Source organism: Maylandia zebra, unplaced genomic scaffold, assembly GCF_041146795.1.
Source record: "Maylandia zebra isolate NMK-2024a unplaced genomic scaffold, Mzebra_GT3a scaffold02, whole genome shotgun sequence".
Lineage (NCBI taxonomy): Eukaryota > Metazoa > Chordata > Actinopteri > Cichliformes > Cichlidae > Maylandia > Maylandia zebra.
The window spans coordinates 614,464-667,452 of record NW_027490032.1 but is presented as its reverse complement, the minus strand read 5'-3'; the positions used below and the strand labels follow the sequence as shown (position 1 = coordinate 667,452).

The 52,989-nt window shown below is 39.3% G+C and overlaps 2 protein-coding genes and 2 long non-coding RNA genes across 5 annotated transcripts; 2 read left to right on the top strand and 2 right to left on the bottom strand.

The window, feature by feature from the left end:
* Positions 1–2,429: 2,429 nt before the first annotated feature.
* LOC101484236 (uncharacterized) lies at positions 2,430–5,682 on the bottom strand. The gene is made up of 3 exons (XR_003023223.2): positions 5,389–5,682; positions 3,178–3,540; positions 2,430–2,939 (listed from the first exon to the last, which is right to left on the bottom strand). It is a non-coding gene; the product is annotated as an uncharacterized LOC101484236 (long non-coding RNA).
* Positions 5,683–7,710: 2,028 nt separating this feature from the next.
* LOC112431777 (Fc receptor-like protein 1) lies at positions 7,711–8,888 on the top strand. Its single transcript, XM_076880935.1, has 5 exons — positions 7,711–7,770; positions 8,114–8,149; positions 8,243–8,500; positions 8,580–8,825; positions 8,857–8,888. Exons 1-5 carry the CDS (start codon positions 7,740–7,742, stop codon positions 8,886–8,888), a joined length of 603 nt encoding a protein of 200 aa, XP_076737050.1. The 5' UTR covers positions 7,711–7,739.
* Positions 8,889–40,156: 31,268 nt separating this feature from the next.
* LOC143415628 (low affinity immunoglobulin gamma Fc region receptor II-like) lies at positions 40,157–43,958 on the bottom strand. Its single transcript, XM_076880934.1, has 6 exons — positions 43,837–43,958; positions 42,146–42,181; positions 41,720–41,983; positions 41,395–41,640; positions 41,177–41,308; positions 40,157–40,257 (listed from the first exon to the last, which is right to left on the bottom strand). The coding sequence occupies exons 1-6, from the start codon at positions 43,868–43,870 to the stop codon at positions 40,157–40,159; spliced, it is 813 nt and encodes a 270-aa protein (XP_076737049.1). The 5' UTR covers positions 43,871–43,958.
* A 1,116-nt stretch (positions 43,959–45,074) lies between these two features.
* On the top strand, positions 45,075–48,076 carry LOC143415703 (uncharacterized). Of its 2 annotated transcripts, XR_013096134.1 has the most exons (6): positions 45,075–45,114; positions 45,236–45,367; positions 45,805–45,840; positions 46,200–46,352; positions 46,717–46,807; positions 47,422–48,076. It is a non-coding gene; the product is annotated as an uncharacterized LOC143415703 (long non-coding RNA). The 2 variants fall into 2 exon arrangements; XR_013096133.1 differs by having other exon boundaries at positions 45,236–45,840.
* Positions 48,077–52,989: the final 4,913 nt, after the last annotated feature.

Genomic DNA, 52,989 nt, shown 5'->3' with positions numbered 1-52,989 from the left:
GACAGAAACTGAAGCAGAGAGAAAGAAAAGATGAAACCTGGTGACATCAACCAGGAAGAAGCAAGTAAACGTGCACATTTAAGGAAGCTAGAGTCATGAGATAAAGTGTTTTTCTTTTGTTAATCATGTGATGTAGAAAAATAGATCACATGGTTGGTATTTTTATTGATTTAAAGCCTTGCCGTAATGGTCTATTTGATTCACCTTTTATTGTTTTTTTAATTTGTTTTTTATTTTAACTTGCTAGATACGGGACAGACTTGAATGAGGAAAAGAAAAGGGAGAAAGGAAGAGAGGGGGAAAGACAGCGGAGAAGAGGGACGGGGATAAAGGGCAAAAAAACAAGAAACAACTAAATAAGCAGACAAAAAAATAAAAAGAAAGTTTGAGCTCGCTCTATCCTCACTCTCTATTTGACTAATTATTTAGCATGCTGGCTTTATACGTTTGTGTGTGTGTGTGTGTGTGAGAGTGATATGAGTATTCTGAGTGAATTTTAGGATCATGCTGTTAACACATATTTATGCTAATAACTGATCTTTTAGTAAAGCTTCTGTACAGTTATGGTTACAGGTGATCTTCTCAGCCCAGAAACACTCAGCCTCCAGGGTTAATACAGCCTCGAGATTCATCTAAACACTATATAAATGATGACAGAATTTTATCAGAAACATGTTTAATCATTAAAACATTTTTTTTTATTTTAAGCAGTGTTTTACAACATGCACAAAAATGTAAATAAATAACAACCAATGACAAAAAAATTAAATAAAAGTCAAATATTTGGAAATTTGCTCATTGTTAGATTACTTAGAAGTGATGACTCATGTGGGAAAACGTAACTTTTCGTGTGACTTACTGTCACGTGATCTATAACCACCTTCTTGTTGATCTACACACAGCGAACATTCCTCCTTCAGAAACTTGTCTCGACATGTTCGGAAAGCTGTTTGAACTGTTATTGTTTGCATCTGTTTCTCATGAAAGAGGGTGTTCACACTACATACCTGAATCAACTTGTTTACCAGATCAGAATATTTGTGATAAAAATAGCTTTTACAAGCGCAAACAGAAACCCCGGCTTATTGTGACTTTATTTTTAGCTGCTTACTTATTTACAAGAAGTCACAACATTTAATTCGGCACAAATCTTATACCCGATTCCCTTCTTGATGCAACCCTTCCAGGGACTTGTGTCTCATCCCAGTATTGAACTAGTGATCCTTCATGTCTTACACAAACATTATGGAGCTATTGAACCCTGCTTATTTCTCCCCATCACTAAAAAATGCATTCAAAACAGTTTTAAATCATTTGATGGACATTATGTTTTAAACACATCAGGGAGGAGTGGAAATTTTCTTAATTTCAAAACTTTCCCTGCTGCTGATACATGCAGCTGTGTAGAACACACACGCTGCTGATCAAGTGCAGATATCTCGTCATACACGAAGTACACACTGGTACAGAATGAATTGCCAAATGTTTCAGCACATTAGAAGACATGGACACAACAGCATCCTCATAGATGAGTACTCACATCATTATTGTCATTGACCAGAAAGTACCACTGAGATCAAGATTACCTGATCAAAGCAGAACCCACACAAAGTTAATAAAAGTCATAAAGAAAGGAAATGCAACAAATACAACAAAAAATATAACAGCAATAAAATATAACAGGTTTACAGCATAATATACAAAAACATGTGACCCCAAGTACACCACCCACAGATCTTCTTTACTGCATTACTTGTGCTGCACGTAAAGTCTCCATAAATCAGAGTCTCTCTGTAACTGATTCCATATCCAACATACATAGTAAGAAAATGCTGTTTTTGCCAGATTTACTGTAGGTCCCTCATTCAGAGTGGCTGATTAACTTTAACTATTGGCAGTAGTGCGCAGAAGGGTACAAAGGTGAACTGGAAGTTTACCTGGTGTCACTTTATTGAGAAAAATACCCCAAATCTGTTTTCTGTGAGTGGTCAGTGATGGCCAACCCACCAAATCATAAAGAATTCAATGGTGTCTTTGTCTTTTTAAACCTAGCATGCAACGCTGAATCAAGCCGCAACATACAAATAGTCACACAATCAATCCATTGTCATATAGTAAAAATTCACTAGCTGGGACCACATCTATGAAACTATGAACTGGTGCTGCGGTTTGGGGAAGGCCTCGAAGGGGACTGGAAGCGACTCCCGGGTCAGGCAGATCCCCATGTACTAGCAAGAAGTGAATGACGGCTGGAAGGGGCGTGAATGAGGTCCCGCTCCTGAAATTCAGATGATATCTCCACGTAAAGCAAGATTTAAGATTCCCAACAAGATTTTGTTAGAGAAAAAGAAACTTGTCATCTGTCCAGATATATATAAGATATAACAATATGTTTACAGTAATATAATTTCCACAGTACTGAAATAAAATGTGTTCCTGAAACCAACTAATTTCATTTGGTACACACATGAATCTAAACCTCCTACAAACACAAAGACAAAAACAGCAGCTGTAACTGTACTGTTATAGCTTAAATGTGTTTAATGAAAAGTAACATGTCCCCTTAATGTGCAAACATAAAAACAGTTTTTATGTATATGTTCCCTTTTTCACCAAATAATTAAAGAGATTTTTCACAAAGATGCTGGACACCAAATTCAGGATGTGTTTGATTATCTACAGCTGATGTGTATCTGCTGGTGTTTAGCATCTTTCTTTCTGTCTGTGTCACATCATCTGCCTTTCCTGATGCTTAAAGACATCTCACCTTCCCTTACATTGTTTCAAATGCTTGAACATAGATATGAAGCTTTCATTTTGATTTTTGTTATAATAAACATAAACAGATATAAGAGCTGCAGAAGCTAAAATCACCCCCAAAACTGACAGACCAACAGTCAGCCCAGCAGATCCATCCTCTGTGTCTCCTCCTGGCTGACCTGCAGGTGAGAAACAGGTGTGAGGTGTCAGCTGTCAGGTAGGTGATGAGTGAAGAACAGAACAGAATCCATTTCCTCTTCAAACTGCTGTCAGACATTATCTACTGCACTCTGATCACATCACTCAGACCAGCTGCTTTCTACAAAGTCTCATCAACAACATCTTTAGAAACAAACATCAACAACCAGGAAGCAGCTTCACCGCTGATCACACACACACTCAACTCTACTCACTCACCTGGAGGAACAACAACACTCAGGTTTATGCTGCTGATGAGGTTCAAAGTTGCTATTTCTTCGTTTGTTTTTCTCTGGGCAACTCGACACTCGTATGTTCCACTATCAGCAGTTGTCACATCCTTCAGAATCAAAGACACGTCTCCATCCTTCATCTCTCTGTCCTGCAGATCCACCCGATTCTTAAAAGATGGATGCTGGTTGGCAGGATCAAAACCCTTGTTGCGGTAAAAAAAAACATATTCGTTCTTCAGATCAGTTCTAGTCCACTCTACAGCTGTGATGGTTATGTCGTCATTTGGAGCTCGACATGGCAGTGTCACGCTGTGTCCAGACTCAGCTGTGATGTGTTTTTGGTCTGAAACTGGAAACAACACAGAGCAGAGAGGTTAAAGGGACGAAAGTACAACTGTTCACCTGTACAGCATTCCATCAGTGTGACTACTAAGCTCTGCTGAACTGCAACATGAGGAATTTAAATTCGGTGGATATGTAAGAATGACTTTTCTAACAAATGATGCGCAAAAAGTTAACTGTGTGTTTTTATTTCATCATTTTTGTGAGCAAACATATTTTGCTGCCCTTTCTGTAACCATGAGAAAGAAGTAAATGAGGAACAAAAGCTTTGCTGTAAAAATGTTGGTAAGATAACAGCACTGATACTGGTATATGATCAGTACCAGTGTGACAGGACTGATTATCAAGGTTAATGTTTCTTGTTACATCACAAAATAGACATGTCTGTGCAAACAGCACTCCGCTCACAACCCGTGTGACCACTTTGGTCCTGCTACCTTGCTCTGCTGTGTTTTGTGTTTTGACTGCGCAGACAAACTCCACCCACTGAGGTGGTGACAGAGAGAACTATGAGATGTCCGTGATAACTGTGAATGAAAATACTGACAATACTGCAGAGTTTGTAGGAGAGAAACTGTGGCAACAGTCTAATTTATACAAACACATGAAAAAGAGCAGAAGAAAACCATCCGCTCCGAGCTCCCTGACCTGCACTCAATCTACAGCAGGCGGTGCTGAACCAAGGCCAGGAAGATGGTGAAGGACCTCAGCCATCCCAACAACAGACTGTTCTCTCTGTTGAGGTCAGGAAAGCGATTCCGCTCCCTGAAGACCAACACAGAGAGACTGAGGAGGAGCTTCTTCCCGCAGGCGATACGGTCTCTCAATCACACCACCACACAGTACTGACCCACACATACAGTTCTTATACACACACTGGACTTTCTGGACTTTGGTTTTGCACAACACTGGTCACTATATTCTTCATTTCCGGTTAATACTTGTACAGCTGCTGTTATTGTGTATATATTTATTTATATTTAGATTTCTTCATACATTCTTATATAGTTCTATATTGTGTATTGTGTATTTTGTTGTACAGTTATTTTATTTTCAACTTTTATTTATATATTTTATCTTATTCTTCCCAGTTAAATTTACCCTTCATTCTAATTTGTGTTGTACAGTTATTTCATTTTTAACCTTAATTTATATTTTATTCCTTCCTAGTTAAATTTACCCTTTTTAATTTTTCATATTTATTTCCTATCTTATTCATAGCCTTTCCTTTTTTGTTCTCTTTAGGTCACGAGCAGTTGTCCAAGCATTTCACTACATATCGTACTGTGTATGACTGTGTACGTGACAAATAAAATTTGAATTTGAATTTGAATTTGAAACCGAAGAATAAATCTGAAGAGAAATCCTACAAACTCCTTCACGTTTGTGTTTTTCTTTCTTCTGACCAGATGCAACTTTCTGCACTTTTTCTTCAATGTCCATATACTTTAACACGGTGACTATTTTTTTCCTCAAAATGAATAATAATAATAATAATAATAATAATAATAATAATAATAATAATAACAAAAAATTTTCTTGCTGTGGCCGTCCTTGGTGGATACGGTAACGTAACCATCAGAAACTGAAGCACAGCGGGTGATTTTACGAATAAAACTCTTTAAAAAAACAGCGGATGTGTGCGCGTGTGTGAAGAAAAGGTTTAAACTTGCTTCATGAGCTCCAAGAGCACCAATGTGTAAGACTACGAAGTTCAGCCGAATTTTAACCACGTCAGTTAAACGTCAGCATGCTCTTTTATTTAAACATTCAAACCTAGTCGAGAGGTTATGCTCTCCTCCTCTATTTCACAGAGCGAAAAACTGCTTGTTTTAATTAATCAGATAAACCTCACCTGAAGAGACCAGCAGGAAGAAGACAAACAGTAAATTGCGCCAAAGTGGCGCTGATCCTCCAGCAGACATTCACCGCACCGAGTATTTGGGCTGTTCCACAACTACTGCTCTTAATGTCCGACAGTGCATTTCCAAAGAGTTTGATCTGTGAAACCTTACACGATCATCTAAATTCTAAGCTTTTATCATTTTTGTTTGGGTTGAACTAAAAGTCACAGATGCCTATCTTTACCCTTACAGCTTGATTGCTGCGATCCCTGACGCACTCTGACGCACGCTTTCATCTCCGAGAAAGAGATGCACACAAACAACATACCACTGACCAGTCATAACAAAGTTATTAAACACGTTTCTTGGAGGGGGTGGGGAGGGGGGTATTAGCACGTCATATAAGCCAGAACAGGCGGTAAAACATTTTTGTTTTAAGAAAAGGAATCATGGTGGGTCAGTCATATTGTATCGTTAATATTATTATTGTTATTATTATACCTCCGACAATAGAGCTGAAATGTCATATCTCGGTAATGCGCAGAGACTGAGCAACTTTTGCTTGAGTTATTTCTGGATTGTCTGCAGGCACGTGCGGGGGGGGCTTGAGCACCCGACCCTTTCCTGATGGTGCCCAAAGTGCCCTTCTGTTGAGGCAACTTTGTTTTAATTTTTTATTTTTTTAAAAATGTATGTGTGCGAGTCCTGTCTGTGCCCCTCAACAATACCATTTAACAATTAATCACATTTTTACTAAATAAAAGGATCTGGCTTGCTTCAGTCACATGATCGCCATTAACCAATGATCGCCCTTGACGGCAGAACGCGCTGGTTACGATCCGGGAACGAGCTCACAAAGAGCACGCGCATTTTTTGCGGTCTGGGGCTGTAGGAGAAACACAAGTTAACTCAGAGACGCAGACTGATGCGACAAAACCAGTAAGTAAGTGTACTTACTGGTTAGGAGTATTAGCTTATTATGGACACGTTGGTAAGTTGTCTTGTGGCAACTGGCGAGTTGAAACAAACGAGCCAGCGCGACAAACATTACCTGTCCTTTTATTAACTGCACACATCATATTATTATCAAATAAAACATGTTTTTATTTAGAGACACTTTTGATTAAATTTGCAACTTGGAGTCGTGTGACAGATATCACATCTCTTTTTTTTCTTCAATCACACAGAAAAAGTGAGGGGCAGAAACTCTGATCATCTTAGAGAACTGAAATAATTTTAAAAAGAGGACAAGCTGTTAAAGGAGTCCTCCTACCTCCATGGTCTCTATATTCCAGCTGTGGCCACACCTGCTTTAACCTGTGCATCCTCCATCAGCTCTTCCCACAGTCTCCCCCTTTCATCCATCCTCCAGATACATTTTAGGAACTGGAGGACATTTCAGCATGGAACAGTGAGACTGAATTCTGTGTCACAGACAGGACGATGGAGGAGATGAGGTCTCAAAAGCTTAGGTCTCAGGTGGAAATGTCTGGTTGATCTCCTGTAGCATTTAAGGTCAAAGGTCACATTAAAACTGTCAGGCACTGCTAAAACTAATGCTCCACTGCTACCACCTGCTGGCTGTTATCATGCAGTGACTGATGCCTCTATCCATTTACACTTACCGGCCACTTTATTAGGTATACACGTCACATAGTCTCTGTAGATTTGTCCATAAGGGGGCTCACCTGCTCCACCACATACTGGTCTGTTGGACTGATATCTGGTCCAGTCATCTAATTTCAGATGATTTGAGATTTAAGGCATGGTGTATCATCTTGCTGGAAATGGCTCACAGAAGATGGCTGACTACACTGATGGACACTGTAGTCATGAAGGGATAGACATGGTCATTAACAATACTCAGATATGCTGCAGTGTTTAAATGACCCTCAGGTGGTACTAAGTGGCTCAAAGTGCGGCAGTAAAAATGTCCCCACACCATTACACCACCACCAGCCTTAAGAAGAATGGATTCATACTTTGGTGTTGTTTACACCATATTCCGATCCCTCCATTGGAATGTTGCATATTCCAATTTTGTGAAGTTTTGATGAACTCATAGTTTTAAGCCCTTTAGTCAGAAAGGAATTTTCTAATACTGGACTGATCATACTGGACTGCTTGGGTTACAGTGTAACTGAAAGCTGCTATACAAACTGCTACTAAAAAAAACTATGACACTGTGTTTTTATGCATATTTTCTGAAACTATTTTATAAATGACATCCCTACATAGTTAAAAATGGTAGCTACCTACCAGTGTATTTGTAAAGAAAGGGCAAACCCTCAATCAGATGAAGAGGGCGGGCTTTGCTATATATCGCTGACAAAAAGAAAAGCTCAAATGAGTGAGAAGGACGATGAAGGAAACATCTGTGCTGTGTCTGCTCTGTAAGTAGAATCTCTGTGTTTGTTTGCATTCTTGTACTTTGACTGTCTGCTCTCCTGATAACTGATGATGGAGGAGAAGACATGAAAAACAAATCAGGCTGAATTCAAGGTAAAAACAGCAGGCAGTGAAAATCTCAAATCATTCAACTCATTACATGAACACAGCTGGATGGTGGACATGTGACTTTATTGTGTTAATTAAAAGTATCTATGTATGTATTTATGAGTCTGTATATACTCACAATAGAGCCAAACTTTATTGAAGCATGTTGCATCAATGCGAGTTTGTGCGTTTTTCAGCTGTTTGTGTGGAGTTGTTCTTCATGTGTCAATTTCTCTTTAGTTCTGATCTCACTGCTGAGCTGCACAACAAGCCAAGGTCAGTAACCTTCTTCTGTCACAGTTGTAACAGTTTGAGCAATTAAAAGATTTTAATTTATTTATTTATTTATTTTCATTTTAACCCTCACAGCTCGTCTGACTGTGAGTCCCAGCAGCTCTCAGTTCTTTAAAGGAGCCTTTGTGTCTCTGAGCTGTGAGGAGGACGACAGCTCTGCTGGATGGACTCTGAGGAGAAACACAAGTAAACGACACAGGACTCAGTGTGGAGCTGGAAAATCAGAGGGTTCTTCCTGTAACATCAGCTTCATCATCCCACTCGACAGTGGAGTTTACTGGTGTGAGTCCAGAGAGGGTCCCATCAGTAACATGGTTAACCTGACAGTCACTGGTAAGCTGAGTGTGTGGAGATAGTGTTGATGAAGCTGTGTGTAAATGGATGAAATGCTGTAGTTTGTCTCTGTGTTGAGGTGGATCAGTGATCCTGCAGAGTCCTGTCCTCCCTGTGATGGAGGGAGATGACGTCACTCTGCTCTGTAAAACAAAGACCACTCCCTCCAACCTCCCAGCTGCTTTCTATAAAGATGGCTCCCTCATCAGGAAGCAGCCTACAGGTCACATGACCATCCAGCATGTTTCCAGGTCTGATGAAGGCCTGTACAAGTGTGACATCAGCGGTCATGGAGAGTCTCCATCCAGCTGGATCACTGTCACAGGTGACACACTCACCTGTCTGTGTTTCTGCAGGTTTCAACATTCACAATGTGACGACAACTTAATGACTGTGTTTGCTTTGTTTTAGACAAACACACCACCACACCTCCACCTACATCCACACCTCCACCTACGTCAGGATCGATCCCAACATCCTCATCTGCTTATGGCTCCTCTCCTGTTCTTGCTGTAGTGGTACTTGCTGGATTAGTCTGTTTTGTGGTTTTGCTGGTGTTTCTGGTTCTGCTGGTGATACGATGTGTTCGTTGGAAACCTGAAGGTGAGACTCAAACATCTGGATTTTGCATGTATGCCTTTATTTTGCAGAATAATCTAAAAATTTCTACCAGTCATTATATACTTTTGTATTTACATTTTGTGCAGATTTTGTCATCTCTATGTTTGTGTTATTTTTACGGATAATAGTTACAGAGATGTAGTTTCAGACCGATTAAAGCTTATATAAAGTGTCAAACTGTCAACTGTCATGTAATTTTTATAAAATGGGAATATTTTGGGACATCCATCCATCCATCCATCCATCCATCCATCCATCCATTCATTCACTTCCGCTTATCCCTTTCAGGGTCACGGGGGGCACTGGAGTCTATCCCAGCTATCTTAGGGCGAGAGGCGGGGTACACCCTGGACAGGCCGCCAGTCTGTTACAGGGCCAACACACAGGGACAGACAATCATGCGCGCTCACATTCACTCACGGATTCACACCTTTGGGCAATTAGATTTTTCAATTACCCAAGCACGGTGGTTAGCACTGTTGCCTCACATCAAGAAGGTCTTGAGTTTAATTCCACCATTAGGCTGGGGTCTTTCTGTGTGGAGTTGGACTTCCTCCCACAGTCCAAAGACATGAACTTAGTGGGTTAGGTATTTTGGGACATATTTAGGGAAATATTGTGAGGAATTTTAGAACTATACAGTATAATTTGTAGCTGTTTGGAAAGCAAGTACTTAAAAATGAGTTGAGCTGGACATATTATGAGAGAATAAGAATTCTGGATAGAAATCTATTGGAGCTTTGGTCAGATATATTACCTGCACTGATGTCCTCTGTATGCCTTTTGATATGCAGAGAATGACCCAGCTGCAATCTACTCGGGAACGAGATCTGAAGATGTCAGTTATGGACAAATCATCATCAAAGATAAGAGCAAAAACTTGCAGATAAGAGGTACACCTGGTCTTCTTTCCTTTTTGTCATGGTTCAGTTCTAGAGCCAGAGCTGTGAACCTTTGTCTTGCAGTTAATTAATGCAGGAACTGTTGCTCACCTAATTTAACTAACTGCTTAGTAAACTTTCATTAATTGTGATTCTACTGAGTCTTCTCTTCCTAGCACTACACTCTTCTATATTGCATCCACTTATCCACTTCAGGGTTGTTGGGCGTTCAGTTGGTTCAGTTTTAGTTCTATAGTACCAAACCACAACAACAGCCATCTCAAGTCCCTTTAAACTGTAATGTAAACATTGCACAATAATACAGAGAAAACGTCAACAATTAAACAAACTTCTTTGAGCAAGCTCTTGGTGGCAGTGTGAAGGGAAAAACCCTTTCAAGAGCAAGAACTCTCCAGCAGAACCAGGCTCAGGGAGGAGCAGCCATCTGCTGCAACCAGTTAGGAGTTTGGAGAGACTTCTCTGGTGTTGTACTTTGAATCTGTTTGAGACACACTTCTATTTTGAGGATTACATCGTTTAATCACTGACACCAATTTTGACGTTCCACACCTGCTCAAGTCTTTCCTGAAGATGTACTTTCCATTTTTCATTTCTCTATTTTCTTGTGCTCCTTCTTCCTGATGTTGCTGTCTGCTGGGGTTGCCACATCTATCACAACTGCAGTCTTCTGCTCCTTGTCAACCACCACATAAAGCTTGATGTCATCTATGTACTGAACAGGAGATCCAATTTTCATCTGCTCTTATTGATGAGCTGGTCCAGAGGGTTGAGGTCCATTCAGAACAGCAGTAGGGAGAGTGCATCACTTTGGTATATTCCAGACTTGACGTTGACTTGTGTGATTGCGCAACACAAGCTTTTAGCTTGATGAGTTTGTTGATGTCTTGAGATGTGTGTAAGGAGGAAAAGACCTTTAATACAATGACTCATTTTCAAAGTTCTGCATGTAAAACCACAGCAGCTACTTCCTGTTTTTGACTCCAGCTTACTGTAGTTTTAAACTGATAAAAACTCTCACCATGGCCTGTCCTCGTTGTAGAACGTTTTTGCTTTGCACTCTGTTCAGAAGTGTGTCAGCCTGCATGGAAATATGAAGGCATCTTTGTGGTCGTTCAATTATCTTTTTCACGGATATACTCTCGACTCTTTTTGGTTTCGGGGGTGGGGGAGATGCAGTGTCACCTCAGAGGTAAAAACTAATAAAAGAAATCTGAAACTGTTCATAAAAGCCATTAAACAACATTATCATTATGCTGCATAAAACAATATTTAATAACCATTAGTGTTAAAATATAAATTACTGTTATACAGTTGAGCTGGATCACTTTCTGCACAATAAAAATATTGCAATTGCTGTAGGCACAAGTCTACTCAGAGATGAGGATAGTAGACATCAATTGTTATATCATCATCAATGGCAAGGAAAAATAACCTAAGTGGTACATCAGCTTTAGTCTCCAACGAGAGGTTTTGTGCTTGATGGTTAAAGAAAGTGAATCCTCAAAATTATGATTATCAAGTGAATTATTTTGGGAAACCATGATAGAAACTAATTCCCACAAAATATAGTGCACTATATTGCATTGCATGCACTATATTGCCAAAAGGATTCAGTCACCCATCCAAATCACTTAGGCCATGGGTCAGGCTCGAACCCAAGCCAGCTGCTCTCAGCCATGCACCATGTGGTGATCTGGAAAGCCTAGTGAGCCAAACCGAGCCTCACACTCATCTGTCTGTTAACTTCACACACAAGTGTGGGTTTGACAGTTGCGATGAGAAAAGTACTTCCCTGACTGCATTGTGCCAAGTGTAAAGTTTGATAGAGGGGGGATTATGAGGGGGGTTGTTTTTTAGGAGTTGGGCTTGCCCCTTTAGTTCTAGTGAAAGAAACTCCCAATGCTTCAGCATCCTGAGACAATTTGTACATGTACAAAGTAAGGTAAACATAGATATGGATGAGTGAGATTGGTGTGGAAGAACTTGACTGGCCTGTGCTGAGTCCTGACCTCAACACAATGTTATACCTTTGGGAATAACAGCGGAGACTGTGAGCCAGGCCTTCGCTTCCAACATCAGTGCCTGATGTCAGAAATGCACTTCTTGAAGAATGGTAAAATTTCCCATGAAAGCACTCCTAAGCCCTGCTGGAAACCTTCCTGGAGGATGTAAAGCTGTTTTAACTTTAAAGGGTGACCAAACATCATATTAAATCCTATGGATTAAGAATGCTGTTCAAGTTCACATATGTGTAAATGCAGATAAGCGAATCAAAATTAGCCCCACGTGTGTCTGCTGTCTGATTTTGGTACAAACACATGTTTTTAGCTGGATGAACAGAGAAAATCTGAACAGACCAAACATTCTTCACTGTGTGTTCTCAGCCCCTCAAACCTGTTCTTTAATACAGACTCATTTTCAAACATCGGCATGTAACCACAGCAGCTATTTCCTGTTGTTGACTCCAGTTTACTGTACTCTGAAACTGATAAGAGTTTTTACCACAGTATGGCCTAGTTTTGAAACAGGTTTGCTTTGTGCTCTGTGCAGAGACATTTTGGAAGTCAGAGGGCTTCAGAGTGTGGTTCATGTAGAGTTGAAATACTTCAGAAGTTTTATAGCAGACAGCTAGAATATGTAAATACAAGGTAACAAACAGTAGCGGTTTTAGATATGGGCGACACGGGCGGTTGCCCGGGGCGGCATCACGGGCATCGGCAAAAAAAAAAAAATGCTCGTACTCATGCTGCCCCGACGTCAGCCAGCGCATATTGGGAATGGCATAGGCACCGATCGGTTTTCTATCGCCGATCGCGAGTAAGGGCGCCCTCCGTTTGCGAGGTGCGCCTGCTGCTTGCGGAACAGGGAGGAGAGGGCGGGATGGCGGGAGATTCCCTGAACGGCTGGAGCAGCATCTAATAATCAGCTCGCAAAATAAAACAAAATAAAAACAAACTAACAAACACGTAAACATCAGACATTATGATACAGACTTATAATTTGCACCGATGTTTTTTCGAAATTCTGTACATGAAAAGTGAGCGCGAGAGCCCTCGGTGCGCCTGCTCACTGCTGAAGTCAAAGTAAACTTTATTGTCATCTCCGCTACATACAGTCCAGTATAGAGAGACGAGGCTCCAGTTAAGTGCAAGTAAACAAACAATAAATATAAGAAGAGTAAGAGGATAAATATACGCTTTAGGACTCGGGGTAAAGGGATCAATAACAATTTAAAATTTACAGTTTGATGATTTAAAGTCTCACACACAACCCGTCGAAAGGGGAGGGGCCGGCTGCTTCCAAATAGAGCACATTTCATTTATAATGATGTAAATCTAAGCCCATTATGTACTCACGATCTGAATCCTGGGTTGTGTGAAATCTCAGAAATAAACCCTAGACAAAGTGAATCTGTGAACTAAGGTGTAGGTCTATTAGGTTATGCTGTGGTGATCTTTGGGTTGAGGGATGGGTGTTCATACTGGAGTGCAAAATTAAAACCAAGATGGACAAGAAAAGTTCAAAGCCATCAGGTGCTCAGTTTAGAAAAAAGTGAAAAGAAGAGGAGGAGAAACGAGCAAAAGATACAGCAGATGTGTGATTGGATAATGGCAGGTCATCCTGAAATAATCAGAATCAGAATACTTTATTAATCCCTAAGGAAATTATGTGGGTTACAGTTGCTCCAAGAAGAAATAAAAATAGTAACAGTAACAGACTAAACTCCAAACAATACAATATGTTACAGATTTTAATATTAATTAGTCAGTGTCAATTGTTGATTTGTCCTGTTCTCGTTGTATGATGAATTATGATGGCTGTTTGGTAGCCGTTTGCATACTATGCATACTCTCCCTCTCTTCATATGTGTGTCTGTGTACAACAGTTTTATGTTAATGTTCAGTCCTTAATATGTGTTGTCTGTGTGTGTGTGTGGGGGGGGGTAAATAGTTTGTATACCACAGAGAGGTACATGCACTTAGGTCAGGGTATTTTTATTTATAAGCCAAATGCAAACCTCGTCTGCCTTCTCTAGGTATTTTAAAGTAGTCATTCATTTGTTTGAACATTAAATGCTAATAAATCAAGCCCGCTAATCAGTCAGACCCTTATATGTATTTCCATATACTAGGATAATATTATGACAGCTGTTGAGTGAAATAACTCACTATGACACATCATGGAAACAGTTATTAGATGGGATATATTAAGGAGCAAGTGAACATTTTCTCCTCAAAGCTGATGTGTTAGAACAGAAAAAAGTGGCCAAGTGTAAAACTTTGAGGGAGTTGTACAAAGGCCACATTGTGATTGCTAAATGACTGAATCTCACAAAACTAAAGTTATTGTCAGGTGCTCAAGGTCTGCAGTGGTCTGTATCTATCACATCTGGTCCAAGGAAGGAAAATAGTGAACCAGTGACAGGGTCGTGGGTGGTCAAGGCTCACTGATGCATGTAGGGAGCAAAGTGTGGCTTCTGTTGTCCAATCCAAAACATAAGCTACTCTACCTCAAAGTGCTAAACAATTTAATGCTGGCTTTGGTGTAAAGGTGTCAAAATATAGAGAGCATCACAGTTTGTTTTGTACCCGGCAGTGCAATGGGCATATGAGCCTCAGACGAATGGAAGAAAAAGGGCTGGTGCTACGTTCCCCTAAAAGGTCCAGGGGATGAAGGAAAGCAACAAAAGGTCTCCAGGTTGAAAAAAGGAGATAGGGAGGCACAATTGTTAAATTAAAGGGTTAACGTTCCTGTTACTAAATAAACTAAAAGAGACGGACAAGCTGCTATCATCTTTTAAAGAAAGAAAACAACAAAACCCAGGTGTTGGTCAACAAACTGAAAAGTAAATCACAAAAAGCTGAGTCCCACCTTGCAAGTTACGGGGTTTAAAAAATCTGTTGTTAACATCTTGGTGCCAGATAAACCAGCACACTTTCAGGGGCCTAGTGGAGTCCATCACTCGATAGCTCAGGACTGTTTTGAGAAGAAAATGGAGTTCAACACAGTGTCAGATTAACTATATGTTGTGCACAGACCCCTGTAATCTCTATGTGTTTTATTAAGCAGAGAGTGATCCAGCTTCAGTCTACTCAGCAGTGAGCATAGAAGACATCACTTGTGGATATCATCAGACTACAGGACAAGAGGTAAAGAAAAGAGGTAAAGTTGCCCTTTACTTTAAACTTTGAACACAGCCAAGCTAGCTGCACGACCTGTTTTATGATGCTAAGCTGAGCTAACTATGTCCTGAGTCCGTATCAAACTTCTCTGCTGTCTTTTAGAAAGACATCAGTTTATTTAGAGCTACATGGGCAGCAGAATGTAGTTAATGATTGACTCAAAGCGATAGATACCAGACAACAAGCCCCAGTTTTGAGATGATACTTAAGGGCACAACTCCGTATGATATTTTTTCTTATTTCATAGAAACTGTGTAATTTATGTCCTATATAATATAATTTAAGGAGTCGTTTTAATTTCATTCTTGCTGATGTCATGGAGATACTCATACTCCATACTCCACTACTCATTCAGCAAAAAACTATTACTTTCATAATAGTTAGACGCCCTTAAAGTACATCGGTGATTTCTAAATGTAATATTTTCCAATCAGTACCAATTTCTAATACATTGGTACATACAGAAGATAAACAGATAAACATATCAGAGCTCAAAAAACACAAATTTAATCTTTGTTAAAAATGCAACCAAGTCAATATTACACTCATTTGAAGTCTCAGAATTTAAAGGCAAAATGTTTTTGTTCAGCACAAATTAAGTTGGACTACTACTACTTGGACTCTTGATTATTTTAGGTTCTGTGATTTAGTGTTTGTATTGCTAGTTTCCTTAGTTATTCCTTAGTACTTTAGTTATTTTCTAGTCCTTTGGTTTTGTCACTGTGCCTTCCTTGCGTTCCATGTGTTACGTCTAGCGTCTAGGTTTCTATGTTCATGTATTTCCTGTTTTCCTTTGACATTCCCGTGCCTTCAGTTTTGCTCTCCTTTCCATCTCGTTATGTACGATTTGTCTCACCTGTGTTCCCCTCCTGTTTCCATTTTCCTCATTACCCTCTGTGTGTATATATATTGTGTGTTTCCCTTTGTTTCTCATTGGGTCGTCTGTGTTTCCCCTGCCATTACTTCCGATGTAGTTTCAGGTTTCTTGTTTAGCTTTTCCAGATTAGGGTTTTCTTTGTTTATCTCAGTGCCCTATTGCCTTATTTTCGCCTTTTGTTAATACCCACTTCATCTCTGTGTGTCTGTATTTTGGTCCACATTCACCTCACTCCAAACCATCGTCTTTGGCATATATGACAGTTAAAATAATAATCTTCAAATATAGTCTTAAATTTTGAATTGGAAAATCACTCTTACTGCTAGCTAGTGTACATGTGTGTGCATCACAGACATATCAATGGAGATTGGAGGTCTTGATTGAGCTTGCAATCATGTTTCCTGTTGTTTGAACTGTGCATGTTTGTGTTCAGACTTTAAACCAGAGCCAGACGTTGTCGAAGCTTCACTGAAGTAGTCCACCAGTCCAACCACTGACATTCCCTACTGGTCTCCCCATCACCTCAAAAAACAATCTTCTTTTTTAATGGAATTTTTAAAAGTCTGTGTAAATTCTCAGTTATGAATATCATAGTAGTCTAAGGAGCTTGAAAACAGACCGCAACTGCTTTATTTAATTTTTTAGTTTTGTTTTTTATGATGTTTCACCTCTCATTCACGAGGATTCTTCAGTTCTAAAACTACAAGATTGAGAGTTTCAGGAATCCCGGGAAGGCAATCTGTCACTGTAGGTCCGCATAGTAGTGGGTCAATGACCACCTCCTAAGGGAAAAGCCTGTACCTGGGATGCTCAATTTTTTTGATGAAGCTGAAACATCTTCAAAAAAACTTAAACTTAAAGTCCACACTCCTTTTATTCAAGCTCCTCTATTGTTGTTTATATGTATTCAGTAAATTTACTGTTACTTACTGTATATTTTATTCATATGTTATTTATTTCTATTCGATCCTGTTCTTGTTCCCACAGCAGCTATCTGGTAAATAAAACTTTGCTCTCGTTTGTATTTTTTGTGTTGTTGTGTCAGTTTTAATGATTGTGTGTGATGGGAAATTGTCTTGTTCCAGTTTGGTTGTAGCTAACTGATACATGCCTGACTTTGGTGGAGAAAACAAACAGTAAGCATTGAACTACAGACTAAAAACACCAGCAACACCACTAGAAGATCTTGCATTCATCCTATATCCTCACATTTGTTCTTTTAGAATTTCTATTATATTAAGTAAAAATATTAATTTAGTTTAAATGGGGACATCTAGTGGAGAGAGCAGCATGATGGCCCGGTGGTTAGCACTCACACTAAGAAGGCTTCATAGATACATATAACTGAGCATCAGCATAAAAGTTAAACTGTTTGCAGTCATTTACTATAATATTGACTAGGAAGCATGTAGAATATAAAAAGAAAGAAAAAGTAGGGGAGACCGCGGATAGTTGTAACATTTTTGACATTTCTGTCTGTAGCTTGGAGCTCGTTTAAGGTAGTGGATTCAAAATGTAATGCTAAGTGTTTACATGTCTTGGCTATTAAATAGTGCAGCTATTTTCTCTGCAGCACAATTACCCATTGCATGGTATGGCCTCAAACACAAAGAGTGAAATGTTACAATTAACCCCATAGTCTGGGTTAGTTGTAACATATCCTGGGGTGAAACGTAACACAATGAAATAAGGGTACTGACAAAATCTTAACATGTAATCTTTGTTTATTCAACACATGAATGCACTTAGAGCCATTTATGTAGCTGTGTGTGTGTGTGTGTGACAGAATGCAGAAATCTAGCTTTTGAACATATTCCAACCCCCCAAAAAAGACAAATTATGGAATTTTCTGCAACTGAATATTTCATTAATTTTGGTTGGTCTTCCTTGAGTTTGGCCTCATTGGCTCAGTGGGCATTATAACCTACAACTCTTGCACCAATTTTGAACATAACAATGAAGCTGAAAAAATGTAGTTGTTCACCAGCATCGCAATTCCATTACTTTTTATCATGGCTTACCTTGGTGTGGTTTGCAAAGTGCTTCAGAAAGATGAGGAAATCTGTTTCTTGCACCCATCCTGATTTATTTCCACTACCAGTACTTCCTACTGGCCCATCTCTGACACAGTGGTCTGCATAATGTATGTGTGGGAACACAAACAGTGGAGGAATTGTGTTGCCAATGGCATTAACCGCATATACAAAAGCGACCAGTGAACCTCTCTCTGCTGATGTCGTTGCCCCAACTTGTTTAATATAAGTTAAAGTAATAGTTTGGTAAGTGGTAACATCTGCATTATTGTTACAACTGACCCAGACTGTTGCTGTTACAACTGACCCAGACTCCTATAGCCATGAACTAGCTAACATTACAGCCAACGGCTAAAACATTAGCACTAAAGACCTACACAGAATATATCCCCATAGACATACAAATAACATAATTTAAGTTTGATGAGTTTAACTGCAAAGCAGATAATGCTATTTCCATGTGCATGTAGTTCTCCCTAAAAACAGTGAAGCAATTCAGATCAGAGAGAGGAAGCTGAAGAAGAATCGATATGTTAACAGACAACTTTTCATATAGAAACTGATGAGTCTGTACCCGTGATCTTGGTGACTGAGTTTCAGGTGGAGCTCAGGATTTACCCAGAGGAGAGCTGAAATATTGCAAACTGTTCTACAGGGAGTGCAGAATTATTAGGAAAATGAGTATTTTGTCCACATCATCCTCTTCATGCATGTTGTCTTACTCCAAGCTGTATAGACTCGAAAGCCTACTACCAATTAAGCATATTAGGTGATGTGCATCTCTGTAATGAGAAGGGGTGTGGTCTAATGACATCAACACCCTATATCAGGTGTGCATAATTATTAGGCAACTTCCTTTCCTTTGGCAAAATGGGTCAAAAGGAGGACTTGACAGGCTCAGAAAAGTCAAAAATAGTGAGATATCTTGCAGAGGGATGCAGCAGTCTCAAAATTGCAAAGCTTCTGAAGCGTGATCATCGAACAATCAAGCGTTTCATTCAAAATAGTCAACAGGGTCGCAAGAAGCGTGTGGAAAAACCAAGGCGCAAAATAACTGCCCATGAACTGAGAAAAGTCAAGCGTGCAGCTGCCAAGATGCCACTTGCCACCAGTTTGGCCATATTTCAGAGCTGCAACATCACTGGAGTGCCCAAAAGCACAAGGTGTGCAATACTCAGAGACATGGCCAAGGTAAGAAAGGCTGAAAGACGACCACCACTGAACAAGACACACAAGCTGAAAGGTCAAGACTGGGCCAAGAAACATCTCAAGATTGATTTTTCTAAGGTTTTATGGACTGATGAAATGAGAGTGAGTCTTGATGGGCCAGATGGATGGGCCCGTGGCTGGATTGGTAAAGGGCAGAGAGCTCCAGTCCGACTCAGACGCCAGCAAGGTGGAGGTGGAGTACTGGTTTGGGCTGGTATCATCAAAGATGAGCTTGTGGGGCCTTTTCGGGTTGAGGATGGAGTCAAGCTCAACTCCCAGTCCTACTGCCAGTTTCTGGAAGACACCTTCTTCAAGCAGTGGTACAGGAAGAAGTCTGCATCCTTCAAGAAAAACATGATTTTCATGCAGGACAATGCTCCATCACACGCGTCCAAGTACTCCACAGCGTGGCTGGCAAGAAAGGGTATAAAAGAAGAAAAACTAATGACATGGCCACCTTGTTCACCTGATCTGAACCCCATTGAGAACCTGTGGTCCATCATCAAATGTGAGATTTACAAGGAGGGAAAACAGTACACCTCTCTGAACAGTGTCTGGGAGGCTGTGGTTGCTGCTGCACGCAATGTTGATGGTGAACAGATCAAAACACTGACAGAATCCATGGATGGCAGGCTTTTGAGTGTCCTTGCAAAGAAAGGTGGCTATATTGGTCGCTGATTTGTTTTTGTTTTGTTTTTGAATGTCAGAAATGTATATTTGTGAATGTGGAGATGTTATATTGGTGTCACTGGTAAAAATAAATAATTGAAATGGGTATATATTTGTTTTTTGTTAAGTTGAATAATAATTGTGCACAGTAATAGTCACCTGCACACACAGATATCCCCCTAAAATAGCTAAAACTAAAAACAAACTAAAAACTACTTCCAAAAACATTCAGCTTTGATATTAATGAGTTTTTTGGGTTCATTGAGAACATGGTTGTTGTTCAATAATAAAATTATTCCTCAGAAATACAACTTGCCTAATAATTCTGCACTCCCTGTATAATAAAATGATGACAGGAAGGAACCTGAAATCTCTGCAAAATTTTATTTGCAAATAGATGTGTGTTAATTAGTACTGTTACTGTGCCACGTGCGCAGGTTTTAAAAATCTTTTATTTTATATTGAAACATTCAGACATGAATCCAGCACACTAACATAGTTTGACGTGATGAAGGTGATGGTGAGATTGGCTCTTGATGGCTCCGGACCCAGCTCAGTTTGTTTACGAGTCTCAGGTTTGAGACAACCACCCAAATGTCCTGTTACGCACTCGCTATGATAATATCTAACCGATAAATGAGAGGGAAAGGATAAACACTCCTAGAAGCAATTATCATATTCACATTAGGCACAGCACATGCTCTTTGACTTTTCTGGCAATTTGGAATAAAACACATGCAGCAAACCTTTGTAAATCCCATTTGTATGTTTATTTTAAATGTCTGCCCTTTGAAAAATAAACTTGTACAAACACAGATGTTGTATAGCCAGCCACAGAAATACCCCTGTCTACAACGTTGAGTCATAAAACTTATACTGTGTCTCTTAAGTAAATCCAGCACCTTTTAAAGTCTGTTTATGCAGAAACCACAGGGTAAGAAAACACTATGGTGATGTACGATGCTGAGGTTCATCTTCTGCTCATAGCACTTTAAACATTATAATCATTATTTGACCTCATGGCCTTCAAGATCAGTAAAAAACAGTTAGGTGATATAAGGTAATTTGGGATGTTGTTTCTACAATAGCAACTTTCAGTTAAGAATGGGAGTCAGAGTTTAAAAGGTTTTTTTTTTTATCTTTCCCTCTTTTCTCATAGCTCGTGTACATCCTGTACATCCACCCAGAGAAGAGAGCAGAGGAGGTGAGGAAGAGGCAACGATGAAGGCTGAAATGAGAAATCTTCACTTTAGAGCCTCATTTTAAAGTGACTGGCACAACTATGTTTCATCATATTTATGACATTGTATATATACATTGTATATATTTAGATTTAGCTATTTCTAAGAAAATTACCAACATGAAATAATGTGACCATTTTTTTTCATGACATGCAGAAAACGTGTGGGGCAGAAAATTTGATTATCTTAAAGGACTGTATGCGTTGTCTTTTATATTCTAGCTGTGCCTCTTATATATGTTAAAGGTAAAAATGTTTCTACCAGATCCACAAGTGAATCCTTCATTATGGTCCTCTTCCCACAGTCGCTTCCAGTTTAAACTCGTTTATCTCCAGACACTCCTCAGTCTTGGATTGTCAAGCCATGTGAAATGTCTGTGCTCCTCTACATTTTACCACTTGCAACATCTTTGTTTACCTAAAGATTGATTTATGCATTCATAATTGTTGGGTATATTGTTGCATCATAAATGTACCACAGCAGTTAAAGCTTAAAGAGTTAACATGAGAACAAGTCAACAAGCTATTTTCCATTCATTTTTCTTTATAAACAACAACAGATGGTAGACAGATGGTAGCATGCTGATGTTATCACATTTGCTGTAACCAATCACAGGGCTACACGGCCTAGAAAGGTCATTCTTATAAAGGCTGCCATTCCTTTTGATTGGGAAACAGAGAAGCAGCTTTGGAAATAGATTCAAACTTTTCTCATCTTCGGGTGGATATTTCTGATTGGATATGTGAGTGAGTAATAACTGATATTTTATTGAATTAATATTTATTTTTATTTTACTGTGTCCTGTTTAATCTTTTTATTGGCTATTATTGGCTGAATTATTTACATTTATTATGTAAATATTAAATTATTATTCACATTTACAGAAGCCAAACCTGCTGTAAACAGCTGTTGGTCCTTTAAGGGTGGTGTTGTTGCCCGTTGTTTTTATTTCACCTCTGAACAGCCACCTCCTGACCCATCGGGGGTTTTTGAGGGCACAGGATAACCTGGTGGATAATAAATGGCAAACAGGTGGTTTGCTGGCCTGTTGGCTGGTAGGATAGGATAGCTGCTGGCTGGGTAAGATTAGAGGAGATAAAACAAAGGAAAAATTTAGTCCACCCTCTTTTTGTCTTTTGCTTTGTGTTTGATAGCCCTATAACTGGGGTGTTTATGTTAACGAAACATCGACCACCCATTTTTTTTTCATTATCATGTGGTTTATCATTTAACGTCATCCTCTTCTTCTTCTTCTTCTTCTTTTTTTAAAGTAAATGCCACAAAATAGGAAAGAGCCAGCAACTGGCTTTAATCGTTTAATGTAATCTACAGGCTACAGCTAAATGCTGCCTCCTCCATAGTACTATATACATGTTTATACAGTGACGTCATGTTGAAGTCCTTTTGCTGATGATGGTCTTTAGTACGTAGCTGATGATTGATGATGAGGTTATGTTTGTGTTGTTCTGTGGAGATCATTCAAGAACTGAACCTGTTAAACACTCAGACCTGCTTCAGATTTCATCGCTTTAGTTATGACGCACTTATTTAAGATCGTCCTCCAGTCCAACCTACTGAACGTCACTCTAACGCGACATACACATGACATGAGTTCAAGAACACGGAAATGTCTGCTGTGCCTGCGTCGCTCTTGCTGTTTGTCGTCCTCTTTGTGTTTGTCTCTGCAGGTGAGATTCACTCTGTGGGACAGAGAGGAAAAGCATCAGTCTCTTTACATGTTAACAACATTTCCTGACGAGTTATTTTCATATTGATTCAGTTTTTCCGTGTTTGTGATGGAGACACGAGGCTGGGTGGAGTCTGTGTGGACCTAACATGTCGGTGTGATCAGAGCCCACAGAGACAAAGAAGTGTGATGTGTGTGTCAGTGTGATGTGTTGTAGTTTCAGGAGTCAGTATACAGCTACAAAGCTTTGTGTTCAGTGTATACAAACAGCTGTAGCTACAGAAAGGCAGCATGCAGAGACTCACAGTGTTATATAATGAGAGGGCTGCTCGTCCACCTGGCCCTTCCTCACAGTTTCTGTCTGATTTCTCAGACTTTTATCTGATTTAGTGCTCAGCTCAGATAAAATGATAATTGTGGCTGATATTAACAGCCATGTAGATGCTAAAATGTTGTTATTATTATTAACATTATTTCCTGAAAACCCTCTCTTGTCTCACACATTATGTTCACTTATTATCAGGACGTGTTTTTGTTTTTGGAACAGAGTTATTGTGTTTTTTTTCCTACTTAGTTTTTATTCTGTTTTGACTTTTTGTGTTTAGTTTAATTTAGTTTCCAGATGATTTTCTTCTTTCAGTTCAAGTTTTATTATTTATTGCTTTAAAGGTTTTAATAGTTTTATTCTTTTTTATTATTACTGTCTGGAGGTTTTGTGTCAGAGGCAAGATTTAGGAGCATCAGTCCACATATTACAATAAAAAGCAGGGACATCCAGAGTCTCAATGAACTCGACTATGTATAGGAATTTCTTTTACTTATGTATTAATCACATTATTTTATTGTATGATACCTTGGTGCCACTGGATTTTAACATGTCTCACACTCATACAGTAAGACAAAAGGTGGGGGTCTAGTAAGGAAGTTGGGGGAAGCAGACAACTCCACAGGAAGAGTCTTTTGTCTCTTTGAGGTCTCTGGGAGGTAGCAAGGGAGTGTGAACCTTAAGGTGTGAAACAGCTGAGTACTGCCTTTTGTTCCTGGGGAAGGTATTGAGAGCCATGTAAGGCTCAGGGAGACTCTGCTGACCGTCTGCCCCGCGGTCATGCAGGCTCTCCACAAGCTTGGTTGTCTGTTCTTTGGGGATCCACCTGAGTTTCCCCTTAATCGTGTGTCATGCATCGTGTAGTATACATGGGGTAATGAGAAGCGGTTAACACCTCACGACCGGCTCCCGATCATCAATGGTATGGATTGCAAGAAAATCAAACCTGTTTGAAATCCTGGTCACCCCTCGTGGAGGTATCGCACTTTTGAAGCAGTGCCATGAGCTGATTTAACACAACCTCTCACACTGCACATGCGCAAACACAGAAATGGAAGTGAAAAAGACGGAGCAGCATGGCAGGGCAGCATGTGATCTGGAAACAAGCGATGGAGGCCCAATTTGTAGAACTTTGGCAAGTTCGTCCTTTTCAATGTCATCATTAAGCCTGTAGACTCCTGGTGGAGCATAGGACATAGTTTGCTCTTCTCCACATCTGTTTGGGTCTCCCCACTTTCCTTTTTCTTTGTGGGTTCCAGTCCAGTGCTTGCCTTGTGTCGTTGTCGAGTGGTTTTCGAAATGTGTGGCCTATCCAGCCCCATTTTCTATTCTTGATGTCTTGACCACCCGGGTTCTGTCTGGTTCTCTTCGACAGGTCTGTGTTCAAGACCTTCTCAGGACATCTGATGTTGAGGATGTGTCGCAAGCACTTGTTGATGAAGATCTCTATTTTGCTGGTAATAGTGTTGGTCACCAGCCACGTCTCGGACCCCAGCCTTTTCAATGGGGCCTCACAAAATGATGTGTGTGCGTGTGTGATTGTGTGTGTGATGAGTGCTCACATCAAATTTAACGTGCTCACAGTGTGAGCACTCAGGTCGTATCGGGCCGTATAGTGTGAGACCCTGCATTGTGACCTATGAACTTCTAACCCGATTCAGTCGTACAGTTTTTAGCAGGAGCTGAATAATGGGACTGAAAAAAAATCACACACTGTAGGCTCAGCTTTAGGATATATTTTGATTTGAGTTGCTGTCCTTTTGTCACAAGATGAAGAACAAGATGGAGATAAAGAGGCAGAAGATTTGCTTTGGTGACCTCTGAAGGGAGCAGCTTAAAGAACACATACAGAATAAAAGGCTTTCATCTAATAACAGATATTTGTCTGGCTGCTGTAGAAGTGAACAGTTGTACTTTGACCTTGAACCTCTCTACTCTGTGTTGTTCTCTCTTTTAGACAAGAAAAACATCACAGCTGAGTCAGGACAGAGCGTGACTCTGACATGTCGAGCTCCAAACAACAACAATGACATTGTAGAGTGGAGCAGAGCTGACCTCGAGCCAAAACATGTCCTTGTGTACCGGGGTGGGAACTTGGTTTCAGATGAGCAGCATCCATCTTTTAAGGACCGGGTGGATCTGCAGGGCAGACAGATGAAGGATGGAGACGTGTCTCTGATTGTGATGAATCTGACAATAAATGACACTGGAACATACGAGTGTCGTGCGTTCACAAGTGGAACAAACTGCAGGAAGAAAGCAAATCGCAGTGTCGAGCCCATCAGCATCATCTACCTGAGTGTTGATCCTCCAGGTGAGTGAGTAGAGTTGAGTGTGTGTGTGATCAGAGGTGAAGCTGCTTCCTGGTTGTTGATGTTTGTTTCTAAAGATGTTGTTGATGAGACTTTGTAGAAAGTAGCTGGTCTGAGTGATGTGATCAGAGTGCAGTAGATAATGTCTGACAGCAGTTTGAAGAGGAAATGGATTCTGTTCTGTTCTTCACTCATCACCTACCTGACAGCTGACACCTCACACCTGTTTCTCACCTGCAGATCAGACAGGAGGAGACACAGAGGATGGAGTCAGTGGTTTGGTAGCAAGTCGGTCCTTTTTGGTGCTGGGTTTGTTGTTGTTGGGAGTGTTACTGGTTTTATGATCAATAGAAAAACATAAAACCAGTAGTTCATGTTCTAAGAGAACATGAACAACGAAACTTGTGAAAAAATCAGGTCAAAATTCACAGCAGTATACATAATCACAAGAAATTACACTAAATATTCAGTTCAGAAGAAATGTTTGGTGATTTCAAGGAAAATCATCCATTAAAAATAACTGGAAACATTAGTGATGGAAAATATGTTTAAAATGATCTAATCTTAGGACAACTACAAAAAAGAAAAGAGATTAACGATGTGTTGTTCAAAGATCAATGCATTGGACTAAACCAGCTTGTTTAAACAGTCTGGTCACTCAATTTGTGACAGATGGATTTCAGTCATTAGTTAACACAGCATCTCAGATCATCACTCAGAGATCACTTCATCTTTTTATCAGCAACTTAAAATAACTGCAGTCAGAGATCTGAGAAACTGACACTTTATTAATTCACACCATGTTTTTTCATCAAGCTACGACACGCCTAAAACAGATTCAGCATTAGTACAGTTACATGAAAACAACCATAATAGCTGTAAGCATGGGACAGAAGAGAAAGCCTCATTAACCACAGATGCTAACAAGTCAAAACCTCAACTTCTGGGCCCTGCACTCAGCAAAGTCACTGAGCATCTTTACAGACTTATCCCCCTTTTCACTTATGAAATGAGTATTATGGCTTGTGAACTTTGGAGTGTGTGGAATGAGCTGCTCTGCTTCTGTTTTGTAAACATGTTTCATTTTGGGAATGCTTCGTAAGCTTTATTTCAGTTTTTTTAGTGCAAACTGGGATTCCATAACCAGCTAACTAAGGCTACGTCCACACGTATACACGGGTATTTTTGAAAAAGCAGATTTTTCTGTGTTTGCACCTTTCGTCCACACGTAAACGGCGTTTTCGGTCACTGAGAACGGAGATTTTTAAAAACTCCTGCCAGGGTGGAGATTTTCGAAAACTCCAGTTTTGCATTTACGTGTGGACGAGGAAAACGGAGAAAATGCAGCGTCAAAGGTGTGCACATTTTCTGACGTCACACTGTGCGCCACGTTATTGTTTCGGTGAAATGAATTTCTACAATGGTGGACTTGGACAAAGTACTGTTACCGTTTAATTTTACTCTGCAGTGTTTAAATGCTTACATATACACACACAGTTACTGTCCCTCCACACATTGGACTCCTTTCTGCTTCTATGCACCATCTTTGTTTATGCTTTCCCACCCAGGCTTCTACGCTTCTGATTGGCCAACATTTCTACACGGTTAGGAATATATCACCACCTGTAGCTTCGGCATGTTCTTGCCAGCGTTTTCCTTCGTTTTTGGTGTTTATGTGTGGACAGGTTTTTTTTTTTAAAGACGAAAACGGAAAATCTCCATTTTAAAAATACCTGTGTACTTGAGGACGTAGCCTAAGACTAGTGTGAGGGTATTTTTGGTACCAACCAGCGAGAGCATGAGGCTCAAAGGATGTTGGTCAACATTTACTATATTTTATAGGATTTTTTTGTTTTGTAAATAGCGAGCTACGTTAAACAAGAAGAAAAAATGGTGGCTAATCCACCACTAAGTCCAAGCTCTTTAATAAACATGACTATTTATGTGACTTTTTTTGATCTTTTGCATGTAACCTGCCACGGGACTGAAAATGCAAATCAGCTTTAAGCTAACTACACTACAATGCGTATAAAGGTCCCTTTTCAAACTAAGATAACGATAAACTTGATTAATCTCAGACTTTTCAGAGAAGTCCAGTGTGCTAGCTCAAATCTGGGTAACAAATGTAACTTCAGTTTGATATTTGCCTAAAAAGTAAAAATATAATTTTGATTTTTAAAAATCTTTTTGTAATACTTCTAATGTACTTGTGTTTTCTAATTTTTCTGAAAGGTGGTCAAACAAATTTCATAAACACTGTACTTGAGGGAAAAGTGAAAGTGAAGAAAAAAAAATTCCTGAGAGTGCAAAGAAATGTTTGCATTATTGTTAACGTGTTACACGCTGAGAGAAGTTTTGTATCACTGTAAATATTTCATGATCAAACTTAATGAAGCTGCTGAAAAGCAAACATCCGAATTGATTTACCTCCTTTTCAGAATGCAAAAGGTGCAGTTTGTGTTTGCTTTGCTACATTTCAAATTAAAATGACCAATTTGAGAATCAAATTTCACAATAATGCAGCAGTTCTCTTTCATATATAAAGGTTTACCAGGACAGCGTATTTTTAAACATTTCAAAAGTAGCAGCAGTGTAATAAGAACGAACTGATGTCAATCTGTTTTTATTTATTTTATTCATTATTGTGTCTCTTTGTGAGGTTTGACAGTGACTTTATGAACTACTCTGTTTAGTCATCATCAGTGATTTCATGGGATTTGCTGGTAAGTTGGGAAGACCACTACATGTATGTATTTAATGTCCTGCATGTTACTGTATGAGCGAGTCAGGCTCAGCTATTTGTAAAATCAAACTTGTTCTGTGGCGTTCGAACAGCACAAACTGATCCTGTGTAGAGATCAGCTGTTACAGTATAATTGCACACACGTACTGAAACAAGTGAGGACAAAAACACTGTGATGACATCAGTGTAGATGGAGTGTTCTGTATTATGAACCCAATGAGAGAAGTATGCTCGACTTAACTCCAGAGGGAGCTCATATCATTTTAATTTAACTTTAAAGAGCTTTTCACACATTATTGATTCATCTCCTTTAATATAATAAAATGCTTCATCATCAAAAGTTCTCCATTATGTGAGTCTGTCTGTTCATTGCTAATAAAGTTTTGCATAATATTTTTATTAATTTAGTCTTTATTGTTTTTGAGATTTCACTGGTTTTATTGAAGATACTTTAATGCTACTGTCACGGGACCGAGTGGCCTGTACTGAACAGGACTCAGATGCAGAAACCCAGAGCAGAGACAGCAGATGATGTAACAATAATTTATTAGGCTTAAGTGCAAGAAACGTAGCAAGGACAAAAAAAACAATAAGACGTGGAGTTTGACATGGCGTGGCCTGGGAAACATGGCTAGGGCGAGGGAACGGGGCCTGAGATGCAGAGCGGAGCTGAGCAGGGAACAGTCACACTGAAGAGAGAAGACAGTGGAGTTAGGGAGGTAATGGAGGCAGCTCTGAAGTTGTAAGTTGTAAGAGTAGCAATTCTTACTTGCAGTAGGGGACAGAGTGTTGAGAAGGGGGTGATGAGAATCCAGGGGAGCTGAGTGGCATGGCAAGGCTGACCTGAGATCCAGGGTCTTCAGATGCAGTGTGATGGCAGAAGGGCAGGCAGGTGAGGCGCAGACCATGACAGCTACTTCTTTAAAAGCGTATAAGAACTATTTTTTTAATATTATTTGGTATTTTCACACAAGATTAAGGCTACGTCCACATGTAAGTTTTTGAAATGTACTGCGTAAGCTGCGTATTTTTGAAAATGCAGCTTCTTCTGTGCGTTTCGGCCTTTCGTCCACATGTAAACGGCCTTTTGGATCAGTGAAAACTGAAATTTTTATAAACTAAACTGGAGCACTTCTTGAACGGTCTTTTAGTTCAGTTAGCCACACAGCAGCCATATTACTGGTCAGATAATTGCATTAAAAAGAATACAGCAGCACAATCACGGTCAGAGGTCCACATCCAACAATTAGCTGCCTAGTTAGCAGCTACAGATGCCCGTGTTACAATGCTGTCAATCAAAGGGGCCACACCCCTAATAATGAAAGGGTTGGGCTTTAATACGAATTTAAAATATATTATATAAATAAATTTAAAACAAAATCTCCATCTGAGCTGCAGATACAGACCTCAGTCCTGGAATTAAACTTGAAGAATTGGATGCTTTTAATTTGAAGGACTGAATCAAAAAGTTTATTCAAGAATAGGGGAGAGTGGAGCACTTTATTCTCCATCTGGCTGTTTTTCTGGCAAGGATATGTTTTGTTTGTTTTTAACCCTTTAAGAGCTACCATAGAACCAAGTCCGCCAGAGCTTATCTTTATATTTTTAGATGCTGTAGTGCCATTTGTGGGAGTATTTCAAGTTGCTATATATCAATACAACCATCACATCCCAAATTTTAATAATATGTATGCATTAAGTCTATAGTAACTACATCAATTCATAAAAAGTGCAATAAACTACAAAAAAAGATGAAAATAGTTTTTGTGTTTTTTACATATATTTATAGTTAGAGAAATTTCAAACATTTATCCCTCAAAACTGTAAATAGAAAAATGATGCACAAAGTAGTTTCCAACCACAGGAAGTTTATTTTGAGTGTCTTCATAATTTTATTTTTGAGATACACCAATTTTTATATACTGCAGGAAAAACGAAAGTAAATATAATGCAGATTTGCAAAAAGACAGCATGTGCATCAAAATAACCTATTTCAAGCAGTGTAACTTAAGTTCAACAGCCGATCAGATCGGCAAAGCGTGTTTCTGGAATATTGTGTTTTTGTTACTACAAGTGCTTTTTATGCAGTTTTTGCAAAGCCACATGTGGAAGGAAACCATGACCTAGGACAAGCTGAATGCATTACATGTAAGTACAATTCCTCATATGCAAAAAAAAAGAGAAAAAAGAAAATGCAATTGCAATTCTACCAGGCTTTAAAAATAGTAATGAAAAACCCTCGAGTGCCCTGGAGAGTAACAGCACCCTCTAGCAATCATTTCCCTGTACCTTATTAAAATTGGTATATTATTGTGAGAAGTATTATTATTATAACCTTAATTCACCTCAACTACTGACCATAAACAACACTCTGATTCCTTCTCCTTTTCCCTTCTCTGACAGCCTTGCAGTGTTTCAGCAGACAGACACTCAACTTTCTGTCCAGTTATTTTGAAACATTTTCATAGAAATGAGAAAAGAGAGGGCAGCATGGTGGTTAGCACTGTTGCTGCACAGCAAGAAGATCCTGAGTTCAATTCCACCATCAGGCCGGGGTCTTTCTGTGTGGAGTTAGCATGTTCTCCCCGTGTTTGCGTGGGTTCCCTCCGGGTACTCCGGCTTCCTCCCACAGTCCAAAGACGTGCAGCTTGTGGGGATAGGTTAATTGGTTAATCCAAATTGCCCATAGATGTGAATGTGAGTGCGAATGGTTGTCTATCCCTGTGTGTTGGCCCTGCGACAGACTGGCGACTTGTCCAGGGTGTACCCCGCCTCTCGCCCTATGACAGCTGGAATAGGCTCCAGCGAAAAGGATAAGTGGAAGTGAATGGATGGATGGATGAGAAAAGAGTATTTTATTTAAAGCTACAATAAGATGTGAGGAAGATGAGACTAAGAGACAGACGACTGATAAAAAAAAAATCCCATTAACATTTGATCATGTGATCAACCGCTGCGGCTACACACACTCGGAAAAGGGGCAACGACTTAACCCTTTAGAGCCGATCGGAGTGGGAACGCTCTGTTATGCGTAACTATTTTTAAATCCCAGTAGCACTGCAACCACGTAAGCTAGCGCAAAAATTTTTTTTGCATATGAAACCGGAGGAGTTGTACTTACATCTGATGCCATCAGCTTGTCCTAGGTCACGGTTTCCTTCCACATAAAGCTTTGCAAAAACTGCATAAAAAGCGCTTGCAGGAACAAAAACATAATATTCCAGAAACACGCTTTACCGATCTGATCAGCTGTTCATAACACTTCCTACGTTGGAATAGACGTCAGCGCGAACTTTTGCATTTCCGCCATTACCTGCCCGAAACCGGAAGTGACGTCATTTTCGCGGAAATGTAGTCTTTTTTGCGATAAGGGCCTCAGGGCCTATACTGTCACGGCTGCACAGCAGTCGTGTGGTGAATTGAGAAAAGGATCCAAGATGCAGGCACTGACTGGGGTGCGAGTGAATATTTATTTACAGCGGTGAGAAGGTGACAAAACAGGAAGAGCAGAGCGGGGAGTAACAAACCTAAACTGGGAAAACTAAAGAACAAAACTTAAACCAGACACTCACGGGAGGAGGAGCGAAATGCACAAAGAGAAATGGCAGAGAGACGCAGAATGAATACCAGGTAACAGAATAATGCAGACTGACATGGAGTTAAACAGACGACACGACAGAGAGCATAGGAAAACACAGGGCTTAAATACATGGGGAGTAATCAGGGAATGGGCCACAGGAGGGAGACACAGCTGGGAGCAATAAGGCTAACGAGACAGGGGAGAGGTAAAACTGAACACACTGACATGAGACATGAACTTTCAGAATAAAACAGGAAACTAACAGACACAGAGAACCAGACAGGACACTGAACTTGACAGGCAGACTCATGAGCAGACACAATAACACCATGGACAGACAGAGGGAACACAGAGAAGTGGGAGCAGGCAGGCAAAGAACAGAAACCTAACAAATGGCAAAATCACAACAGAATACACACTCTGAATGAACAAAAGCATAAGGAAACACAAAACACTGAGTCCTCAGACTCAGGACCATGACAAAAACACTGAGTCCTCAGACTCAGGACCATGACATATACTGCTCTTTTTAAAAGTTATCTTTGACTTTATGACTTTCTGTGTCGTTTCTGGGATTCTTAGGACTCATATTGCACTGCTGGAAATAGTTTATTTTGATGCATATGCTGCTTTTTTGCAAATTTTCAGTATAATATTTATTTTCATTTTTCCTGCAGTGTATAAAAATTGGTGTATTTCAAAAATAAAACTATGAAGACACTCAAAATAAATTTCCTGTGGTGGGAAACTATTTTGTGCAACTTTTTTGTATTTACAGTTTTGAGGGATAAGACTCTTAAATTTCTCTAACTACAAATATATGTTAAAAAATCAAAAACGATTTTCAATTTTTTTGTAGTTTATTGCACTTTTTTGCAATTTATGTAATTACGATACACTTAATGAATACATATTATTAAAATCTGGGCTATAATGGTTGTATTGATGTATAGCAACTTGAAATGCTCCCAAAAATGGCTCCACAGCATGTAAAAATATAATATAAGCTCTGGCGGACTTGGTTCTATGGTAGGTCTTAAAGGGTTAATAATGTCTGTGCACCAGATGCCATTACATGTCTGGATGTGACAGAAAACCACATGTGATCTCTGAAATTTCTGTTTAAATTAATAAATCGATAAAAGTGGAAACTTTCATGGAAAACGTCAACAACAGAGGCTGTACCTAATATTTTCTGTGCTGTTGTTATTTTGGAGTAGGGGTTTATTCTAAATAATAGCCACAACCAAACCTGAACAAGTCAAATTTTCCATCTAAAAGCTTTTTTAAACCCACAAAACCACACGAGAAAAACAAATGAGATAAAAAGTTTATTAATCCTGCAGAGAAACCATATTGCTGCCACAGAAACAAGAGAGAGATCCAGCAAGCATGACTAATATCTAAATAACAGAGAAGCTTCTGAGGACATAAAACATAATAACAACATAATAATAAAAGTTTTCAACCTAAAAAACCAGCTGTCTTCTGATCTGTATTGCAGGGGGATTACAGACCAGCAGCTGGACGTCAGTGGTTGGACTGGTGGACTACTTCAGTGAAGAGTAGACAACGTCTGGATCTGGTTTAACGTCTGAACACAAACACACACAGTTCAAAAAATAGTATCACAAGCTTGAAACAATTAGCTCATCACCTGCATTAAATGACATTAAGAAGTCAAACTCTCTCCACCTCGACAGAATATTTCTCTGACAAGCTGAGAAGTGAGATTTTGAAATGGGGACCATCACCATAGCTGCAGCCTGTCTGCAACACCTGAGAGTGAGCAATAACATTTGGTCACCCTTGTGCTGTGTTCAAAAAATCTGCCAATGCTCACTGGTCTGGTGGACCTGCCAGATTATAATTTTATTATATCAATACAACCATAAAGGCGCATGTAAAGATATTTCAGGCAATTCCAAGCAATACAGACCACATGCAACACTTAATCGTTGGGATTTGTCTGAATTTAGAATTTACAGAATTACCAGATTCATATATATCAAACATACAAAACCAAGCCCATAATTATTCATACCTTTGACAATTTTTGACTTAAAGTTAGTTTTATTCAACCAGCAAGTTATTTTTTGACTGGAAATGACACAGGTGTCTCCCAACAGATAAAAGGACCTGTGGCTGCACGTTGTGGCTGCGCAGTCAGGAAAGAGCTACAAGGCCATTTCTAAATGTTTCAAGTTCCAGTGGCTACAGTGCAAAGTATTATTAAAAAATACAAGATGTTCCGCTCAGAGGACGTGGTCGGAAGCCAAAAGTGACACCTGTGCTCGCCAGGAGGATAGTGAGAGAGGTGAAAAAGAATCCAAGGATCAACACCAAGGGCATCCTGGTGAATCTGGGCTCTGCTGGTGATGTCTCAAGGCCGACAGTCCAACGGACGCTGCACACTGCTGGGTTCCACAGATGCAGACCAAGGAGGACGGTACTTCTCCAGATGAGGCACATAAAAGCTCACTTGGCCTTTGCAAATGCTCATCTAGACAAAGAATAAGACTTCTGGTCTTCTGTGTTACGGTCAGATGAAACAAAAGTTGAATTTTTTGCAATGGCGTGTCCAGCGGGGTGGCCTGGGGGGGCACAGGCCACCCCCCAAACCAGACTGGCCACCCCAGGTGCCACCCCAAAGGCAAAACAATAAAATTCAATCAAATATCAAATGTCCGATTATGTTTTCACGGTGACGCTCAGATATCCGAGTGTAAGTGAATGCAGCATCGCTTCTGCTATGTGCATCACGTTAGCAAAGGTAGGAGAGCCAAGCACGAAAGACAACACTGCAGGAAACAATTTTTCGGTGAAAGAAAATGAGGACAGAATAAATGTCCCGGTAAGTAATATTAAGTTTGTTGAGTTTAGTAAACTTCGGTGAAATTAGAATACCAAGGAAAAAAATAACACTTAAAGAATTATTGCAGCTGTGGAATATTTCAGACAGTATGCTACTGAGGGCAGCTAACATAAGAGTTATGAGTTATAAGATATAATCTAAGTCGTAACATTGCTGTATGGAGCTGCAGATTTGGTTGCAGGTTAACATAGCTGGACTGGCCATCGGGCATACCGGGCATATCCCCAGTGACTTATTTTTTATTTTTTTTGTAATGGCATGAACAATGAGGGGTGGTGGATTGGCCAGATGCAGGTCGATGTGTAGAAATAACTCCGTTGTTTGGTGGTGGCTATGACGGGGCTTCCACAGAGGCAACAGGTGGATGAGGGAAGGGGAGGCAGGAGGAGAGACCCGAAGCAGCCGCCAGTCCGAGTGTCAGGTGAACTGAAGTTCAGGTAAGAAGTTATGACCTGCAGTCTATCTGGGTCAGATATAAACCAAGTTTAGGTGGAGTTTATTTTCATGTTGCTGACTTTTTACTGTCAGTTGCAATAACTCATACTGCGTTCTAGCCAGTTTGACGGAGTTTTTATACAGCTGGGTGGGTGCTATGATGTTACTGATAGTGAACTTTATTTTATTCATAAGGTTAGTTAGTAGAGTTGCCAACGGCTCCTTAAAAAAATGGAATGGTCCCTCATTCAGAGAAAATATTACGCGTTTCGTATTGAGCTGAGAAGAGACGCAGTTTGTCCCGGACTTTAGCTAGAATGGAAAAAAGACACAAAGCTGGATTTATTCTGTCTTTATGCTGCACAGCTGCCTCTTCTTCTCTCATTCTCTCTCCCTCACTCTCCTGTTGCTACTTCAATCATGAAACTGATCAATGATCAGCTGATCGGCTTTTCTCTCTTGTTTGTTTATCGCCCAATTTGCGCCAGAAAGAGGAAACCAGCGGATATTGCGCTAAACAACAGCAGCACGTTTAAGCTTGATCAGCTGTTGTTAGAATGTATTTAATATTAATTTCTAGTATCAGCTGATGTTTGCTGGAGCCACAGCTGTAAAGCTGCTGGTCATGATGTCTGTTTAGATATGTGGTGAGAGGGAAACATGAAGATGAAACCAGGAGATGTCCTTACTGAATCATCAGAGCTGAACAGGTGATGGAGAAACAGGTTTACCTTTTAGGTGACATGAATGAGTTGAAGTTATCAACTGTTTCTGAGAGATAAATAACACCAGGATCCTTTTTTATGTAGCTGACAGCTGGTAACTGTGCAGGGGCGGGTCTAGCAAAGTTTTGCCAGGGGGCCAGGTAGGGCATTAACAGGGAAAGGTGGGCACAAAGAAATACTTTTCTTTCTTATTCTCATTTAAAATACCTAGTTTTTATTAAATAATTATCTAAATCTTACAACCAAAGTTTTTATCTGACGTAAAATGTATAGAAATCATACATATACCAACAAGACTGTACATCACTGTCACAACAGCATTTGTTTTCATTCAAAGGCTTTATGGCTTTAATACCTGGTGGGCCGGTCTGTAGTAAAAATGCCCAATTTTTTTGTCCCAGTCCAGCCCTGCAGGTTAATACTGGCAGTGTCACCATGCCAGCTGACTGTATTTTATCATCAGCCAGTGTTGTTCTTCATACATCAATATTACCAAAGTTTACCATAAGGCAGCAGAGAAAGTATTTACTTGCTTTCAGGTTTTATTCAAATGTTAGTCTTTTCAGTTGTTTCCCCACTTTTTTCCTGTTTCAAAATCAAACACCAGTTTGTGAGAAGATTATCTTCTTTTTTTAACAGGCAGATAAAGTTTTGCATTGGCTAATTTGTCAATTGTTTGTTACAAATGTTCGTATTTTAATTTTCAAAAATGTTTTTGCCCAAAACATATGTGCACTATATGTCAGTAAAAATACTATGCAAATATTGATGTCCTTGAATGCTGAGTAAGCACTGACAAAGCACTGATTGTATCTCTTGTACTTTATCAACGCAGTATCTAAAAACTTTGCACCGTAGTGGTTAAAATCTCATTCTAATAAGAGTTAAAAGTGCATTTGGTTATTAGGTTTATAGGATTATTGAATTATGGTTAAGGGTTGGTAGAATTTTTTTTTTTAAACATTATCTGCCAATTAAATCTGCCACCCTTCTCCAAATCTGTGCCCCTACCTGGCCCCCCCAACAAAAATTTTCTAGACACGCCACTGATTTTTTGGTCACAATGTTTCCTTCATTTGGTATGAAAAAGTAGCCTTCAACCCAAAGAACACCATCCCCACTGTCAAACATTGTGGTGGGAACATAATGCTTTGGGGGTGTTTTTAATCTGGCTGTCGGATTCAGCTCAGCTTCACGTTCGTAACCGCTACAAGACTCGTTTTTTCTAACAACATATTAAATCATTAGCTTCACATATAAAAGGTTTTTAAAACTATTTACAGCAACTCAAATGTCTACTGTACCCGAATTTCCAGCTCGCAGAGGGCACGAGAGCAGCATGCGCCTCATTGGACGAACGGAAGGAAAAAAACTCTGTAGCTGGACTAGAGAGTGGCTATGCGCACGGCACAGTGGTGCGATCAGTGACTACAAATAATCAGAAATCCCATACTCAAACAATGATCTGGGTTACATAAGCCATGTACTGCAGAGGCCTACTGTAAACTATTCCCTGTGTGCCATTCCCCAGCACTCTCTCTCCTCCCTCCGGTCTACTCCCTGTGTTGTCCAGTGAAGGCAAAAAGCTTCATGTTCTGAATACTCTTCATCTCCATTTTTTTTTCTGGCTAAACATTGGAAAGAATAAAAAAACACAGAGGTCCCAAAGACTCAAACATCAGTTGTTGTCAGAATTTCTCATGCACTCATGGGCTTGGATGTCATGATACTTTGGGGCTTTTATTAATTTCTTTCAACTGTTATTTTTCCCGCATGTATTGGCTTTACAGGTGTTGCGAAATCAGTTTTACCCCGGTTCTTTTATTCGTCGAAACTTCCAGAGACGGCACCGGAACTCAGTAGTCATTTCACAAAACCTTTATTCATCTTTCTTCATCTTCATTTTTAAGCATGCACTTCTAGAAGGGAAGACGAGGCCGGTGTCCCTCTGCAAAAATCTTCACCCCTTTGTTAGTTACAGCCAGCTTTATAGAAGCGACCCCATCATAAAACCCCCTACGGTGTGTTGCAAACTCTGTGTCTCTGTCTATGTGCACGAGCACATGAATGCCTACATGTGCGCGTTCCCACGTGTCTATGTGAGCGCTCGTGTGTGACTGTGTACGCATACCTGTGTGTATGTGTGAGTGCACATGAGTGAGTGTGCGTGTGGATGTGTGTGCGTGACAGTTAAAACACTGTGGGTGTAGGTGACTCCCTAGAGGTCATAAAACCCCTCTCCCTTCCAGACCACAGTTATCCAGTTACAAATGTTGAGACCCCCACCCCAGCATCCTCTGGGGAATTTCCACTCAGTGGGGGAGGTCTCCTATAATCTACTCCTAAGTTCACAACACAATGAGCCCTTTGTTATATTAAGGGCAGTATCAATGTCTCTACAATAGTTCTACATTCTATGATAACACATTTCTAACCTCTAAAATAAGCTAAACACTCCTACACAGGATATATTATTAATGACTTTAAAAACAATAATTGGAATTGCAAAAGTTGGAATTTATTTTTGAATTGTTAGTGACTTATTTTTTTGAATGGTTAAAGATGTATGCTACTTAGATAGAGAAAAAGAACCAACCAATGTTCATCCAGTAGATGGCTACATGTTACAGATATCATGTCCAGCAAGTTCACAACTATCTTTTATATTTGGCTCTTTGATAGGAAACTGGTTGTTATCAAAATCTATTTCCATTGTACAGGATTTCTCTTTGTTAAATCAGACACCACAAAAAGATGTTAGGTAACCAAATTTAAAGGAGCTTGTTTGCTTCTTTCAAAATATTAATTTGTATTGCTGGACTCCAGGGTATGATGCATTATTCACAGTTTATTCTGGCTCTTGGTGCAGCCCCTCACTTGTCGTCCCCCCCCCACACACACACACACACACTTCTTCTGATTATGAAAATTCACCAAGAGAGGATTTGGGTGGAGCTACTGTCCCTGAGGTGAACATTTTAAGTCCCCCCTCTTTGATCTCATATGAGTTAAAGAGTAGAACAATAACTGGTTCACAGGGATTACTTGTGCATGCACTAATGTAATTATTACAAATGCTGGTCATATTTGATATGAATATGTACCACGAACAGGATATAAATGACAGGAAATCAAATAAAAAGAGGTCCAGTTAAAAAAAGAAAATGAGCATTATCTGAATAAAAAAGTTGGCTTCTGTTTGGTTCTGCTTTTATTGTGCAGAATGTTCATTTTTCCCTCTGAAAATACAATGTCCAGATGGTTAATTGAACATGCATTAAGACATACAGAGCAGCTGTACCTGGGCCTTCTTGTTCTGATGGTTTTCAGCCCATGACTGATGCCTTCAGTTCTCATTGCTGAGTAAACAGCGACTGATTCTGTGTCTGCAGAATAAAAAGATTTCAGTTACTACAACAGAATGACTGCTGTTACATTACTGAACTAAAACAAAACCTCTGTTATTAATTTCTTTTATGCAGCAGCATGAAAAGATTTAGTGATGTTTTTCACAAACCACAGCATCTGCTGAGCTTTTTTTTTCCTAATCCTAATACCTCTGCTGTGAAACACACAATGACCACGTAGAAGTGGGGGAGAGTTCTGTGAAAAGGCAGGTGGACGGCCGCAAAACTGGCAACTTTTTTTTAATGCAGACTGACACGCTTCACCACAGAGCACAAAGTAAGCATGTTCTCACACCAGGAGGAAGCTGCAGCTGTGGTTTTAAAAAGTTCTTGTATTAAAGGACTGTGTGAGCTGATTTTGGCAATTATGTCTCATTAACACAGATTATAAACTATTAACTAGCACAGATATGAATCAAAAGTCCCAACACACCTTTCATTTAGCACATACGAGGAGGGTGAATCAATGCAGTAGCACCTTTAAGGTTACATGTGTCCCTAAGAAAATGAGCTGCAGGTTGAACAAAAAGATATTCTGTTCCTTCTAAAACAGTAATGATCACCATTAAACCGCCCGATCTGTTCCTACATCAATATTGAAAATATAACTGTAGTCAAATCAAGATTCTTTGCTTGAAGCCTCACAGACAGTGTATTGATGTTGACACACACACACACACACACACACACACACACACACACACAACCTGTGGTGTTCCCACCAATGCACACAGTGCTAATTACTAAATATTAACAAGCTAATAAGATGGTAAAGATGATGAATTATACTATACCATTTCAAAGGTTTTAAATTGTTAGATCAGCCTCAGTTTTAGCTGTAAACTGGAGCTGTACCTCTCATCTTTGATTTGTTTTTCTTGTCTTTGATGTCTTCTGTTCTTGCTGTTGAGTAGACTGCATCTGTATCAATGCCTGCACAATAAAACACATATGAAGAGCATCGCTGTAGGTTGTGCTGCTGATAATAGAGCTCTTTGTAGACTATTGGCTGCTGCAGAAATCATTATGTGAACATGAATCAGATCTTTTCATTTAAATTATTTAGTTTAATACAGTCAGATTTAGAATTTATATCTAGATGCTTCTAAAATGTTGGTATCATCTAAATATAAAGCACTTATGTATAACACATATATATTGCTATATTTATGATGACAAACAGGAAACTGGACGACTGCAGACCAGTTAACATCTGTTAACCACAAACCACAGACAAACAGTTCAGCACACAAAGAACAACACTTGGTGATTCTCACACACACACACACACACACACACACACACACACACACACACACACACACACACACTCAAAAATAATAATAACAATTTTGATTTCAGGGTTAAACTTGAGCCCTAATTATGAAATAAAGAATGTTCATTTAGTTCCTAATCATTCACCATTTTGTGTTTATCTAACTATTTATAATGCATAATCTCTTTAGTCTCTTAAGCCCCAAGCCTACCTGATCTCCTGCTTTTTGCCCCCGTATCAGGGGGCGTTGGGGCTTAAGAGGTTAATCGTCTATTATATTGTATAAACTATTGTGAAAACACAGTAATATCTATCAACTTAAAACCAAGTCTAAATCATTGGAGGTTAGAAAGTGTAGTCTTGTAAACCATGTTGCCAATTTCCTAACAAACCAACAGAAGATTTAAAATCCCGTCTTTCCTAACAGACCTCACTAAGCAGGCACACAGTTTTCTAACATTGTTGCTTCATTAACAGGTTAATTCACAGTCAATAAAATCAGTAGGTACGTACACACACATATTTATATTGAGTACAAACTCTAAAAAAGCTCAGACATCCGAATATCAACTTTACCTTTCCTATGAATATATCTCACTACCAGGAGAGCAAATGCAATGACTGATCCAACAGATGACAACACAGAGAGAACAGGAAGGGAGAGTGATGAAGGGACGGATATATCTGGAGGTGTGGTGGTGTGTTTGTCTAAAACAAAGCAAACACAGTCATTAAGTTGTCGTCACATTATGAATGTTGAAACCTGCAGAAACACAGACAGGTGAGTGTGTCACCTGTGACAGTGATCCAGCTGGATGGAGACTCTCCATGACCGCTGATGTCACACTTGTAGAGGCCTTCATCAGACCTGGAAACATGCTGGATGGTCATGTGACCTGTAGGCTGCTTCCTGATGAGGGAGCCATCTTTATAGAAAGCAGCTGGGAGGTTGGAGGGAGTGGTCTTTGTTTTACAGAGCAGAGTGACGTCATCTCCCTCCATCACAGGGAGGACAGGACTCTGCAGGATCACTGATCCACCTCAACACAGAGACAAACTACAGCATTTCATCCATTTACACACAGCTTCATCAACACTAACTCCACACACTCAGCTTACCAGTGACTGTCAGGTTAACCATGTTACTGATGGGACCCTCTCTGGACTCACACCAGTAAACTCCAATGTCCTCTGTTAAGATATAGCTGATACTGCAGGAATTCCCAGTAGATTTGCCCCACTCAGCTCCACATTGAGTCTTGTTTTCTCTGCTTGTGTTTCTCCTCAGAGTCCATCCAGCAGAGCTGTCGTCCTCCTCACAGCTCAGAGACACAAAGTCATCTTTAAAGAACTGAGAGCTGCTGGGACTCACAGTCAGACGAGCTGTGAGGGTGAAAATGACATTGCCATTGTTAAAAGGATGTTTTGCTGTATCTGCATTGCAACTATCCATTTTTAAAGATCCAATATGCAAACATGAACCCAATCAGGTCATATCAGTGAGCATTTATCAGGTTTAAACTGTGACAGAGGAAGGTTACTGACCTTGGTTTGTTCTGTAGCTCAGCAGTGACATCAGAACTAAAGAAATAGCACTTTGAGGTGAACATTCTTTTTTTTGAAAAGCCCATCCATGCATAACAGAACCAAAGAAGGTGCTCACTGTAGGAGTGGATGCTTTATTTTATCATCTGTCACATTTCCAGTTTAGAAGCCTTAGATGATGCAATAACATGCTGTCATTTTCTAGCAAACAGCATACGATAAAAAGAAAATGTACTTTTTATTATAAACTGAGAATATTGCTCCAGATTTTACTTTTTTGTCATATTTTTCATGGATAATTTGAAATGAAATGATTGCAGACTTAATGAAAATATGAAAAATGGAAAATTAAGGTCTATGTTAAAGCCAGCTGTGAACACTCTTTTCTTCAATAACAGTGAAAATCTTTTGTGTCCATCATGCCTATGTTTTCCTGTCTTTATATTGAGTGGGGAGCCAATGTGTTGTGACTAATTCGCAAGGTTGTAGACAGGTCTGGCCTGGATCTGGTGTCAAGCCAGCACTGCTGGCTGACTTCTGGCGTGATCAGTGGTCTGTCATTCAGATGTGGGCCAGACCTGACGTAAATGGCACGTTTATGTGATGCCATGCCACATCTGGACCGATTATGATTTGGTTTATGTGGCCCAGGCTCATAGAAAACTGTCTGGCCTGGATCCGGCATCAAGCTGGCTGACTGGTGTCATGGCTCGGTGTATATCAACCAGATTGTTGCCAGGTCTGGCAATGATGACACTATTTATGTTCCTATTTTCCTATTTTAGTTAGAAAACCCAAATGCCATGTTGCAATACTATACTGCTATGGTAGCCAAAGTTTTTAAATGTACACATTATCCAAATCTTAGTGACGGTTTACTCATGTTTACCACTGCGTGGCTGTAGCTCAGGGGTACAGCAAGTCAGCTACTGATCAAAAGAAGTGTGTCTGCAACTGGCCTGGTGCTGGCCCAGATCTGGGCCACCAAAGGGCCGTCATTCTTTGTGGTATATGGGCCATGTGTAAGCACATTGAGTGGGCCAGTTTTGCTATGTGCGATTAAGCACCATCTCTGATTGTGTTTCATTATGTCTTTGCCAAGCTCTCTATTAATGATAAGAAACAAAGGGCCACGTTGCTCAGACAGGGATCTGCAGAGAGAAAATGTCTTGGATACAGTTACTGAAGAGTAACTGTATCCAAGTTACTCTTGGATACATTGACCCACTCATGTTTCACATACTGTTGTTTTCTCAACAGACAGAAGCTACACTGAACTTTGGTTGAAAATATGGACGATCTGACTTTGCCTTGATGTGCAGGAAAGCTTAACTTAAAAAGCCCAAAATGTTTCTTGTGCTATTGGGACTGAAGTCCAAACACTTGTGGCTGACTATCTGTTTTTAAAATATGAGGAATCTATTTTGTAATCTGTTTAGTCTTCATTTGGGACAACTTCAGATATCTGAACTCGTGGGTCCCTTCCTAATTTCTTAGGTTTTTGTCACACTTACATGTTTCAGATCAGTAAACAGGCTTAACTTGTTTTGGGTGTTTTCTTTCACCTCAATTTGTCGTCAGCAACATGTTTCAATAAAGTTTTTGATGAGAAAATAATAAATATGAAAATTATTAATTAAATAATTACTTTAAAAAACAGCTGATGAAACAAACACAGAGATTCTACTTACAGAGCAGACACAGCACAGATGTTTCCTTCATCATCCTTCTCACTCATTTGAGCTCTTTTTCATTTCTGTCACTGACACCAAGTAAAGCCCGCCCTCTTCCTCTGAGAAGGAGATTTTCTATTGGTTCAAACACAGCGATGTGTACAAGTACACACATATACACAAAACTCGCAGCTAAAAACAATTTCCATCTAGTTAAAGAGAAAGACTTGTTTAAATGACTTTCTGGTTCACACTGGAACAATGCAGGAGAAGGACTCACAGCTTAAAGCCTTTTATCTTTTTCTCTTTCCTCGGTCTGTACATCCTGTTTTCATTTCCCGTGTCTCAGTATCTCACACCAGACGGGTAAGCATGTCAGGTGAGGAAGATTTATGAGGAGATAGGAGGCAAGGCAACAAGGGTTTAACTAAATGAAGTGTTCTCGCCAAGGAGTCTAATTTTAAAGTGATGTCATATATAATGTCTAAAAGAAACTGCATCATAAATTGTTGGTGTAGCCCTGTATTAGCCTATGATTTTATAATGCTAGGTGTAAGATTTTATATATGTAGTCTTCCTCCCTCCATAGTTCCAGCTGTGTCCCACACACTTCTTTTTACACAGTGGAGGTAAAAATTCTTGTACAGGATGTAAATGACCTTTAAATTTGGTAAATATTTTTACGTTTGTTTGAAAGGTACTTCGGTTTTATTTTGAAATCCAGGCTTTTATTTTGAAACAGGAAACTGGCGCAAAACCGTTACAGGGCTGTTAGTAACGTTTCTTTTAGGATATGGTAAATAGTGTGCCTTAAAGTGAAAAATATATACGTTTACTTTGCCAATTAGTAGGCTACCTGGCTGACAAGGTTTGTTAATGTTTCCTTTAACAGAATAAGTTACATGCAATCAAAATGTCGTTTAATAGAGTTTATGTTGTTAACCTTGACCTTGACCTTTATGTGTAGTTGTAAGTTAGTGAAGTGATATAATGAATTGAGTGATGCAAATTTGATGTATATGCTATATGAGAGCAGGAGAAATTTGTTTCCTTTGATCTTATGGTATTAATATTGTTGGTTTTGTTTTGCTTCTAGCTCTTACGGTGTCTTCACTGAATGTTTAAATAAAAACATTTCCAATAAAACCTCTGTGAAGCATCAGTATAAGAGACCATCATTCAGCCAGGGATGCTACACAGGATATACCTGTACATCCTCCATTGTGGGCCCTGCTGCATTATGGAGCATTATGGATGTACACTGAAAAAAAGGGACTGGCCATCTCTTGGATTTATGTAAGCATCTTGCATGTATTTAACACAATTGCCTCATGTTTTAAAGTTAAATGTAAATATATAGTGTAAAAACTACATGATATGCAGAAAGGGTGTATTAAATTGTTCATATAATGTTCAGGTGAAGTAAGTCAATAAGATAGCAACGTTAAATCTCGTGAAACCACGCGTGATTTCATCTCGCGGGCTTTGGATCGTGGTTTAAAAAAGGCATCCATCTCAGTCAAGTCGAGCAGCCAACTCTACGTTTTTGGTATGTCTTGATTTTTTGAATTAATATTTACCATATTTCAGACAAATGTAGTTAAACGTCTAGAGTGTCGCCATGTAACATGCTAAAAAAGAGCCGTTAGCTTATTTGCTGTTTTATCTGTTGTCAAAGAATTGGCGCTTTTTCATTTGAATTTGTCTTTGGCACAAGAGCCGTAATATCACATTAAACCTAATTACGAGGCACTCATAACATAATTTGTGTGTGAATAGATTTGCCAACTGACTCTTCAGTTACATTGTGTATTTACTGCACCGTGGTGTTAGTGAGATTTTGGACATTGAACAGCTTTAGCTAATATCATCAGCGGCATTATGCTAGCTTACATCCCTACCCCTCCTGGCCTCACCTGCTGTCCTTTTGTTTTTGTTTTTTTTTGCTGCACATTGAGAGACGACCTCTATTCTGCATTTCACCAGGAGTCAGCTGATGGATTGTGGGTTCAAGGTGTTATGGTAAGAAAGTATATTCTATTTTCGTTTCTGTAACTTAATTATAATGGGTTTTTTATAATTATTAGGTGCATGCATACTCACCCTATTAATACAACTGAGAAATCCAAAATCTGCCATAGGTTTAACTTATACCTGTATGTATTGCCAGAAAGGTGATTACTGGACTCGCATTAATGCACACTTGAACTGAAATGAGGTTGTAACTTGTGGGTTGTTGGGTTGCAAATCAGAAACAAACATCTTTGGATTTTTTTTTAATCCCATAAGATCTGGAAACACAGTTTTTATTCAACAAAACATTACTGATTAACCAAGCACAGTGCCTGCTGTTATTTCAAAATAATTTTATGTCATTTCAGATAAAATGCAGCATTCCAGTGCATCCCAACCATGCCTTTGCAGTCAAGGTTTCTGACGGAGCTGAGTTTCTCTCTGACAGTCTGCTGAAAGTGTTTGCAAAGTGATCGGGGGAACAGGGCACAAAGCTAAAGGATGTAGCTGCCATTATGACAGTAAGAACTTTAAAATTCTTTAACTACAAAGTGTATATGTATTGCATTAGGTCAGTAAAATTTTTATGCTACATCCATTGAAACAGTCAACTATTACCTGTGAGTAATGATTCCACTAAAAGGATGCCATAATTTTCGTCATGCATTTACTGGCCCACTGAGAAAAATTTATCTTTTTTTAAAAATAAATGTTCTGGAAACTATATATCCATAAAGTTGATGTCAAACAGGAACTTTTGATATTGCTTTGTAGATGCTGGTGTTGCATGTTGACTGGTTTAAAAAGTCAAGAGTTTTTGTCTGGGATCATTTTCTTCTGTGCTACTGAAAAGTTCACAAATCTCTGTTTTCTTTGTTATAATAGTCAAGGATGACATTAATGCTCGGAGTCCCTCATCAAAGTGCTCCGCATCTGTGTGAAAGACAATTGCAACATCTTGGTGCAGGAGTTCATGGTGAGTGTTTTATGAGTAGATTGTGGCTTTGCAACCTTTAAAAATGCATTTAGTTATCCACTTGATCCTCATTGGACTGGTTAGGACCAGTAGTCCTCTTTAATAATTTGAAGTTCACATGAGGCCTGGTAGTGAACTCGGCCGCCGGCCCTTGAGGCCCCACCCCCACCCCTGTATTAGGGGTCACATCAGTGTGAAAAAAACTTTAAATTTGTCATTCTAGTGAACAAAGGAAAATCCCACCAATATTTACATTAGCTTTTGTTTGAAAAAAAAAAAAAAAAAAAAAAAAAAGACCAACTGACCAACAGCTAACCAAATTGTGGGGCTGAAAGTCTAAATTCTAACATCTTCTGAGTGACATAACCTGGATTTCTGATGGGCCGGTGTCTTTCTAACAAAAACTAATGTAAAGCATTTGAAATTATTATGTTTTTCACCCTCTCTTAGAAACTCTGTTAGACCATGAATGGCAGCATGGCAGGCCACTCTTTGGCTATAGCTATTTACTATGTTGCTTGCATTGGTTTAAATTACTCTAACATTAGAACTGGTAGATTCAAAAGAGATGAGTTTAAAAAGGAATCTTAAAGAAATGTTTTGTGTTTAACCAGGACTTGACTGAGGCCACTGCACAGATTGAGAAAACCACAATGAACATCTGTCTCCAGAGATGCGCCAGGCAATGACTTTTCTGATGTTGTTCTTCAAGATCTGGATAACGTGACCTTTGCAGTAGCCATGCTGTTTGGACCTTTTTTATTCCTTCAACATGAGTTACCCATCACAACTCTGCTACACTTTTGAGGTGATTCAATGGGTGGTAATGGAGTTGGATGCAACTCAGCTCTCAAGAAAAGCTCACAACTAAGACAAAACTGCTCCTGCAACGAAGCTCACTGTTATGCATGTGAGGTGACCAGCTCTAGGTGAGAGGACATTTAAATCTCACACTTGTTCTGCTGCATTTTTGAAGCTCAATTCCAGGAACGGATCGCAGGGTTCATTTTTATATACTCTGCAACTGCCATGAGGACGAGCTGTTTTTTGTTGTTGTTTGTTTTTCCTTTTGCTCTGTACAAGTTCTCTGTCTGTTTGGCAGCATTTTTAAATTTCTCTTTGTATTTTTTCTTTCTTTTACTAGTGAAGAGATGTAGCGTGAACAGTTATACAGTCTAAATATCCCATATGGGTCGTGTGAAATGGTATTTTCAGTTTCATTCAGTTGAAGTAAAGAACGTTGAATATTTCTAAGTGTGCTGTTTTGAACCAAGACTGTAATTTTTGACAGTCACTGTATCAATGTTATTTTTGCGTCTTTTGAATAAAGTTTTTGACCTGCAAGTGCTAATTTCTTTAGTTATTGGGGTAAAATGGGTAGTGTCAATAGGAAGGTGTTTGCCAATTCAGTAACCTAATTTAATGTTAATGGAAACTAACATTACCTCAAATTGTTTAGTTATAATTGTTGTTTAACTGAATCTTGACGTCAGAGGCCTTAAATAGAATGTTTTGTATTGTTCTTTCCCAACATTTTTCAAAAGAAACAGTCTAATTTCTTTGCTGCGATTGATTCCAGAGAACACGGAAGAACTGACATTATTTAACTGTTGATTTATATAGATTCAGTAGAGGAGTAATGTCAGTTTAATTCTTTACCTACTGCAGTGAAATTAGACATGTTGTTTTGAAAGGTTACTGGTGGATGCCAGCAACCATCTTGGAAGAGAACAATACAATCTGTTATAAGGCCTCCATTTGAAAATTGTGTATTTGATACTAGAATATAATAGCAAAATGTAATTTGAAGATAACATGTAGTATTTAAGTGACCAAGTAGTATTGGGTAAAAGTTATTGAATCGTGTTGGGATAACGTGAGAAAATTGTGAAGGATTAAAATATTCCAAGAGCTCAAATTACTTCATCAAAACATGTTTAAGTCACATTTTATCAACACAAATTGCACAGGTTTATTGAACATGAATAAATTGTGTTAATTTAACTCAATGGTTTAAGTTGCTGCCAAAGCAAAACATCTGTGTGCAACAAATGTCCACCATTGAATTAAGTAAATCCAACAACATATTTTTTTCAGTGTAGGAGGCCTCAGAGTTTAAACACTTTTATCTCGTCTTGAAAATCAAGCAAAACTGTAGAACCTTTTCTCCACAGGTATAATGACAATTTATTTTCATCTCAAATCATTTATTCATGCCTTCATTTATTTATCTTTTTTCATTTTCTCTTTTTAAAGACATGAGCAATGTTGTAGATGATCATGCCACACTCTAATAACACCCTACATTGAGTCACTCATTTTAAATGTGTTTGTGTTTGTAGCATAAAAGTTCTGCACACATTCAAGTTTGTATCAAACGACGATTAAAATATTTCTTGTCACAGTGTTGGTTTGAGAGAAAGTCAAACAGGTTTTTTTTTTCATTAAATCCTTTCTACCTGCAGGTTTCTGGCACTGCATTCCTGCTCAGTGGTTTGTTTGTTTTAAAATAATTCCAATAATTCCAGTTAGAAAACGTCTGATCAAAACCCACAGCCATATGAAGGTAGTTCAGAATGGCCTACAGTATCCGAGTTGTACAAAGTCAAAACAGCATCAACAGAACAACAAGTGAGGGACAGGTACAGGATCATACTGATATGCCTGTACTTTGACTAACAAAGTATGGGTGCAACACAAAGCTTCCAGCAAATGTCAGTATTCAAACATTCAAAATCTTTCACCAGGATGTTAGAAGGATGGTGTCAGACCTACATAGTAAACCTCTACAGCAGTCTGTATGTGGGACTCATGCTGACTGCTTCCACAACACCCTTTATTGACTGGAAAACAGAAACAACACTTGGAAAATGGAATAAATGGGATTTCTAGCTTTTAAGATTTAGGTTTTTAAGGGAACAGCAGTAAGTGTTTTCCACTGTTTTCTATCTTTAAATAGAACAAACTGAGATACAAAACATGCAGAAGTCATTCGAAGCGTAACATAGTTCTTAAAAATTGGAGGCTGATAGATGAAATAAAATAGCTGTTGAGCTGGCTGCTGGGATGTTGTTAGCTGGTAGGATAATCAGAGTTGTAGAGTGATGTTGTTTGCAACGAAAGACAAAGAAATTCCCGCTTTTTATTTCTGCCTAAGTCATTGACAGACACATATATACACACATGTACATACTGCAACAAGGGATATATATAGTAGAGCAGTGGTTTCAGGGTGTGGTGTCAGGGGAGGCTGATATGCACCTGATCTCCATCAGCCTCCCCTTTAAGGATGGTGCCAGGACCGGAGGAGGGCGGTGTGTCAGTGTGTGCAGAGCAGCTGAAAACCAGCTCGAGTTACATAAAGGTAAAAAAAATAAAATAAAAGCCACCAGAACGTGCAAAGCTCGTCACAATATCCTTCACCGTTACCATTGTGACTCTTTTCCTACAACGCACTTCGGTTCATCCAACAGTCCAGCCTACCAAACGTCACTCTGATGCGACTTGCATAAAAGTGACGTGCTCAAGGTGTTACAACAGTATCAGAACTCGAAATCGAAAATGGCTGCCGTGAGAGCATCATCATGGTCCATTTTGTTCAGTGTTGCCCTCTTTGTGTTCGTCTCTGCAGGTGAGATTTTAGCTGATAAAAACCAAATGATGTTTCCGTGATGTTTACAGAAGATGGCTTATATTTTAACTATATTTCCCTTAGGAGTTAATTATGAATGGGCTCGACATGTCCGTGTATGTGAAAGCGACACGAGGCTGGGTGGACTTAACATTTGTCACTGTGATCCAGAATGCACAGAAACAACAAGTCAACTTGTGTGTCAGTGTTACAGTGCAATGAAAAAGTATTTGCCCCCTTCCTGATTTTTTTTTATTTTATATATATATATTTGTGGAAAATGGCCCGTGGTTCAACGGAGTCCCAAAACCTTAGCCAACTTCACTTTGTCAGACAGGATCTATTTAATGGATTTCTTGATTCAACAGGTCTGGCAGCGATCAGGCCTGGTGGTTAATCACAGTTCCAAAAGTTCATTCTGATCAAGTTTCCTTCACTGAAAATGTTACTTCCAGTTAAACAAAATCAACTTTTGGGATTTCCTGGATGATTGAGATTAAATTAGGATTTAACAAGGGTGGAACTTATATAACTTTTCTACACAAGGCCGAGAAGGGTTGGATAGGTTTGACAAACATGCCAAAAGTAAGAAATCAGGGAGGAGGCAAATACTTACACTGAACATGTAGTTTTAGGAGTCATATACATATACAGTCGTATGTATACAGCTACAAAGGTCTTTGTTAAGCGCTGTACTGTAGCTACAGAAAAAGCAGCATGCAGAGACTTGAGATATAATGGCAGGGATGCTTTCTTTTCTGTACTGTGTTGGGTCAATATATAGACATTGCATATCAGAAATCTCCATATCCATTCTGACAAAATCATACAACAAACTGAACCTGGTAGTTTGTGGTTGCCCATATACAAAATTGTTGAATTCGAAGCTGTCGGCTAAGGCAAGCTAGCTTGGCTAGTTGTGTTGATGCATCACAAACATAGTAGTTCATGTTCAGCTATTTGTGATGTGTTTATAGTTTTAGGGAATATTTTCAAGTCTTAAGAAATACAAAAGAAACCTATGGTCTTTCAAATTATTTTTAATTATTTGCTTATTTTTCTATGGTCTCATTAGAGTGAAAAAAGACAAACGTATCAATAGCTAAAACAACTTGTCAATCACAAACAAACAATTAAGATTCAATGTGCCTCATATTCTCAGTCGCACTCAGTTTCCAGACACCAACATGCTCAGCAAAAGGTTTGATCCTTTGAAGAAAGGACAAACCGATGAATGCTGCAAGCATGGTTATGTGCATTGTTCATATACAGTCTTTATAAAAAAAACCCTTATAATAATTGTTTAACACACATCGATGCAAAGTCACCAACATTAGTCAAATTTTGTGTAAAAGCAGCAATAGAGATTGAAAATGTGACGTCACTCAGGGGTAAAACCGCAAAGAATTCTGGGAACTCGTGGCAAGAGGTACTAGCGCACGCAGGCTTTCAATTGCATTCAGTTGTACAGCGATAAAAAGAAAGACAAAAAATGGCAAGAAGCTGTTGTATTATTAACTGCAATAGCCGGTCGCGTGACAGCCACGGAAAGCCGACGGGTAAAGAGATCGGTTGTTATCGGATTACGTTGTTGAAGAGAAATTGTTCGAGCCATGTTTCCGAAGTAACAAAGAGGCGACGGATTGCAGCCAGTCAAAGACAAAATATAACGTCCCAGAACACTCCAGCTCACAGGTTAGTCTGCTCCAAGCATTCCCACAAAGGTCAGTCTGCTATTGTAGTTAATGCGTCATTTTTCTTAACATAATTGGTGATATAGGTTACAAGCAAGTCTGGCGCTGAACAGAAATTGTCGCGCTATGCTCCTTTATTTATTGTGCATAAATAGTGAATTGTCCTGACACAATATTGCGTTTCGCTTCTGTTATTATGGTACATTGACAAAAAACATATACTTTTATTCACAGGATAAAACAGGTTTTTTGTATCACTAATTGCCCAGTACGATTACAGCATACAGTATTATTGTCACTGCTACATTTCTGTAATGCTACCAGAAATTATTTCCACTACTAATTAATTACCATTGAGCTCAAAGGTTATATTAATAAACGGTTAACGAATGTGTATTTATGACGACGATTTGTGAGACTGGTAAACTTATGATATGTACGATGGTCTTTACTTTCTACACGGTGCATTTCAAGGTCCTGTACCCATCCGTCAGTAAACTGTACCTGGGCTTGTTGCAGTGACCTGAAGTTACTAAACTTCACGAGTGTATGCACTCACTCCAAGAACCGTATAATTATAAATATGAGCGTGGTGAAAGTTGGGCAGCACGCTAACATATTTTGTCCCTCTGTGTGCTCGTAAGGGTCTGACCCTTTCACTGGTTTGATTTTTTTCCTCGTATCTTTTCTTTGACTTTTCATCAAGTCTGTCTTTGTACGGACCGGCATTGTTCTCCTTCGTTTTGTACATTCCTCTTTGGGGGCAAAGAAAAAGCAAGAATTTATTGGAACCGAAGAATGAACGTTTTGCGGTGCTGCAAATGCTTGCGTTTGATGCGGTACTTGGATTGTTTTGC

Bases quoted from the DNA above. Each gene is read 5' to 3' on its own strand.
- LOC112431777 (XM_076880935.1), top strand. From the start codon at position 7,740: ATGAAGGAAACATCTGTGCTGTGTCTGCTCT. The intron at 8,501-8,579 runs GTAAGCTGAGTG...CTCTGTGTTGAG, and splicing joins GGTTAACCTGACAGTCACTG to GTGGATCAGTGATCCTGCAG. The intron at 8,826-8,856 runs GTGACACACTCA...GTGTTTCTGCAG, and splicing joins CAGCTGGATCACTGTCACAG to GTTTCAACATTCACAATGTG.
- LOC143415628 (XM_076880934.1), bottom strand. From the start codon at position 43,870: ATGATGAAGGAAACATCTGTGCTGTGTCTGCTCT. The intron at 41,984-42,145 runs GTCAGTAACCTT...TCACCCTCACAG, and splicing joins GAGCTACAGAACAAACCAAG to CTCGTCTGACTGTGAGTCCC. The intron at 40,258-41,176 runs GTAAAGTTGATA...TTTATTGTGCAG, and splicing joins GAGATATATTCATAGGAAAG to GCATTGATACAGATGCAGTC.